At 34.5% G+C, this 63,802-nt stretch overlaps 7 protein-coding genes across 8 annotated transcripts; 3 read left to right on the plus strand and 4 right to left on the minus strand.

The window, feature by feature from the left end:
• The first annotated feature begins 1,404 nt into the window (after positions 1 to 1,404).
• Positions 1,405 to 4,509, plus strand: LOC125223072 (alcohol dehydrogenase-like 4). Its single transcript, XM_048126034.1, has 9 exons — positions 1,405 to 1,547; positions 1,620 to 1,756; positions 1,839 to 1,888; positions 2,031 to 2,362; positions 2,437 to 2,519; positions 3,485 to 3,622; positions 3,747 to 3,842; positions 3,946 to 4,107; positions 4,174 to 4,509. The coding sequence occupies exons 1-9, from the start codon at positions 1,484 to 1,486 to the stop codon at positions 4,282 to 4,284; spliced, it is 1,173 nt and encodes a 390-aa protein (XP_047981991.1). The 5' UTR covers positions 1,405 to 1,483; the 3' UTR covers positions 4,285 to 4,509.
• A 66-nt stretch (positions 4,510 to 4,575) lies between these two features.
• Positions 4,576 to 6,847, minus strand: LOC125223071 (alcohol dehydrogenase-like 4). Of its 2 annotated transcripts, none has more exons than XM_048126032.1 (10): positions 6,736 to 6,847; positions 6,537 to 6,673; positions 6,413 to 6,462; positions 5,991 to 6,319; positions 5,824 to 5,906; positions 5,659 to 5,734; positions 5,353 to 5,414; positions 5,068 to 5,163; positions 4,802 to 4,963; positions 4,576 to 4,717 (listed from the first exon to the last, which is right to left on the minus strand). In XM_048126032.1, exons 1-10 carry the CDS (start codon positions 6,800 to 6,802, stop codon positions 4,607 to 4,609), a joined length of 1,173 nt encoding a protein of 390 aa, XP_047981989.1. In that variant the 5' UTR covers positions 6,803 to 6,847; the 3' UTR covers positions 4,576 to 4,606. The 2 variants fall into 2 exon arrangements, with proteins under 2 accessions (XP_047981989.1, XP_047981988.1); XM_048126031.1 differs by having other exon boundaries at positions 6,537 to 6,685; positions 6,736 to 6,820.
• Positions 6,848 to 12,222: 5,375 nt separating this feature from the next.
• On the plus strand, positions 12,223 to 18,467 carry LOC125220010. The gene is made up of 9 exons (XM_048122118.1): positions 12,223 to 12,341; positions 12,426 to 13,445; positions 13,615 to 13,937; positions 14,846 to 15,976; positions 16,058 to 16,213; positions 16,308 to 16,638; positions 16,739 to 16,809; positions 16,971 to 17,093; positions 17,911 to 18,467. The coding sequence occupies exons 2-9, from the start codon at positions 12,500 to 12,502 to the stop codon at positions 18,262 to 18,264; spliced, it is 3,435 nt and encodes a 1,144-aa protein (XP_047978075.1). The 5' UTR covers positions 12,223 to 12,341; positions 12,426 to 12,499; the 3' UTR covers positions 18,265 to 18,467.
• A 1,726-nt stretch (positions 18,468 to 20,193) lies between these two features.
• LOC125223153 (ubiquitin carboxyl-terminal hydrolase 9-like) lies at positions 20,194 to 28,057 on the plus strand. The gene is made up of 14 exons (XM_048126160.1): positions 20,194 to 20,411; positions 20,508 to 20,698; positions 21,286 to 21,525; positions 21,747 to 21,891; positions 22,282 to 22,341; positions 22,428 to 22,523; positions 22,734 to 23,108; positions 23,183 to 23,323; positions 24,113 to 24,283; positions 25,277 to 25,534; positions 25,635 to 25,783; positions 26,328 to 26,861; positions 26,940 to 27,216; positions 27,441 to 28,057. The coding sequence occupies exons 2-14, from the start codon at positions 20,538 to 20,540 to the stop codon at positions 27,603 to 27,605; spliced, it is 2,772 nt and encodes a 923-aa protein (XP_047982117.1). The 5' UTR covers positions 20,194 to 20,411; positions 20,508 to 20,537; the 3' UTR covers positions 27,606 to 28,057.
• Positions 28,058 to 28,739: 682 nt separating this feature from the next.
• LOC125218705 (glucan endo-1,3-beta-glucosidase 11-like) lies at positions 28,740 to 30,810 on the minus strand. The gene is made up of 3 exons (XM_048120442.1): positions 30,682 to 30,810; positions 29,511 to 30,601; positions 28,740 to 29,175 (listed from the first exon to the last, which is right to left on the minus strand). The coding sequence occupies exons 1-3, from the start codon at positions 30,725 to 30,727 to the stop codon at positions 29,101 to 29,103; spliced, it is 1,212 nt and encodes a 403-aa protein (XP_047976399.1). The 5' UTR covers positions 30,728 to 30,810; the 3' UTR covers positions 28,740 to 29,100.
• Positions 30,811 to 35,017: 4,207 nt separating this feature from the next.
• Positions 35,018 to 37,110, minus strand: LOC125220214. The gene is made up of 4 exons (XM_048122378.1): positions 36,345 to 37,110; positions 36,032 to 36,194; positions 35,841 to 35,948; positions 35,018 to 35,757 (listed from the first exon to the last, which is right to left on the minus strand). The coding sequence occupies exons 1-4, from the start codon at positions 36,653 to 36,655 to the stop codon at positions 35,206 to 35,208; spliced, it is 1,134 nt and encodes a 377-aa protein (XP_047978335.1). The 5' UTR covers positions 36,656 to 37,110; the 3' UTR covers positions 35,018 to 35,205.
• Positions 37,111 to 47,811: 10,701 nt separating this feature from the next.
• LOC125223463 (brassinosteroid-responsive RING protein 1-like) lies at positions 47,812 to 48,471 on the minus strand. The gene has a single exon (XM_048126627.1). The coding sequence runs from the start codon at positions 48,387 to 48,389 to the stop codon at positions 47,898 to 47,900; it is 492 nt and encodes a 163-aa protein (XP_047982584.1). The 5' UTR covers positions 48,390 to 48,471; the 3' UTR covers positions 47,812 to 47,897.
• Between the last annotated feature and the right edge of the window lie 15,331 nt (positions 48,472 to 63,802).

Below are 63,802 nucleotides of genomic sequence, written 5' to 3' on the forward strand. Positions count from 1 at the left end.
TTTAGACATCACATATTTCGGTACAAATAATATTAATTTTATATATTGCTTCAATATTTAAACTGAATTAATTAACATGTTGGAATTTGGACCATTTACATTTTTTAATGTAAGCTCAACATAGGAATTAGTGAGATAGAAAGTCAAAGACTACACCAAGAGAAAAGTCAACTAGAAAAAAACTCATGCTGAGCATTACTCCAAAGAAATCAATACTAGTACAAACTAGCATCATCAAATCAAGCAGCAAACTAATGAGAACTATGGATCAAGCAATACCCACAAATTATGATCCTAGCCATATTAAGAATATACGCATTGTCGACGATTTCCTAAGTCCAGTCCATCCATCCCCCGACTTATCTCCAACAGTCATTCAGCTTGAAATTAGATGAGAAGGAAAAATTTGAGCACCAACCTTTAGTCTAAGTGCTCAATTTTCGTAATAAACATTTTTTCTCGATTTTAAAGTTGGGCTTAAATTGGTGGAAATTGACTTTGGAGTTTGGACTATTGGCATAAATATGTGTCCCTGTCAAGTGTCAATAATGACCTCACTCATATTGCAAATTGCTCAGATTATTGATGGAAGTTGGGTGTTGATAGTAAAGTCATGAACTATTCACAAATCTCAATTAAGATTTTGTTTCCTTTCATTGTCTTCCAATTGCGTAGAGAAAAGTTTTTCAAACATTTCAAACGAGATCAAACTTTTTTTTGCATCTTTTTAAGGGTCAATCACTGGTTCAATCTCCAAATTCTCTCATAACATTGAGAGATAATATTTCCTCAGCTCGTTGAATGACAATCATGCACATGTATATAAAGGCTCAATCAATTTTGTTACATTTAGACTCTCATTTATTTACTATGAATTTTTTTTGTCATAACTCTCATATTCCGGTGTATCCGATTTCAAGCTGAAATATCATCTTTAAGACGACCAGCCCAACCATATAAAATTGATGTGGTCCAATATTTAGACCCATTTGGAGAGGAAACTCTTCATCACAACCCTCATTATTTTACAAATTAAATATTTCAAATAAAAATGGATAAAATCTGTTGACCTAATTAATTCCAAGATATAGGTCGTATTTAATAAATACCGTCAAGTGATATATATATTGACTAAGTTATGGCCAGAGATGGGCCCCGACCTCCTAAAAGGTGGCAAAGTATTTAATAAACATAGCAAGACCCATGCCTTAAAATATTAACCAGGTCTAATAAATGATTTTGTTGAATGTGAACTCCGATTTTTGATGACATATTTGTTAGATTTTTATACCAAGTTGATACATTGAAAAGAGCCGCCACTATGGGACAAATTAAATTGGAAAATTAAAAAATGGGTATGAGTCAAACTCAAAGACACCATTTCTGACACGCAGCATAGTACTCTTTTTTTTTCCCAATATATAACATGGTATAGCTCTTTTGGGTTCGTCACACATTGCAATTTCCACACACAGACCAAACAATGGGCAGCTTGGGAAGCAATATTATTTCGAGTGAGACCGTCGGAAAAGTTATAACATGCAAAGGTACATCATCATAATTAATATATTATGGTTTGAATAGGATTGTAATTTGCAATGATCGGACTTAATTTGCAGCGGCGGTGGCGTACGCGGCGGGGCAGCCGCTGGTGGTGGAAGAGATCCGGGTGGATCCGCCTCAGAAAATGGAGGTCCGAATCCGAGTGCTTTTCACTTCGATATGCCACACCGATCTCAGCGCTTGGAAAGGAGAGGTATAGTAACATATCCTCAATTATCCATTAATTATTATATTCTCACTTTTATTTTCCTAATTAACAAGTTAATTTTTTAAAGAGTGAAGCCCAACAAGCCTTCCCTCGGATATTGGGCCACGAAGCTTCTGGGTAAGAACTCATTATTTTTATTTTTATTTTTATTGTAAAAGGTGGTAGTCTGAACAATAATGTTTGTTATGGTCAAAAAAGTAGTATTATTATAGCTCATGGGATGTCTAATAAGTGGAGGTCAAATTTTGTGGTGACGTAGAGTGGTGGAAAGTGTGGGAGAAGGTGTGAGTGATCTGGAAATAGGAGACCATGTTGTCCCAATTTTCAATGGCGAATGTGAAAAATGTGTCTACTGCAAATCAAACAAGACTACCAATTTATGCGAGAAATTCAGAGTGAATCCCTTTAAAAGCACGATGGCCAACGACGGGAAGTGCCGGTTTTCGACAAAAGAGGGGAAGCCCATCTTCCATTTCCTCAACACTTCTACCTTCACCCAATATACGGTGCTTGATTCAGCTTGTGTGGTTAAGATTGATCGGGAAGCCTCCATGAAGAATATGACTCTCCTTAGTTGTGGAGTTTCTACTGGTAACCATCTTAATCTTAATTGAATTTATTATATAAAATTATACTAATATTAATGAGATTGACTTGTAAACTAGGTCTTGGTGCCGTCTGGAATACGGCTGACCTTGAGGAAGGATCAACTGTGGTGGTCTTTGGACTTGGAGCTGTAGGATTGGCGGTAAGTTTTTTCAACTCATCATCACATTTTCCATTTTTAGAATGCCACATATATCCTAAGTAGTACTAATATCTATATATTCATGTAGTATATTACTCTATCCCTGTCAATCTAGAATAATATCCGGTTCAACTTAAATTCATATATTTAAAGGTAAATGTCTATTTTCCCAATGTTTGATAATTTATCTGAAAATGTCTCATCGGTAACCATTATTTTATTTTTTAGAATAAAATGTTTTGTAATGAATGCTGCATGAATTATGAGCAAAACTCAAAAGCTGCGATTCGTTCCAAGGTAGATGTCTCCGAGGCAGATGTCAGACTTAGATGATAGACGATAACACATGATTTTAGGAGATGTTTTATATTAAATGAAGAGAAAAAATATATTCCTTTATATATTAATGTGAGAGTGAATTGTTCCAAAAATGAAATGTGACATTTTTTAGAGATAAACTAAAAAAGAAAGTGTGACATCTATCTTGAGATGGGAAAATTAATTATCTAAACAATGAGACATTTTTGATAAACACCTCTGACAATGAGACAAAAATCAACTCTTTATGCTATTTTGAATTAATCTAAAAGTTTACTACTATCATTTAAGTTTCTTCATCTTATATTGACTACTAGTACTACAAACATAAGACGACAAATAATACTCTCTTCGTCCACTAAAAATAGACGAGATTGTGAACGGTACGAGTTTTAATACATAATTGGTAAAGTAAGAGAGAGATAGAAAAAAATAAGAGGAAAGAAATGATAGTGGAATGAGTGTTAGCTGATTATGGGGTCCACATTTAAAAAGATGTGTATGGTTAGTATTAGTTGAAAACTTTTCTTTTTGAACTTTGTTTTGTATTTAGACCAAAATGGCAAAACTTGTCTTTTTGGTGGACGAGGGAGTATTGATTAGACGTATTAAAGTCACCTAGATCTGGGGTTTGATTGAATGTGTAGGTGGTAGAGGGGGCAAGGGTACGTGGCGCATCTAGAATTATTGGAGTGGACATCAACTCAGACAAACAAATCAAAGGCCAAGCAATTGGCATCACAGATTTCATAAATCCCAAAGAGTTGGACATGCCAGTTCACCAGGTACTTGAATTAAATAAATTCAAAACCATTCTCATTTTCTAACAAAAGATGTTGTAAGTACTAAACTTGTATTTTGTTTGATTAAGGATGTTAATCACCAATATTAAAATAAACATTGATGCAGAAAATAAGGGAAATGACGGACGGTGGTGTCGATTATAGCTTTGAGTGTGCAGGAAATCTGGATGTTCTCCGGGAGGCCTTTTTGTCCACACATGATGTAATAATCTTCTTTCTTTTTCTAATCTATCATTAAGTAATTTCACCATTTTGAACTCTCTTTTAATATAAGTGTGCTAAAAGTATTTTGATTTTTGGTGTAGGGGTGGGGTTTGACAGTACTATTAGGTGTACACCCATCACCAAGATTGCTGCCCCTCCATCCAATGGAGCTCTTTGATGGGAGAAGAATAGTAGCTTCAGTATTTGGTGACTTCAAAGGAAAATCCCAACTGCCTCATTTCGCCAATCAGTGCACTAAAGGGGTAACTTAAATACACACAAAATAGTTAATTTATAACCCCTTTCTAACTAAATGCTCTATATTTCAGGTGGTGAAGTTGGATGAATTCATCACACATGAAATGCCATTTTCCAAGATCAATGATGCCATGCAATTACTCCTTGAGGGCAAGTCCTTGAGATGCCTTCTACACCTTTGAACTTAATTATAGCTTAATTAATATTATTATGGGCGTGCATGGTGTTACATAATAATGTGGGTATGTATGGTTGCTGTTTTATTTACTAGGTTGGTGTTTCTGTGATTGGGAACTACTTATAAATCACGTTAGATATGTTGAGCCTATGCTCTTTGTATACTTCTATCAACTGAGCTTTTATGAGTTGTAACTCGTGATTTATTTATCGTTTAATTTTGAGATAGATATACTTATAGTCTCCAAAGTAATATAAATGGAATTACATTGAGAAGCAGCAGCCATATAAAAAACAGTAGTATTATTTATCAATCCCATGAGAAGATCAAAGATGTAGAAGGCATCTTAAGGAAGTGCCATCACTGAGTAACTGCATAGCTTCATTAATCCTGGAAAATGGCATCTCATGTGTGATAAATTCATCCAACTTCACCACCTGAAGAATAGCATAATTGTTACAAACAAACACTAGTCATGCATGATGTCTATTTAATTAAATTTGTTCTCTTTTGTTATGTACCCCTTTGATGCACTGGTTTGCAAGATGTGGCAGTTGGGATTTCCCTTTGAAATCACCAAAAACCGAAGCCACTATTCTTCTCCCTTCAAACAGCTCCATTGGGTGGAGGGGCAGCAATCTTGGTGTAGGATGCACTCCTAATATTACTGTCAAACCCCACCCCTACACCAAAAATCAAAACTACATTATCGAAACTCTTTCTCCATGTCGACAAATTAGTGATATAGTAACTGCGTAAAAAAAAGAAAGGAAGAAAGTAAAATTACATCATGAGTAGAGAGAAAGGCCTCACGGAGGACATCCAAGTTTCCTGCACACTCAAAGCTATAATCAACACCTCCTTCCGTCATTTCCCTTATTCTCTGCAATATTCACAATCATAGTAATGTTAAATTCGTATGCAAAAATCAAAACCAATAAACTCCTAATCTTCAGACCTTTTATATACTCATTTACTTCATCAATTAGGTCCCATACATATTTCTTTGATCTCTCTTTTTATTTATCATCTCCCTAGCTATGCATTTTTATAAGCAACATTAATATCTGACCTGGTGTGTTGGCTTGTCGAGTTCCATGGGATTTATGAAGTCTGTAATTCCAATTGCTTGAGCTGTACAAAAATAACAATAACCAACATCATATACTTAGCTTCGCATTGCAACTGATCCGATCCATAAATATGTTGACGTTTTAATTTATTTCACAATTTAGTTGAATATCGGACAAATTTTAGCGAATTAGCTATGATATCAGTTATTCTTCAAATTTATGGCACACAATTTTTTTTGTTATGTTCAAATGAGGTACTACATATAGGAAATTGATTTATGTTAAATACAATTAGTGAGTCCTACCTTTGGAAGATTTGTGTGGGTTTACATCCACTCCTATTATTCTTGAAGCTCCTCTGCTTCGGGCCCCTTCAACCACCTTTCCAGTTCGCATTCAGATTACAGACATCAAATAGGAGTACATTTTTTATGTTAATATTTATATTCATATATAGAATCAATACTTACAGCCAATCCCACAGCTCCAAGACCGAAAACAGCGACAGTAGACCCCTCCTCCACGTCAGCCGTATTCCACACTGCTCCTACACCTATGTATAATTACTACAATTAGTATTTGTATTTTAATTAATTAAATTTATGAATAATAGAATTGAGATGCTAATGATGGTCACCCGTAGAAACTCCACAACTAAGGAGAGACATTTTGTTCAAAGAGGCTTCGCGATCAACCTTAACCACACAAGCTGAATCAACCACCGTATATTCACTGAAGGTGGAAGTGTTGAGGAAATGAAAGATGGGCTTCCCCTCTTTTGTTGAAAATCGGCACTTCCGGTCATTGGCCATCGTGCTTTTCGCTGTGTCAACTCTGAATTTCTCGCATAGATTGGTCTTGCTTGAATTGCAGTAGACACATTTTCCACATTCGCCGTTGAAAATGGGGACCACATGGTCTCCTATTTCCAGATCGCTCACACCTTCTCCCACGCTTTCCACCACACTACATTATATTAATCATCTCACATAACTTAGTACTCCTATTACTCTACGTACTATTGTAATTAAGTACTAATATATATATTCTATTTCTTACCCAGAAGCTTCATGCCCAAAGATCCGAGGGTAAATGCGCTGAGCTTCATCCTTCACCACAGCAAATTAAGATTGAGAATGGTTCATAATTTTATTATTACGATGTTTTAATCATATATTGATACCTGGCCGCGCCAATAAGTGAGATCGGTGTGGCAGACGGAAGTGAAGAGTACCCGAATCCGGAGCTCCATTTTCTGAGGAGGATCCACCCGAATGTCCTCCACCACCAATGCCTGCCCCGGACCATACGCCACCGCGGCTATAACACAACCTTTATTAATTATGCAGTAAGAAACATGATCAATGATGATATTAATATACCTTTGCATGTAATAACTTTTCCGATTGTATCATTTGAAATTGAATCCTTGTTGCCATTACTACCCATTGTTTTATCTAATCTTTGATGTTGTTTCTGTTTTCTACTTTTATACTCATATTTATAGGCAATAAGTGCATGTGTTCCGTGACTTAATAGAAAAAGGGCGAAATAAATAAACCTATTTTTGTATATATGTGAGTTGGGAGAACTGAGAAGTGGTATTTTTCTAAAGTAATGAGAGGTGTAATGTTAAATCATAAGGTATTAGTGTATCAAAAACTTAAATGATTCTTTTTGTGAGCGTAGTGAAGATCAATTGAATAAAATCGGCCAATATGAAAATTTAGTATTCATGATTAATGGGCTATTGCAAATTAATGTTTGAAAATCAAATTACAAAGAAACTTCGGTACTTTTAGTCTGTTCAATCGATTTTGCAACCAGTTGTACATTAACTATTGTCCACCTATACTTATCAAAAAATTCTTTTTAATCCGGTCCATGTACATTTATTTTTAAATATTTTTGGTAATAAACTTTATATTTTACTCACATTTTATTAAAATTATAAAATTAAAGTTACAATTCACTAACTTTTTACTCACATTGTCTTAAAATTTGAATCGAGTCAACTAGTGATAAGTAATTATGAACTAAAGGATCACTACATAACTTCTTTTTAGCTAGTCTATGCACAGCAATTCATATATCTTCAAGCTAGATTGATATTCGTCTTTAAAATACATTTTCATAAATTCTAAGTAGAAATTAATGAAAATTTGTAGGGATAATTTAAATGTAAATACACAACTTTTTATCAATAATTTTTATTTTTAAATTTTATTATAATTTTATAATAAATTAAATGAGGTCGTTTTAACTATAAGATTTTTTATTTGCCATGTTTTTTATTGAGGCGTAAATTATTTAGTGGGAGAAATTTGACGAATCCAAATTTTATAATGATACAAATTTTAAAAGTCAGTTAAAAAAATAAAATAGCAAAAGTTGATTTATTTATATACATATAGCTATTTTTAATTGATAAAAAAAATATAACCGGGCACTAATTAATGGCGAGTATCACATAGAATTTACCAATCCTCAATTAACAATTTAGGCAAAAATAGATCCTTGTACTAATACATTTTATTTCATTAGGTCTTTTTCACAAATTTTTAGTTCATTAGGTTCTTATACTAACGGATTTTATTTCATTAGGTCATTTTACAATTTTCATTTCATAGGTCTTTATACTAATTCATTTTCTTTTAGGAGATTTTTATACTTTTAATTAAATTAATTTTTTCCTCTTATTTTTAATATAAATTCAGTGAGAATATTCAAATATTATTAGAAGATGAAAATTTTATAAGTTGATAACTAGCAATATCAATAAAATTTTCATTTTACCAACGATTCTTGAGTCGATATTGCACCTGAATTAATATCAAAATAAATAAATAAATTCAACTAACACAATAATAGTTATTTAAATTTTAGAGTCCTTTAAATAATAATTTAACAAATTTAAAAATAAACACATGAGTATTAAATAAAAAATACATACTATAAAGACTTAATGAAACAAAAAAATTTAAAGGAGTAATACAATAAAATCCATTAGCATAAAAACCTAATGAACCAAAAATTATTATTTCTCAATTAAATTTGACCGTTATTATTAAAACTTGATTAGAACATGCAATTGTGTCCATCAAAGTTGGCACCAACCATTTGAATATATATAGAAAGGACTTTTGCATGAGATTAGAAGTCTTTTGCGAGCAATGACGACATGAATCCTACACAAAATTGATGAAATTAAAAAGGACTTTTTACGTCCAAAGAGGACATGGAACCTAATATGGACACTAAAAACAAACTTAATTTTATGATTAATTATTTCAGCCGTTAGCTCATTTAATAATACGATTTGTGTAACTTTGTCATATCATTATCAAACACGACACAAGTCATGTGTGCCGGTACAGTGATCTGTCTATAAATGTCGGTTGGATGATAAGACATATAATCACGACAAAAGTCTATAAATCATTCCTTACATGATAATCCAATTATTAGTTATTTACTGGCTTCCAAAAAAAATAAACTAATTTTACTATTTTGGGTCATCACTCAAAATTAGACAAATCTAAATATAAAAAAAATTCAACAAATAATAATATTGCATATCATTTATAATATGGATCCCATAATCAATGGCGGATGCATGATTTCAACTCTCAGGATCCAAATTATAATTAATATTATGATATATTTTGGTATCATCGAAAGTAGTCGTAGCATGATGGCAGAGAGTTGTAAGAGATATAGATGAACATTAAGTATCAAATAATAGGTTGTTGATGGTATGTAACTAGAAATACATATTGTGATTGTCCTTAAAAATAGTGTCGACACTGTTACAAAAGCATGAATTCTCTTTTTTATGACTAAACACAGTAGCACCGATAAACAATAATAGTAATATTTTTTTTTCTTTTTATCCACCACCATTAATTATTATAAAAATTACAATTTTTATCATTTTGAAAAATTGTACTCCCTCCGTCCACGAATAGGAGTCCCAGTTGAGTTGGGTGCGGGTTTTAAGAAAAGTTTGAATGTAATAATTTAAGTGTGTGATAGTGAAATGTGGGACCCATTTATATTATTATTTGCAATCAAAGTGGATTAAAATTAATTGCAGCTTCTAAATTAAGGGAAAAGTGGGGTCATTTTTTATACTTCCAAGATAAAATGTCTAACCGGGACTTCTAATGGCAGACGGATGAAAATGGCCAACCGGGACTCCTATTCGCGGACGGAGGGAACAAAAATAAAATATATAAATAGAAATTTAATATCCATCACTATTAATTATTGAAAATTTTACAATTTTTCATCATTTTGCAAAAGTGTATGTTAAAAAAAATTGAAGATAGAAATTTAAAAGCCAAAAAAAAAAAAGAAAAAACAAATGTAGAAACAAAAATAAAACATGTAAATAGAAATTTAAAAGACACAGAAAAAGAAGGAAAAGCAAATGTAGAAAAAAATAAACTAGTGGCACCGCTGGCAGGAGTTGAACTCTGCTCTCCAGAGTTTTATTTTAGACTAAAGCGCTAGCCATTTGCGCTAGACAACCTCACGTTACATATTTCAACCTAATCCGTCCCAAGTTATTTGAGTCATTTCTCTTTTTGGGTAAAGCTAAAACATCTAATCACACTTACTTTCTTTTAATTTAACCTCTCTTCTTTCTCTCACTTTATCATCTCTTCTACTTCATTTAATTCACTAAACACAACTTTCTTAAATCTCGTGCCGAAAAAAAACTCATCAAGTAACGTGGGACGGATGGAGTAGTATATTCTAAAAACTGAAATTGTTGGGGGTTCCATGGGACCCCCATGCCCTAGTGTAGGTCCGCCCCTGCCCATAATAACACTTATTCCACTACCTTTTTTTTTCTCATTCTCTATTACTTTATCAACTTTAGAGAAGCCACATAGATAGATCATTTACAAGAGAGAGTAATGGAATGAAGTAAGTGTGATATTTTTATTATTTATCAAAAAAGGAAATGACTTGGTCACTTATCTTAATCGGAACATCCTAAAATTGAATACAACTCAACTTAATTTGGACGAAGAGAGTAAGAAATAATGATGTTAGCCTCAATGAATAATAACATTAGTGTTTGACATAGTGATATAGAAAAGCAACTAAAACGTTGTTAGAGATCATTATGATGCGAGCATGGGTGATGCACATCATATTCTGAGTCCATTGAACGACTTGAGTAGGCCACAAATGAGAGTATTGCCATGTTACCTCCATGAATAATAACATTAGTGTTTGACATAGTGATATAGAAAAGCAACTAAAACGTTGTTAGAGATCATTATGATGCGAGCATAGGTGATGCACATCATATTCTGAGTCCATTGAACGACTTGAGTAGGCCACAAATGAGAGTATTGCCATGTTACCTCCATGATGCGATTCTGTTCTCGTAGCAACCTCATTGTAACGTATTGTATTGCGAAACACGTTTGGCCAATTAAACCACTGTCAACTATTCTCACGATTTGACGAAACATATCTTTTTTCGTATCCTCTGTATTGGATACAAATATCAACTCCAACCAAATAAAAATGTATTTATAATGATTTTTGTGAGATAGTTACCTCTGTTATGGTAGGTTTTAAAAGGATCGATCAATCTGAGGATGACATCAATGAGGGGTGACTCATTTACTAAACACTTTTCTTTTCATTTTCTTTTTACTTAAGATTAAAATCTGTGCCATCTTAAAATTTCTTATTTTTGAAGGAGTGAGTATAATTTTTCATATTTCTTCAGTATGTTTCAGTAAAATAGTCATGAATTGTAAATGATTTGGACCTTAGGAAGACTCATTACTTAATAGAAACACGTTAATTTCTACTTTATTTTCACTCATACTTTATTACTATCTCCACTTAATATATAAAATAAAGCTCTTGACCCATTTTTTTTTGGAATGAAACGAGTATGTACTTAAGAATGTGAATTTCTAATGTAGTACATTAATGGTTCATATGGATATACATATGTTGAACAGTACCACTATGAATGCAAAAGGTGTCGCTATGCTTCATTGCTTGAGACCATGAGTGAGTCATATGATATTGTTGGCGTGTCACGACTATAATAATCTTAAATGTAAAAGTAAACTATCTACATTTCATATGCTAAATCATGTAAAAATTGATTCTTAAATAATAATCTTTCCGTAGTTTTATTTTATAATTTTGAAATGTTTATAAAAAATAGTCATATTTAAAAAATAAAACTTTTTTTTTTTATTTATTTTATCCACTTTTTCTTCATTCTCTTAATTCTTACTCATTTTCTCTCCTACTTTGATTACTTTTTTTCATATATATTCTTACTTTATCAATTCTTCATTAAAACTTCTGTCATCTACCAATGAGATTATTTTTTATGAATCGAGAGATATTTAATACTCTCTCTGTTCCTAATAATTTATCACTATTTGACCTCGCACGAGTTTTAAGAAATGTAATAAAAAAGTGAATTGAAAAAGTAGGTGGCATGTGACCTACTTTTATATATTAGTTTTATAATAAAATGTGAGTGTAAAAGAGTTAGTGAAATGTAGGGACCATTACTAAAAATGGTAAAAATGAAAGATGACAAATTTTTAGGGACGGATAAAAAAGAAAATGTGACAAATTTTCATGCATGAATTGAGTAGTTTTTTTTATCTATCAATCCAACACAAAAATTCTTTATAAATAAATGCAAAATTAAATCGTATTAGAACGACGGGCCGAATCGGGTCATAAATCGATGGGCCGAATCGGGTCATAATGGATCAAAGAAACAAAAAAAGAAAAATTAGATCGACGGGCCGAATCGGGTCATAATTGGATGCCACGCTAAAGCTACCCGCAGCAAAACGCGTCGCGGACGCCACTTCATTCCCCAAACCCAATTTCAGAATTCTCTGGGTTCCGTTCTTCTTCTCTCCAGCAATACACTCATTCATCCTCAATCTCTCCAATTCAACAGCTTTTGCTGCTTCACCAGGTACGCCTTCTCATTACGCATATGGTCCCGCCTCTAATTCGTGGTCTTGGTGTAATCTGACGGAATAAATTTACCAATTTGTAGAGATTTAGGTGATATGTGTGAGAATTAGGGTTTCATTGAAAAGTCCGTATTAGGTTTAGAGGTCTCTGGTTGCAATGAGAAGCCGTTCGCATCGGCTTCCGATTGCGGAGCCCCGCCACGACGACTGGGTGGACGGGTCATGGACGGTGGACTGCGTCTGCGGCGTGACTTTCGACGACGGCGAGGAGATGGTTGATTGCGATGAGTGCGGGGTGTGGGTGCACACGCGCTGCTCGCGCTACGTCAAGAGCGAGAAATCGTTTGCCTGTGACAAGTGCAAGAGCAAGAGCAGCGGCGGGGGTGGCAGCAGCGGGGTTAGGAATGAAAGCGAGGAGACAGAGGTAGCGGAGTTTTTAGTTGAGTTACCGACCAAGACGCTGAGTATGGAAAATCCGAATCCACCGGCTGTAGCATCGCGTAGGCCTTTTAGGCTTTGGGCCGATATTCCCATGGAAGAGAGGGTTCACGTGCAAGGGGTGCCCGGTGGTGAACCTGCTTTATTTTCTGGGATTGGTATGTCTTCAGTTTTTGGACCTCAGTTGTGGAAGTCTACAGGTTATGTTCCTAAGAAGTTTAACCTTAGGTATACTGAGTTTCCTCTCTTGGGTCAGGGAAAGGTTGATGAGAAGGAATACGAAGAGATTGATACGGCAAATGGTGAAAAGAATGCCAACAAAGCTGATAATGGTGCTCAGGTTTTATTCTCTTTGTTGAAGAAACACAAGGATACTTCGCCTGCTCCAGTGGTAGATTCTGTTAGCTTAAAAGGGGTTGTTGAAAGGGGCGCATGTCAGGAAACAGAGGCACCTAGACAGAAGAAGAAATTAGATGGTGACAAACTACATTCTGCCCCGGAGTTAAGCGTAAAGAAGAAGAAAAATTCGGTGACCGTTATATTGCACTCTGGAAAGCGCAAAAAAGAGGAACTCAGAACAAAGGATCAAAATGTAAAGAAAAAGGTTAGGGCTACTGATAAAGAGGGTGATTTTAAAAAGCAGAATGTTCATGGCTCGAAAGCAGGTGAGTTTATGTATATTTTCTAAATCTAGTTTCGTTTTCTTTGAACTGTCTATATGTTATTTGTGTTTGGGGCGAGTTTATACTCTAGATTAATGGTCGAATGAAGTTTAGTTAGTGGAAGTTGTTTATGGTGATACATATGATTTATTTTTTCCATCTATACTATTAGCTTCAACATTCTCAAGAGATGGAAAACATCTGGAGTTTTCTCAAGGAAGAAGCTGCAAGGCTGTCAGTGATGATTTTCAATGTGGCAAAGATCTTGGCGATCAACCATTGGATCGTCTTGGTGAATGTGCTACCAACTTAGCCTCAAATGAGCATGGTCTAGAGGCCAACCCTAGAAATGATGTTTCAAGTGGTGAAAAGTTGCGGGTTGGCAATAAAGGGGCTCAAGTTCCTCTGGAATCAGAGAATGTCTCCAAGACCTGTAATGGTGTGGAATCTTTAACTGAAGTGAATGGTCCCCGGAGCTCAAGTGTAAAGGAAGAGGTTTGTATATCCATTGCCTTTAATTCTTTATGTACTATCAACTATTTGTACAATTGTACTTGCAAAGCAGTACTGCTATTGTGCTGATTTATCTGCACAAAATTCTTGTTTAGCATATTTAAAATATGGATTTAGGTATTCTAGGCTTTTTTTAGAGAATGCTGTTTCATTTGTATGTGTAGCTTGGTTGGTTTGCACACCTGTTGTTGCTATGTACCATAAGTCCAGCTTACTTGTTTAGTTGTAGGTTTGAATCATGTTTGATTATTTTCAATTTCATCCATGCTATACAACATTTTAATGTCTCCTATAAGCTGTTATATAAGCTATTTTCTTAGCTTCTACTCATTCTCCTTGGGGCAAATTTATCAAGGTCTCACCTTGTAAATTTTGCTTGTAAATAGGATTTTCTTAATCATGGCAAGGATGTGTCTGAAAACTTAAACCTTGAATTAGATCAAAGTTAGGTATGTTAGGAATGCTAATATATTTTGACAAGTAAAAATAGTAAAGGAAAAACATGCTTGTCGTAGGCATTGATCTTTTAGATGTCAGATAGTGAAAGCAGAGGTAGTAGAAATTGTGCCTCTAATTTGTAGTCATCAAGTTGCATAATTCATTTTCGCTTGATAGCTAAATTATGCAATTGCTTTTCTTATGAGTAGTGTTTCTAGATTGTTTTATTCGGAATGCATGTGTCATTGTCTTCATGTTGCGGATCATGGATAACAAGACTTAAAGCTGTTGAGTAAAATATTTCATAATGCATACATGGAGTGTGTGTTTTGAGCTTTTGAGAGAATAATTACTCATAAGCATGCGGATTTTAATCATACCTACTTTAGTGTGCTTCAACATGTTGAGAGGATAATTACTTAGCAGCATGCGAATTTTTATTTCTTAATTAGGTTACTGGTGATACACATCAGAGATGTCAAGCTGGTACTGGAAGTGTAGGAACTGGCTCATCTGTAAAGGAGCCTGTTGCTGCGCATGTTAGAATTGCTGCTGCAGATGCTAAAGAAAGTGAACACGGTCAAGATTTAGATATTGATGAGGCCAACTCACGGCCTATTAAGAAACTGAAAATTGAGTCAGATGCCGATGATCACAGGGGCCAGTTGGTTGAGTCTCTACATTTGAATAACGTAAAACTAGACGCGGCCACCGAAGCCTCAACTCAGTCTCCTGGATTGTCTGTTAATGTTGTCACCGGGGAAGGAAAAGTGGTTGGGACGTCTACTGTAAACACAGAAGCAACTGAAGCTAAGGTCCTTGATGCTAGCAGGAGCTATGTTGTTGGCCGTTCTAAAACGAATAAACCTGATGGCTCAGCTGAAGGTACCCCTCATCCCAAGAGAGAACATTCAGGATCAGAAGGTTCTGTCGGAGCAAGAAAAAGGTCATCAGGGCTTAAACCGAGCTCGGAAGTGGCTGATGAATTACTCAAATCAAATGGAACATCGAGAAGTCATTCAACAGCTTCATATCAGCGTAAAGCAGGAGTTTCTGTGTTGAGATCCACTTCTTCCGGTATCATGTCCAAATCCTCTGAAAATTACATGGCTGCAACTGCTCAAAATTCCTCTGTACATATTAGACATGAGTTGTCTGATAGCAGTCAGGGAACTATGAAAGACAATGCTTCAGCTGATAAAGTTGAGCATGTAGAAAAATGTGGGAGGCCAAAGAAATTAGTTAAAGACTCTTCAAGATCAGGCCCTGTGGCTAAATTATCAGAGACCAAGAAAATTTCCAACTCATTTGATTCAAAAAAGGCATCAGATTTAAAGGATCACAGCCTTCATTCTTCTTCTAAAGTACCACTGGGCTCAAATGTTGCATCTAGTCATGTTGCTGGTGAGTGTGCTAGTCTGCCATCAGTGGAGGGTGCTTCCAATAAAGCGGTAGCTTCAGCTGTTTCTGGAAAAGGTGAAAAGTCTTATCAGACAGGTTGTAACCCGCCATCTAAAGGACATGTAATTTCAATGACCTCTCCAGCATCATCAAATATTCCCGCTACCTTGAGTGATGAAGAGGTATAAAGCAATTATCCAATTTTATGTTAGTATTTTACATATTCTTTCTCATCTAACCTTTTTATGGTATGTCACATTCAGCTTGCTTTACTTTTACATCAAGAACTGAATAGTTCTCCAAGAGTTCCTCGGGTGCCACGGATGCGTCATGCTGGAAGTTTACCTCAGTTAACAGGTCCAAATGCAACTAGTGTGCTGATGAAGAGAACTTCTAGTGGTGGAAAAGATCAGGGCATGGTATGCCCATCTTAATTTGTCCATTGAGTTGGCTTTTCAGCATTTTTATCTGACTATGAAATCATGGTTATGACTCATCTTTAATGAATTGAAGGCTTCTAGGAGGAGGACCAAGGATTTTTCTGGAGATGGATCGCACGCTCCTCTGGAAGTTGTCAACGAAGTTAAAAAGATGGAGAGAAAACCTACTTCGCAGGATAACAGGAGGCATAATTCCAGTTACAGTGCAGATCAGCTTTCAAGAAAAGAAGTAGATGGTGCTCTAGTGAAAAGTGTGCAATCAATGAAGAAGACAAACACGAACAGCTCCATGTCATCATCAGTGGATGCTAATGGCCACAATGTATCTAATCGCCCATCATCAAGGAGTGCCGCTGATGATGATCGGCAGATGGTTAGTCGTCAGACAAATCGTACTTTGCCTGGTTTGTGCTCTTTCCTGCTTAAAATTCAACTTGTATATTGTATATCTGATACAGATTGCTAGAAGCATGGTTTATCATTATTTGGGATTGCATTTTGTAGGTTTGATTGCTGAGATTATGAGTGAAGGCAAACGCATGACCTACGAAGAACTCTGTAACGCTGTTTTACCGGTATGCCACTTTATTTAATCTATGGTTTATCATTACCTCTCTCTCTCTCTCTTCCTTGTGGATTATACAATTCGATCAGGATGGCATAGTCTTTCAATTGACTGGTGAAATATTATCTTAATTTTTTTTCCACTTAAAAAATATTTTAATGCTTATCCCAGCATTGGCCTCACCTAAGGAAACATAATGGAGAGCGCTATGCATATTCAAGCCACTCACAGGCCGTACTTGATTGTTTGAGGAACCGAAGTGAATGGGCTCGTCTAGTTGACCGTGGGCCAAAGGTATTCTTGTGCAAACGCTTCTATCTATCTGTTGATCTGCTCCTCATGTAGTGCCTTGTTATTAATGGAGTAATAAGTTTTAGACTATTGCACCAGCTTTTTCAGATACATAATTTTGATACTCAACACTTCCTTCTATGTGGATTTGCACAAGTACATAATTTTGAAAGTATGTGGATTTGCACAAATACATAACTTTGATACTTAACAGTTAACCCTTCCTTGTATACCCCTTTCTAGCACAGTTCTGGTGTAGATATTGTGTTTGTATGTGCATAGTCAAGCTTGCTTGTAAGTGGATGGAGTAATGCATACAGTCATCGCTCTTGTTTATGTGGCTATAATGTAGTAACCTTTTACTTTTCTCATAATTATGCAAATTGACGTTTATGTTTTCCAAAAGTTCAAAAGAATTCATTATGGGGGGTGCATGTTATAAATTTATCAAATCTAGAAGTTTTATATACAAATCACAGGTAAGGTCTTTGTTGGGCTTTCAGTTCCAGCTCTCTGCTGGTCTTTGTGGCTTGAGAGTATGGATAATTGGAGAATCTAGCAGAAACTTTAGAGGAGGTGGAGGATAGGGTTAGGTTTAAGGTGTCTTCGTCTATTTCAAATTATTAAGATTCAGAGTATTTGGTGTCTTTCAGATATTCATTAACGTCATCACTATTTTGGAGATGGGTATTCTCTGATTGGAAAAAAAAAGTAGGAATAGAATTCTGGAGATTTTGAAGATTATATTATCTTTCAACATTACTTCTACATTGAAATGTGCATAACCGTGTTATCTATATTTACGTACTTTGTATTTCAGACTAGTGTGAGTAGAAAACGAGGCAAACTTGATACTGATTCCCTGAGCATGGAGTCAGAGGATAATGAAGATCAGATGGTAAAAACTTCAAAAGATGCTGGGAGTAAGAGTTTTGAATCTCACCAAGAAGACGTTCCCAAAGGAAAGCGGAAAGCCAGAAAACGTAAGCGACTTGCTTTACCGGGAAGAGGTGTTGTCAGGAGACGGCGTAGAGCTGGTGTTGTTAGTGATGATGAAAGTGAATCATTTTCTTATTCTAGTGAAGATAGTATGTCCAGTGAAGAAGAAATACAGGGTGGTGGGACATCTGTAGTTGGCAGCGAGGTCTCAGCTAGTTCGGATGAGGGGCGGTAAGACTTAGAATGCATCCATGATGCTTTATGTGCCGTGCTGTAACTCAGTTTTTCAGATACAAGGAGACTTATTTGAATGTGTAAGCTGTAACAATATTGTACATATAGGTTCCATAGCATAAATTTTGTTATAAAGTTTAGGTTAACTCCTAGGGTAGGCTGTAAATTAGATTCTTGAATGTAGAATATCTTCTTCTGCTTGTAGATTTAGAGTGTTTTACTTTTAGCTGATAATTCTCATTATTGAATAACAGCATATGGCAAGCAAAAAGAAAATGAAAAATTAATTCAGACTTAGGGGTCTCTTCTGAATCTTTCTTGGTTTCTTTATTGAAGATGATCCTTGTCACCATTGAATACTAGTACCCAGAATTTCTCATTCTCAACTATCATCAAGGTCCAAACAGTACACTGAAATGGTATTGGACCTGTTGGAGTTTCAACTTTTTAATGTAGTGAAATACTGTACCACACAATAATATTGGTTTGGCTAACTGAAAACTAGAAGTTAAAAATTGTTTGGCCATCTGAAACAAGTTAGATAAAATAAGAGGTCCAAGTGCAAGATTCCTAGTTTAACCGTCACATTTAGTGGGCACCTCTTTATCTTCAACATCAATTTCATTACTTCTCTCTTTTTTTCTTGTCCTTTTCTTTTTGGACACGTCTTTTATATAAATATAAATATTTTCAGCTTTCTAATGCATCTTTAACCTAGTATGAATATGAAGTGATCTAATGTGACGAGAAATTTATGAATCTTACTACTTGTTAGTGAATGAATAGTACTAGGAGTAGTATTTATGGTTTAGATCTTCGATTATTATGCTTCTATGGATATATTAATATTTAATATTTTTGTTAGCCTCTGAAAACCATAGATTAATGGATATTGGATACTCCCTTCATTCTCCTATAGTTGAGACGAAACTATTCAGCACCGAGTTTAAAAAAAGAATGTTGAGTGTATTAAGTAAATAGATAAAAAAGAAAGAGAAAAAGATAGAGATAATAAAGTAAAAAGTGAATTAAGTAGAGAGAATAAAATAAGAGAAAGTAAAGTAAAAAAAGAGAAAAAAAAAGTTGCTAGAAATGACTCATCTACAGGGGAACGAGGGAGTACTAATTATGAATTATCGGCTTAGTGTTTAGAAGCTATGATTCCAGAGCATACAGCATACTTAGTATTTTAGAGAAAACAAACGACAATTCTTGTTCCATTTGAATCAATTGAATTATTCATAATTTGATTCTCTTAACATATTAAGTGCAATGTTATTTACCATGTGATTTCTTCAATTTTTTGTTTTAATTTGTTGCAATTGTCTTGCAATTCTTTGCTGTATAATATTAGTACCACTTCCATCCGCCATTACTTGTCACTAGTTTCATTTTCAATATGTTCATCAATACTTATCATATCTACCTTTTATTATTTTGTTAACGGACTACACATTCTATTACTTATATCTCACTCACATTTTTTTTTATACAATTAACATATAAAACTAAGATTTACGTTTTATAACTATTTTCATCAATTTTTCTTTAGTTTTTAGAAATGGATTGAGTTGTATTTATTTTTCTAACAGAACCTAATATGAACAAATGTTAGATTATCAAATATTTCCTAGTCAATCAAAAAGTGTGCAACCACACATTTTGATTCGTGACCATCTTACTCACGGAATCGCAATCATATTCGTTGGATGTAAGTCGTCTTCATTGATATTCAAGAATTTATGTTCTCATCGGTATTCAATTATTTAATTGTCATTTTTAGTAAATGTTGAGCAAATTTAGTAGGTTGGATCAAAGTTATATTTACAGGCGTGATATTACAAATTAAAGTGTTTTTAAATTAGGATCAAAGTTAATTAAAGTTAGATTTACAGGCGTGATTAAAATTAGTTATATGCAAACCGTATAAAAACAGAGCCAACTGCAACAAACGGCAAATGGTTGAAAACTGGTGGAAATCCTCTTCTCCATTGCTCTAGATTTTCTCCCACAATTTCTTCTTTCCATCAAATTCAATGTATAAACCTTGTTCCCTGTTATCTAGGGTTGGCTTTGGCTTCTCCATTTCCGTTTCTATGTAACTATACATCGCCTCCTTGTTTAATCCCTCACATTCACTGATCTCCGGTGAGCTCAATCTTCTCTTCATTCTCTCTGGAAATTTCACATTTGATTCTTCTGTGTGGTTGCTGAATCTATCTTATTGTTCTTCTCCCTTTTTAGGCTCTCTAGAGTTGAATTGCAGGACACGTCATGATGATTCCTGATTCCCTTGTTCGCGAATCGTCGATGGAGAATGGATCAATGGAAATTCCATGCACGCCGGAGGAAGAGAGGAGGATCGTAGAGGAATTGACCGCCAAAGCTGAGGCTAATTTGCGCGAGGGAAATTCGTATTACGTCATCTCCACCAGGTAATTGGTTGACCTCATCGCTCCTGCTTCTTTTTGATTGAGTTTTAATCCGAACTAGAATCAATAATGCTCCTTCGCTTAGGTTCTGATTGATAATCGATGATCGATAATCTTAACCCTTCTGAATTTCTATTCAAAATTTCAATGCGTTATGCTTAACTTTGAGCCTTTGAAGGCATGTAACTGTGATGTCATTGATTTTGATTCTCGGCTAATTCATCGCTTTCATCTTTATATCGTAAATGGAAGATGAATGCTTTATCAGAAACTCATAAGTATTCTCTCTTTTTTTAAATGTCGATTTTTAATCTCAGCTAATTCATCTACAACTTCTGTATATTTCTTTTTTATGCCTTCTGTGAACGTCATTGGCTGACATATTTTGGACATCAATACTTATGTCACTTTCTTATACGGTTACGAAGTGACTTTGACTTCTGATTTTCTACCAAAAAGCATATAGTGCCTGTTTTTTCGGACATAAGCTTTAGCATAGCTTGTCAATTGCCCAGTAGAAGAACACTTGTTGTTTTAATTAGTGTTGACGATTACGTGTGTATGTTACTCTGTACCCCTTTTTTGAGCAGGTGGTTTATGGCATGGAAAAGGTACATTGGGAAAATAGAGAATGGTTATCCATTTGATAGCAATTCTGTTGGACATCCATCTGTGGCAAAAGATAGGCCTGGACCAATTGATAACAGGGACCTAATTGTAAATGAAGTAGTAAAAGATAAAGATGAAGATCTGCTACTTCATAGAACTCTGCAAGAAGGGCATGATTATGAATTAGTTCCCGAAGAAGTTTGGGAGAGGCTTCTGAAATGGTACTTCTACTAACCTGCCTCATTCTTGAGGCTGTTTCCGTTAATGTGTAGAAAATTTCTTCTTTTTCCTCAACTCCGAGGAGAAAGAATTCAAACAAGCATTTGCCAGGCTACTGCGTGCTGTTCACATAGGAATTATAAATATGTTTACGTGGTGAATCTGGTGATGCTTTAAATGGATTTTCGCAATTTTCCTGAAGCTTTAATGTATTTCTCCCCAGGTATAAAGGAGGGCCGGTATTGCGGCGAAAAATGATATCTGTTGGGGAACAACATAAGCAATTCAGTGTGGAGGTCTTCCCTGTACATCTCAGGTTGATTGACTCTAGAGACCAGAGTGAGGCAGTTATAAGGTTAAGTAAAAAGGTAAGCTCTTTTGTATTAGCGGTGATACTTTCTTTGATGTTATTTTGTATCGTAGTCTCTGAAGTCATAGTATTTCTTTTGACACCATCACATAACCGTTGAGATATCCTCAGCACAAGAAGATGGTAGCACTTCAAACTTGCTACTTACATGTTTAATGCAAAATTGTTTATGTCATTCAGATCTTGTATTAACTTGATTGATTATCCTATCTTTTCCATTTACACTATATTGGAACTGTCATGTATTAGTCAAAGCTATGTGGTACTTGGGTACCATGCTTAGCATAGATACACCCATATGGTTTTTTTAGTATTGAAGCTGATATCTTGGAAGTTCTAATAAATAAGGGATATCCTGGTTCTTGCTGATTCTGTTTTCTGTTTTCAGGCTTCTCTATGTACCCTTTATGAAAGGGTCTGTCAACTAAAAGCTTTAGATCCAGAAAAGGTTAGTTTATATAATCAACTGCTTCATTATATCTGGATATATAGTTGGTAATATCATGATTTGTTCTCTTTCTGAAATTTATACAGGTTTGTATATGGGACTACTTCAATAGGAAGCAGAAAACTTTATTAAATTCTTCTAGCCAAACTCTGGAGGAGTCTAATATACAGATGGATCAAGAAGTAAGCTCACAATGTTTTCATTTATTTAGAGATCTGGTTATTTTTTTGTTCCTTGGGACGGAAATCTGAAATTATTGAGTGCTGACATCTACTAAGCATTGGCGTTGCTGCTTGACTAGATTTGTCTCTTGCAGTTATTTTTATTATACTCTTGCACTAACATGATTGTGAGTTTGCTGATTTCTGAAGGCCCTCTATCTCTTCCTACAGATTCTTCTTGAGGTACCAGTTGATGGATCTACCAGGGTCTCAACTGGAAATAGCTTAGCAATGATTCCAGTAGAGTCCACAGGATCAACGTCTTCCATTGCTGGTGGGCCATCTATATCTAATGGGAATTCAGCTAGTTATAACTCCAGCAGACACGAGCAAACTACTTCAACATATGGGGATATGGAGGGTGGACATGATGGTTTAAAGCCTGGATCTGGAGGAGATAGAGGTCTAGCAGGATTGCAAAATTTGGGGAATACTTGCTTCATGAATAGTGCGCTTCAGTGTTTAGTTCATACACCGTACCTTGTTGATTACTTCTTTCAAGATTACAGTAATGAGCTCAACAAACAAAATCCTTTGGGAATGCATGTAATTGTTCTGTTCCATTTTCTGTGATTTTTGTACTCTATTCAGAAAGTGTTCTGACCATTTTCATCTTGCAGGGAGAGCTTGCGCTCGCATTTGGTGAATTGCTGAGGAAACTCTGGTCTTCTGGTCGAACTCCAGTCGCACCTCGTGTATTTAAGGGAAAACTTGCCCGTTTTGCTCCCCAGTTCAGTGGTTATAATCAGCATGATTCGCAGGTTATCTTTCATCTAAATTTGAGATTAAGATACATTGTCTCTTTTTTATAAGGTACTACCTTGAAAATTTATGTTTTGATGCTGTCATTCGGTTAAATATAATAAGATATCTGTAAACAATCATATTTTGTGTTAGTTTGATAGAGAAGATTGCGAGAGAAGAGGATGAAGAAAACACACTGAAACACACGAGCAGGAGATGAGCTGGACAGAAAAATATACTCCATAGAATAGAAACTAAAAATACAAGAGATAATCCTCTAACAAGGCCCTATGGTAACCACCGTCCTACATTAATTTCTAAGACACTTTGTTCTTCTATTGAGGAGTTATTTATAATAAAAACTGACATACTCCTACATTGAATAAAACTCCTAATGCAATACTAACTCTAAAAGATAATATGTACCTCAAACTACTGGACTCCATAAAGAACTAGACTCCTTCATAAAACAAATATGCTGATAAATAAAAATTAATAACTAAGGACTGCACAGAACGGTCTCTATCATAGTGTGTCAGGAACATTGAATTCTATCAATCAATTATACTATTATACTAGAATTTGATTTGAGGTAAGAGCAGTCCCTTAAAGTATGTGATGACTTTATTAATATTCTTGTATGTTTCACAAATTCACAAACTGTGGATATTAAGATCAGTCCCTTTATATGATGTCCTGTTTTATCAATGAGTGTTGGCATGGAAATTGTAACTTAATGGATATAATCAACTTCCATTTTTTGTTGACATCAGTGTAAAAAGATGATATGAAATTGTTTTCATTAGGAGCTCCTTGCTTTTTTTCTGGATGGGCTGCATGAAGACCTAAATCGTGTTAAGCAGAAACCCTATATTGAGGCCAAGGATTATGATGGTCAGCCAGATGAGGTAGTTGCTGACGTGTTTTGGAAATATCACAAGGCCCGGAATGATTCAGTAATTGTAGATATTTGTCAGGTGAATAACTTGGTCTTCTATGTGTTTCAATCAATACTAGTTTGATACTTAGATATATATCCAGATACTCTTCTTTTTCATTCACTGGATGATTTTGATCTACAAGAGCTGCATTTACCGTATAACATTTATTATATGGACTGAGAACATCACTGAACATGTATGGAATATAATCATGTTTTGAGAATACTTACCTGAAAATGCTCTGATCTTAAGGCATTTGTGATAGCATGCATATATGGAAAAATTGCCGTGTTACAAAGATATTTTTATTAGGAAGATGGTTAAATTCTGTTAAGTTTTAAAAAAAAGTTATGTAGGAGATTCAACCAATAAGCACATTGAATGGAAAAAGTTGGTTTTTTCCAAAACTGATCAGGTTCCTGGGAAAAATGGAAGGAGTTAAAAAAGTGTCATGACATATTCATTTACTGTCATTGACAAATTACCTGTAATTATATCTTATAGGTCTTATAAACATAAAGTGATTGGAAACTATCTTGTTGCTGGTATAGAATGGTGTCTGTAAGGAAACAGAAAGAGGAGAACGATAGAAGGGTACAACAGAAAAACATAGTGTCATAGTGTGATATGGACTTTGATTTCTGTTTTCAATATGTTACCTTCATTGTACGTGGGGAACCGTTATCACCACGGACACAGGGGTAAATGGGGAACCGTTATCGCCTTTTAGAAAACTAGCTTAAACTACATGGAATGTGAACATTGTTCAAATTGTAAGTGAAATACAATATTTTCCTGTCACCGAACCCCTATTTTTACAATTTGCTCTTTTAATATTCATTACCGCATATCACCATGTATCATTCGTTATCAGTATGCAATATTCAGAAATTAATTTATATGATGCAATCTGTTTCAGGAATAGATATTTGATAGATGTTTACAGTTGTAAATTTTTCTACTAGATGGAATTCATTTCTCTAACATGATTTTCTTCTGTATAATTACCTAATGATTAACATTTGATAGGGCCAATACAAATCAACGCTGGTTTGTCCAGTGTGTGGCAAGATATCTATAACATTTGATCCCTTCATGTACCTATCATTGCCTCTTCCGTCAATAGCTACTAGATCTATGACAGTAACAGTGTTATATGGTAATGGAAGTAGCCTTCCTATGCCATTCACTGTTAATGTTCTGAAGCAAGGAAACTGCAAAGATCTTATCCAGGCATTAGGTATTGCTTGCAGCTTACAAAGTGATGAATACTTGCTCCTCGCCGAGGTAATAATATGTCCACTTCCCATCTCTAGTGTTAGGATTTTTTCATTACTCTTGTCAAACCAGCTTATTTGAAGGCAGGATTCGACTTTTTTCCCTGTAGGTCTATGAAAATCGGATATATCGATACGTGCAAAGTCCATCAGAACTATTGGCTACAATTAAAGACGATGAACATATAGTTGCCTACAGACTTCCAAAGAGGGATACTGATTTAACAAGAGTAGAGATATATCACCGACATCAGGCCAAGTGAGTTCCCTTTATGTACCAGGACAAGCCACTTATGTAAGCATCTTACAGGCTTGTGTGGTGAAATTAACAAGGAACTTCAGTTTGTGTTGGGAAATATTTCTTTCTTGCTGTGCCACACTTACAGGATTGCATCCTTTGCTTCTCCTTTTTTACTATCTAGATGTCTTTGAATATAACTAGTGCAGACTTATTTGATGATAAGCATGTAAAACCATTCATCTCAAGTTCAAATTACTTTTTTTGTGTTAAACTTGCTATTAAAGTGGTGCAGTAATTCTAGGTCTAGTTGTGTCAACTGTTACACAGTTGGGAGTCAAGAGCGTCACATTTGAACACTGTGGTGGTGGTTGTTGCTATAAACTCAGTAGTATTATGAAAGTAATAGAATAAATTGCAGTGTCATGGTGAAAAGCACCCAACCCTATCCAATGAAAATCCTCATGAGTGAAACATTTTCTTTGTGAATGTATCTGATGGCCACTTGATCTATATAATTTGTTGGTCTCACCTTCAATTATCTCATAATGGTTATTTTCTCCAGTGAGGGTAAGCTGTTCTTGACGCCATTAGTGACGGACTTAGAAGATCCACAATCTGGAGCTGATATTTATCTCGCTGTTGAAAAAATGCTCTCTCCTTTGAGAAGGAAAGAATTAGATACTTCAACAAGTATGGACTATAGCAGAGAGAATGACTCCTCTTCCAGTACCCCAGAAGAGAAAATGAACACCTGCAGCAGTCAATTACTACCAGCAATCCAATCAACAGTTGAAATAGAGGGAGATGAAATACCCAGCAAGGACTTCACATTTCAGCTTTGCATCACTGAAGATAATGGTTACAAATGGAGGCCTATAATGAAAGATACCCCCATAAGACCTGGTCGTTTGACAAAATTCCTAGTTGAATGGACTGAAAAAGAACACGAGATTTATGATGGTAGCCATCTACAGGTTCTTCCTGAGGTTCACAAGTCTCGAATCTTTGCAAACAAAAGCAAGCAAGAAGCTGTGTCTCTATTTAGTTGCTTGGATGCTTTTCTGAAAGAGGAGCCTCTAGGCCCTGATGATATGTGGTATGCAATAACCATGAAGTTACCGTTTATCATTTTTGGGCTTGTTTGTTTTTCTTACACACCTAAACTTGGATGTAGGTATTGCCCTCAGTGCAAGGAACACAGACAAGCTGGCAAAAAATTAGATTTGTGGAGATTGCCAGATGTACTTGTGATTCACTTGAAACGATTCTCGTATAGTAAATGGCTGAAAAACAAGCTTGACACAACTGTTGATTTTCCCATCCACAATCTTGACGTAAGCAAATATGTGAAGAGTAAAAATGCTTCTGCTGGGAGTCATATGTATAATCTGTATGCCATTAGTAACCACTATGGGGGCCTTGGTGGTGGACATTATACTGCTTACTGCAAGGTAACTACTTAATCCGGATTCAATAAATTTACATGATTGTAATCATCATTTGTCATTCTAGTTTGAAAATAGCACGCGTTCTTCCATGCAAATCCAAGAATTGGAACCGTTCGGTTTTTCTGGGGATAGCTACATCTTGAACATTGTCATTACTGTATTTACATCCCATTATTAACCTCCTCTTAATTTATGACTAAACTCAGATGTGTTATACATTCTTGCAGTTAATTGATGACGGAAGGTGGTATCATTTTGATGATTCTCATGTGTCACCTGTGAGTGAGTCCGAGATCAAAACATCGGCAGCTTATGTATTGTTCTACGAACGAGTTAAAAATAATTTAAACGGAACATTGGGGGAGCCATCAGAGCATCATATTCCTTCTTGATGTGTGGCTGATGCTCTTTTTGCTCTAAAAGACTATCATGCTACCTGTTTGATAAAGCAAACCCGCACTGGAGTTGACGGTGGGCCATCACTCTTTTAACCCTGCTAACAGAAAATGCGTCGAAATAGAGCGTCAATGCTGAAAGTGCAAGAGCTGGGGACAGTGATGGCAATGCAATCTACTATATGATATTATTTGAAGGGATTCAAATTTTGTAGGCAAGCTAGTTTATAACTTAATCTAGTCTGTTGTCATTCATTGGAAGGAAGCATTGAGGATTTAGTGCTTATTTTAGAGTTACCAAATTAAATATGAAGTTTTGGCTTGCTTTCTGGCGTGAGATGTCTGCTAGAAAAGATGTGCACCATCACTTTTTTCTTCTTTGGAATAGAACGCTAACCAAATTGTATGAAAAACGGTTAAAAGTTGATTGATAAAGTGATATTCATCTCTCTCTCTCTCTTTCTCATTAAAGTTGATTGTGTGCGATGCCTACATACAGGATCGTGTTTTGGGTGTGCACATGGAACCCAGTATATTGACTGGAAAACTGTAAGTATGAGTTTTGATTCTGAACAAGGAGCATTTTTTTCTAGTAAGATAACTTTATGAAAAAGATTGAAAATGCAGTTTTATTATATCTAGCTTTATTAGCCCCACGAAACTACTCGTCTTGTTCCAGGCAAAGATTTTAATTATTTACACCTTTTATAAAGAATTACGTACTATTGTCAATTTAACACACTCGAGTTCTTATCCATTTTGCAAATTTCTAACAACCTTTAAAATATTGCAATGATTTCAGCACCTTTCCATACTTTATGATACAAGTCTGAGTTGCTTGTAATTCAGTTAAATGATTCCATCCCATATTGGTGTGTCGAAAGATGAATCAGCAGAATATAAATGCAAAAGGAACAGTGTTTCTCTCTTTCCATGAATAATTTGATTCGTAGCCCACTTGCTTTCTTTTGCATCACTTTTTCATCTCTGGTTATATTCCATCTATTTATTGCACAAAACTAGCATAGCACAGTTTGTGAATTATACTTAACCAGCATCGAAAGAAAGCAATTAAAGTTCTCCATTAAATAATAAAACTCACATTTTGATATGGTAACATGAATTCAATAATTAGAAAGTAGAATATGGATTTGAGGATGAATGAATAGTTATTATAATATGATCCCAAATTGTAGAGAAACGAATAATAATAGTGGTGGTCCATGTCCATGTCCACAGCATCAAATCAAATCTAGGGTATAAGCTCATACCTTAGACAAAAAAATAGAGAGGAAAAAGCACATACTCAATGCCAGCCTAAAAAGTAACATAAGAGCAATGCATCTTTATCGTATCCCATCACTCAAATAATTCAGCCGACCTTCCTAAATCTCCATACTGCTAACTGGATGTGGCCTCACCCCCGGGGCTGCCTCTAGGCTTTTTTTCGCGTTGAGTGTTCTTTTTCGAGTGATTCCCTTGGATATTATGATCAGAGATGAAATGCTACAACGGCCAAAACCGCCATGCACAAAATTGATAGTGCCCCTTGGAGAGGAAGGCTCCTCTGCAAATTTAAGCAGCATGTCATCAGCAAAACATGTCTTTCTATAAACAAACTAACTATGACTTCTACGTTAACATGCTGAGACTATGATGGAACACAAAAGATAAGAAAAGATTCACCTTCAAAAGAAATACAACATGATGGAACACAAAAGAAATATATCAGTTCATGTACTCCTCAAATTTTTGTAAGGAAAAGAAATTTTTTTAAAAAAGAAAAAAAATCCTCTAAAATGAAAAGTTAGCTTACCCGATTTCATAATTTGAAAGAGTAATGAATTTAATCCCAAAAAATATTCTGAAATCTCAAAAACTGATAGAGGGAGAGAGACTGACCGCATGGTCGGAAGTAATTGCCAAGTAGCCGTCGGAGGGCGAGGACGTGCCGCCATCCGACACGGAAGAGTTACCACTCACCGATCCCGATCCCGATCCCAATCCCGTCGTATTAAACCCCAAATTATAAACCGGGGTTCCATCGGGCTTGAACAGCCCGAAATTCCTCTCAGAGGTGGGGCCGGGCTTCTGATTCTCATTAAACAAGGCAAACACGTGCACATTCAAGTCCGCATTCGGCCTCATCGGCGTCCCCTTCTTCAGCTTCATCAAATTCCCGTTGTACAGCCGCGCGTTCTCCGCCGTCGCCCCCGCCTCGTCGGCCTCCCCCTTGGACGGCCACCCCGTCTCCGAGATCTGCAAACACACACTCTTATACCCTAGCTTCTCCATCGCCGCGTGCGCCGCGTCCACCTGCGCGTGGAACATGTTGTCGTAGCGCAGGCCCGATCCTGGGTCGATTATCCCCGATCCCGGCCCGAACAGCACGAAATCCAGCTGCACCTGCTTCGGATTGGCCTTGTAGGCGAAGAAGGGGTAGGCGTTGACGAGGAAGGGCGATCCGACCTTGCTGTGGAATTCGAGGATGCAGGCGAGCTTCGGCGCCAGATCGCGGCGGAATTGGCCGGCGGAGGGCGGGTACGAGACGTCTAGGATGGCGAGGTTGTGCGCGGTGGTGACGGCGACCTGTTTGTCGAGGTTGAGCGAGACGAGGGCGGCGTGGACGGATTCCATCGCCGGGAGGAGGTTGCTGGAGAGGGCGGAGTCGTTGAGGGTGAGGACCTCGTTGCCGATGGCGATGAAGGTGATTTTGGTGGCCGGGAGGTAGCACTGGACGTTGGCTTTCACCCACGCGGCGGCCTGCTTCGGGTCGCGCATGCGGCCGAGCTCCTCGTTGCCCAGGCTGACCATGAATTCCACGCCGGAGTTGGCGAAGGCTTTCAGGACGCGGGGATCGGCGTCGTAGAGCTTCACGCTGCGGACGCCCATGGATTTGACGAGCGGGACCACTGATTCCGGGTGGGGGAGGTTGTTTCCGAGCTGGCCGTAGTTGATTCCCAATGAAAATGCCAAATGCAACACCAATGCCGCTGCATATCATTATCATGATCATGATCATATACATGTGCAATGTTAATTTCTATGAAATGAAATGAAGCAATTTTTTTACCTGAGAAGAGGAAGAGCGGGAGGCGGAGGGGACTCATTAACTCCATTGATGCGATGGACTCTGTTTTTGACTCTTGAACCCTGTCTCTTTAAACCTCTGTTTTTCTCTCTCGCATAAATTAAAGGAAAATTCATTTCTTTGGGATTACTTCTTTTCAACTTTTGTCAGGGTTTAAAAAAAATTAACCTATGTAAAAAAACCATAAATTTAATAGAAAGAAGTTAGTTAGTGTACTTAAATTGAGGAAGAAAGTTTGGGAAATATCTTAATCAGTATTTTTGAATTCTAATACTATCATGAAATATCTTTATCAGATTGTCGTTATTGGCAAATGAATATTTTTGAACATCGATCTCTTCTTCTCTTCTGTAAATTAAAAATTAGTGAACCCTATAAAAACAATAAGACTACATTGTCATTGTCTGCAGCTTTGATACTAGCTACTACTCCACTATACATTTGTTAAGCTCCGATTTTATAATTATATATGCAACCTCTTCTCGTGCTATTTTCTTCTCTTACTTCACCGTTATTTCCCTTATTTTATTGTTAATTCCACCACAATTTTGTGAATATATAACCTGCTAGGTTACAAACTCATCCCACATCGGATGAGTGGAGAAAGATGGAAGATGTATATAATTCATGTTCAATCCCAATTGGTTTGAGGCCTTTTGGGAATGACCCAAAAACAAATCCGTGCAGGCTAGACCCAAAGCGGACAATATTAGCCTAATGTTGCAGTCGACGATCCTAACAAGTGGTATCAAAGCCCTGATTTAGGACTGGGCCTGACCCCGCGAACAATATCAGACTAATGTTGCAGTGGACGATCCTAACGTAACCAAAATTCAATAAACTTCTACCGGTACTCGCTATTTGGTCACACATTAATCATCTCATGAATTCATTTTTAAATGCTCATATAGAAATATGTGCAATTTGACGAGTACATACGTATATCTGTATGAGTGTATGGTCCCATTGCTAAAAAAAAGGATCTCATTCCATTGTTCAACTTTTCTTTGTGTCTTCTTTTTGATATATGGAGTAGTAAATATTGATGACAGGATTATAGGAAAAGAGAAACAAGATTAGAAAGAGAGTTGGCATTACTTGACATTTTTATGATACTTTTCTTGTATTTTGGTTGCTTCAACCACAAATATCCTCTTTGTTTCTTGCTTTCCTCTCATAGGCTGTAATTTTTTCACGATCCTCTTTACTGCCGTTGAGAGGGAACAGAAGTACTAATACTTTTCTTTTTCTTTTTGGACTGCGATTAAGGTAGCTCTAATCTGGTGCAAAGTGCAACAAATGGAACCCTTTTCATGTAAACAGAATTTGCATAATTGCATAGAGTATGTGGTGGCTCTTCATAGCAAGTTCCTCAGTCGCGGCGGTAGGGAATTAGGGCGGCGGTGGTGGTGGGTAGGAGATAAAGTTTCGGCGGTGGGGAGGAAAGTGGTGGGTGAGAAATTAAACAAAGACATATTCTGATTTTGGTGATTATTAAATTTTGTTCTTTTAGATTTTAATAATTAATGAATAATAGTGTGCATTCGGGTTTCGGTTCGGTTTTTCGCCCAAACCGAACCGAACCCGAAAAACCGAATTTAGGCTAAAATTGAAACCGAACCGAACCGAAAAATCGAAAATCGAAAAACCAAAAATCGAACTTAAAAAACCGAACCAAACCGAAAAAACCAAAAAACTGAAACAAAACCGAAAAACCGAAAAAAATAGTATATATTAATATACATAATTTATTTTATTTTATATACTAAAATAGAATATAAATATATATAATATAAAATTAATAGAATATATATAATATTTATTCTATAAAAATATATTAAAAGAATATATATTATATATGTGATATAATATACTAAATTAATAGAATAAAAATATATAATAATATATTTAAAATATAATTCGGTTTTTCGGTTTTTTTTTTCGCCCAAACCGAAACGAACCGAAAAACCGAAATTTTTGTATTTTAAAACCGAACCGAACCGAAAAACCGAAAAAAACCGAACCAAATTTCAAAATTTCGGTTTGGTTTGGTTCGGTTTGAATATTCGGTTTTCGGTTTTTTTTCTCACCCCTAATTGTATTATTTGAGGCCTATTAAGAATTAAAATGTCTTTTTATTGTGACACTAATTATTTCCCGTGCTAATTTATACTCCATCCATTTTTCTCATATGACATTTTATTTGGGCATGGAATTTAAATAATAAATATTTAGTGTGTTAAATGGATAAATAATAACATAAATAAAGTACTCCTTCCGTCCCAACTAAGTTGAGTCGTATTCCTCTTTGGGATACCCAACTAAGTTGAGTCATTTTTTTTGAAAAAAAAACAAAACATCCAATTACTCTTACTTTATTTCACCATCTACTTTACTCTTGCTTTATTTTTCCTATTTTATTCCCCTCTCCTACTTTTCAACACAATTTCTTAATCTTCGTGTCCAAAAGATTTGTCTCAACTTAGTTGGGACAGAGGGAGTAAGAGGGAAAAAATAAAAAATAAAATAGAAAAACGAATAAAGTAGAAAGAATAAAGTAAGACACATAATAAAGTAGAAAAAAAAGTGAGTTGGAACTTTTTAAAATGAAAAAATAACTTAGCAAATGGAGAAATTATCCAAGATAAGTGAATCATATTCCTTTTTGGGATATCCCACTATAAATGAGTCATTTCTATTTTTAGCCAAAAAATATTAAGACGGAGTGAGTACTAGACACCTTGTAAAGTAAGATAGCTGTGCATAGTATTTTTATATAATAATAACTATTTAAATTATGAAATTTGATCAAATTTGATATAGACTATAACTTTTAATTGAAGTTTATGATTTAAGTGACTGCTATTTTTTTTATTTTTACGGAACAAAAAAATGTTTCAAAATTTGTTGGGCAAAATAAGAAGTTGGGCCGGGAAAGAAGGCTTCATTAAGTTGAAGCATTACTTTATACGCCAAGTATTTTAACTGCCCTATGCATTGCACACTTGTCATTTATAACTGCACCGCGTGTTTTCAAAGGGGCATGAATTGCGCTCAAACGTGCAATAAAGTTCATTCTAAGTAGCAGATCTGTGGTCAAAGAAATCCGACCAACCGCCGCTCGCCGGATTTCGTCTTAAATTTTCGCCCTTCCCTTCCTTTGGCTGCTTTTATAACCCATATTTCGATTATTAATGCGAAAATTGATACCTACCTTTCAAATTTTCCATTTTACTCCTCCAAATTAAGTAAACTAATTTTCTTATAATCATAGATTATACGCAAAATATACTAACCAGTAAAGAGTTGTTATCAATAATTAAAAATCAAATCGATTAAAATTATCGATTCATTATAGGGAGTACTAATATTTAACACTAGTATTATCTTATTGCTGCATGCGATAATAATGTGATACTTTAGAGCTACATTGGACCGACCTATATGATTTTAAACCAAATCTTTTCTATAATCAGTGTCCTTTCTTGTTCCACGGTCGATGGATTTTTCGGTTCCATTAATTTAGTCACAAATGAAGTCATGTGTTATGATTGATGAATCCTATCTTAATCTAACGTGTCAACCTTTAGTTCGATATACGCCGATTGTTCCTACTTCTCTCTGGTTGGTGATTCGATTGCACAACAAATATTGCTTTTGGACTCTTTTTTTATGAGAATTGGGAAAATCCATGTGATTATTTCATTGAACTATTTCCAAGTTCATTAGTACTACTAATCTTTTCCTTATGTTTTTATTACGTTAAAACGACGCATTTGGAAAATACACTAGAAAAGCTTTAGCAATTTATTAGTGGACTAGCGAGTTAAGACGAAGGGAAATGGCTATTGGTTTTTATCTTTGGGACGAACGGAGGAGGAGGATATGACAATTTTACGTCTGGATAAGAGGAAATTAGTCGCACGGAGTAAGCAGTCTCCCCTCCCCGTGATCCGCCAGTGCACGTGAATACCCACAAAACTTAATACATCAATTTTGAAATATACGAAGTAATACGCCAAGTAACATTAAATATCGTATAATATAATTTCCTATCAACCTGGCCCAGCTTACATAAAATTTATGATAGTGAGTTAATAAAATCCGTGTTGATACTAACTAGCTACCAACATCTTTCAAATTCCAAAGCAAATAAATGATTCCTATCATACAATAATTAATACGAGTAGTATTCAAATTTATCTTTGTACATTGCATCTCATTTTGGATTTTATATTTTATAGTATTTTATAAAAGTGACATCTTATCCCAATTATTTTCAACTGATCGTTTCTCAAACTATTTTTAAGGCTGCATCTGTAAAAAAAATGATCATATATTGGAAAATAAATGAATTATAGGATAATATCATCACTACATGGAGATATAGTAAACAAAAAAAGAATGAAAACTGCCTCTTTATTTCGCAGCAACAAATTTGCAACGAATGCTAATTCTGTGTGAGCCTTTGCTTATTGCACAGAGTAATGTAATTAGCTGTATTCGTCATAACCTCTGCCCTGTTCTTGCAAACTTTCTCGCAACGCCAAAAATAACCGCTTTCGTCAGAAGCCCTCTGTCGATGGAGCAAGCTAGGGCGAGGGCCCCACCAACAACGAGAGCCTTTGAGATGCCTCTACGCGATGGCTTCTCATCTGAAACAAGAGCTGTGGCCTCTGGTGCAGAAGTACTCGTGCTCTCCTGGGCTTCCAAGGCGTCCACGTCAACTTTAGCGTTTATTTGAGCCATAGTTGCAGAGCGCGAGAGTGGTGCTCCAGATGCTCTGTGCTTCTGGTAGGCACGCAAGCCAGGGTCGATCTTCTTGACAGCGCCCCACATCCCTTGCCGGACACCAAGTTTTGCGATCTCCCATGGTATGCCCATGTCTTCGTAGTGGAACAGAAGAATCTCACTAGCAGTAGACCGCCCATCTCTCTTTGATTCAGCTGAATTCAACAAGGGCGTGTCATCAGATTTTTCGAATTCACCCAAGCAAATATCTAATCCAAAGTATTCTTGCCAAAAAGATCTCCAAGTAACAGAAGCTGTTTCCATTTTTATTTAGTGATAGTGAAATGCCAATTTGAGAAAATATTCTACAAAAGTTCAGAGCTGTCTTCCTCACATATTCATTATTTAGCAAGTTCACCCCATTTCGCTCTGAATTCGTCGTCCCAGAAGAAATCTTTCAACATTTCAGGGGTGGCATCTTCATAAATAGTTCTACTACGATATTGTGGAGGTCCAGTCTATGAGCAGAAAATGCAACAATTATAATCCAAAAACACCATATGCAGCATCAATTCATGATCAAAATGAGATACATATATACCTCAAGATCTCTTCTCCAAGCTTGGTAGCTCATATTGGGAGTTGACCTATCCATCATCTGGATCCAAACAGGCCCACCATCTTTCTCCTCAACAAGCTTGTGAAAATGCTTGAGATCATCCTCATTCACAGCACTCGTTTTCTCAGTCTCCAGCCTTGATGAACTAACCACATACACAAAAATCAACTTATTAAGGAATATACTAAATAAAACCAACAAGGGCAAAAACCCTAGAGCATTTCTATTGCCCCAAACAACTCAATCAATCAAAATCAAATGCTGAGTTATCAAACAAAAAGTCAACATTTTGAACCTGTATTCAAAGCACGGAATTGAAGACTCGGATGAGTTTGAAGCCTCAAGCGAGAAATGCCGCTTCAATGAGCACAAGCTGGGGACTGAAGCAACGAATTGCGACAGCGCCGCCGCTGATTTCTTCACCTCTCCGCCGTTCTCAAGAAATCCTACAGTCAAATTAGCCCAGTTGGGCTTCCACGCCCAGCCCAGCAAAACGCCGACGACGATGGCCGCCCATATGGGCGTCGTGAACGCCATTAGCTCAAGCACCACATCCCCAATTGTGGGCTTTTGCAGAATCTCAAGAAATGCAGAAATTAACGCCATAACGGCAAGCGCGAAAAAGAAGTGGATAAGAAGCTGCCTTTAAGCTGAAGAGGGTTGAATAAGAGGATTGGATTAGGCAGCAATCCACCCCGATTGGGGCGGGAGGGCAAAATTAGAAAGGAAAGATCGAAAGAGAAAAGATTTTGGATAAGGAGGAGTTATATATATAGTAGAAAAGAAAGGAAAATTAATTAATGATGTCCAATTAAAATCCAAAGAAGAGAGAGGAGAGGTGCGAAAGGGATAAGATGCGAGTTTTAAGTGAGAGAGGAGCGCTGCTGAGATTGCTGTAGGCCCCCGTGTATTGAACGTCACAGGATTCAACTGGGTTTCCAATTGGCAATTGAGATCTTCTGCAAATATCTTCCCAATCAGAAAATAGACTTTGGGGATGAAGGAGAACTGTTTTGGTAGTTGTTATTCAAGTTTAGAGAGAGGGATTCTTATATTAATAATGTTAGAATTGTGTTTGTTGAAATGCGTGTATTATGACTCTATATAGTGATAGTGGTGGTGGTGGTGTGTACGCGTTCTCATTTTTCACGTTTGATTTAGATGTGAGACTATATTGTGCTGTAATGTGCACTACTTGTAATTGTTTCACTATTCTCCGTCCATTCTAACATGTGAGGGTTACATATAAATAAAGGACTAATTCGTATTTTATGATGTTGGATCACATGAAAATTATCATTGACTAATTAAAGAATAACAGTACTATCCGTTCAAAAAATTTGACAAATTTTACTATTTTGAACACTTCATTGAACTTAAATTAATTCTAAAAATAAAAAGTTTTTAAACACTACTAACACCACTAGCGGTTTTAGGGGGCGGGAGTGGGTGACCGCTCCCTCCCAATCGTTCGAAGAGTCTAAATTTTCCTTTGAATTGAGCCGAAAATAGCATATCTGCCACATCCGTGGAGTATAAAAATATACTCAAGACCATACTACAATATAAAATTTGGTATAGTAAAATGGTTTAGCCATTAGATTTTTAACTTAGAGGTCTAGATTTAATCCTCAATAAGAACATGTTTTCTCCATTGCTCAGTTTTTTTAAATTTATCAATTCAAATTTCTTCTTATTATCAAAATAATATCTTTAAATATTTTATGAATTCTAAACTTTTACTAATTTACATATATTAATTTGTTATAAGGAGTATTTATTTTTTAGTTAAAATAATTTTTAATATTATTATTTCCTAAAATACTTATAATTTGTATCACAATTAAATCTTATTCTCTATGTAACAAAATAAATATTTTAAATATTTATGAAATCTAAATAATAACAATGATTGTGTCTCACTTTTGTATAATATTTATCATGATTTTATATTTTTAGATGAATAATACATATAGGTAAGCTAATGCATCTTTTTGTTTTATTAACGAAGCTAGTGCTACTTATTAGTAATACTATAATATTATTTATTTTATTTATCACACTACATTATTAAATTATATTCATATTTAAAATATTAAATTCCGTCCCCACTATTTTCGGGTTTGAATCCGCCACTCACTAACACTAATAATAATATAGATCTTACAATATACTAACACTACTTTCACCACCTTCTTTTCCATGCACTTTCTTACTATACTAATAAACTTGACCAGATACTGCACAAATACAATTGTCCAGAGATGTTTTATGGAGTATAATTTACTATGTTCATCCTAAATATACAATTGTCCAGAGATGTTTTATGGAGTATAATTTACTATGTTCATCCTAAATAATTACTATATTTGCATAATTTTGCTACAGCATTTACCATTGTGATTTGAGTCAACTTGTACTAATTTTAATTCTTTTAGAATGTTAATTTAGTTGTCTTATGCTAAATCTTATAGTACTATATACTAAAAAAGCATTCATTATTAAGGTATGATAATTTCCAGTTTTCCACCTTTGATATTCGCTAGGATTTGAATGTTTATTAGGTCGTGTGTGTGCAGTGTGCACAGAAGGTCTTGTTTATTTCGATTCACATTTAAAGATCAATAATATATTACGACCAGTACCTCTAACTAAGTTCGTAGTCAAAGTTGGATTCCAATCAAAATTATGGTCCACGAATGACTTATTTATATTTCTCATTAACTTTTTGTATCTCCTATTTAAAAAATACAAAATTGCCAGCACAAATATAATACTACTAGTACAGTAATATATTTTGACATTAAAATGTGCTGTGATATTATATTGCTAGGGAGTCGGTTCACACCTAAGTCGTTTTGCCTCGTTTAAGCCACTAGAAATGTGTTGTTCTATTTTATTACTAGTATTAACCCACGTGCGATGCACGACGGAATATTTTTGTCATGCGATTTTACATTGTTAATCGATTAATTAAAATAAAAAACAATATAATTATATAAGATTTAAAATAAAAAATATACTACTGTATAATAAAATTCAATAAATATATTCTCCTCAATTCATTTTACACCTAAAGACATTAAATTAAACATATTTAAAATAGAACTAAGACAAACACAATTATTTGGACAATGATAAAGAGACTATATTAAGTGTTGACATTTTTGAAAAATATGTTTAAAACAATCCTTCATATTTCTCTACTAAAAATAATATACGTGTAAAGTTGAAGATAAATACTATGTATGTTTGAGTTAAGGATGTTACAATTCTCCCTCTCTAAGAACTGTAAGAAATATTGGGATAAAATTCTGGAACCATATACACGCGGTACTCTAACTCTTGTAATCAAAGAAAAAAACAACAATAAATAAAATGGAAATTACAATGAAAATTAGTCAAGAAAAACCCTCTTTCCGCAAGACAAATTACATCACGGTTAGTGCTCTCGGATTGACGTATTTTCCCAAAAGATGAAACGACTTCCTCCTGACGTACATAACATCTCAAACCTGCTAGACACCTATAAACTTGATGGGGCTCCAAAATCGAGCAAAACAACGTTCCTAAAATGAAGAATATTTTGTTAGTGTGTATTTCATCCACAACTCTATGTCTTTTATAGATACAATATTAGTACATGAGAGATCATGGAATTAAAACATCATAAATTATAAAATCAAATCAATATAGGTTACAAAATTTGTTAAATGATCATTATTCTATTTAAATATTTGTAACCACCAATGAGTAATGCTTTAAAAATTAGTCAAATGCTCATTAAAATATCTAAATAAATATTCATGGGAGTTACTTAAAATATTCAAATTGGTCCATAACATATAAATATTTCAGAATAAGGACAAAATATATAAATAATAGTGTAACACCCGTGCTATGTACGGATATTTAATTTTTTTTTTAATATTCATTTAAAATTTTGAAAAATTAAGCAATATCTACATTTAATTTCTCATATTTGATTTCTCTAATACCCATTTATTGAAGAAATACATTTTCAAATTTTAAAATATTATGCAACATCTAAATTTATTTCTCTAAAACTATATTACATACATATTCAAGTTAATGAAATATAAAATAATATGAACAGTTTGATATATTAAACAATACTACTACATATAAAAATCATGTAATCATAATTATTAGTTGTAATAAAAATATTTGCTCATAAATAAATTTTTACATAATATTAAAATACGCTACAAAGAAATCTCTTATAATTTCAATTGTTTATTGCTATAATGAGTTTATGAAAATAGTAAAATTCCAATATTTACAAATCTTTATCACCGTAATTATCATGTAATGTCATTATGCATTTATTTAAATATTACAAATTTAAGTTTTCATACATAACTAACATGAAAATTGTCAAAAAATTATTCTTTTTCTATTAATTTTTATTTGAACTTAAAGAACATTATTTAGAATAGAAATAGAAAATAAAAGAAAGAGTTAAATTCATGAGATAAGAAATCCTTTCAACTTTCTAAATTTATTAGTGGAGTATCATTTTTGTTATTTTCTTCGAAACACTTTTTTATATATATGTCTAATAACACTGTTGATTAAATAACTAAAAGAAGAAACGACACCAATAAGTTAAGAATATATAATAGAGATTAAAAAAAATCATTTAGAGTAGAGATTAAAAAAATCATATTGGTTTTTAACTCAACCATGTTAAACGATAAAAGATAAATAGTAGTACTATACAACCCAATAAATATTATACTCATACAACCCAAATTTACTTCCCTTAATTTTCACCGCCACATTTTTATCTTCTCCTTTCAGGCAGCTTCGCAGTCTCATTCTCTAATTCCCTACGGTACTCAACCCCTTTTCTTCTTCACTATCGGTCATCCACCCATCACTCGTCATCTTCTTCTTCTTGGCAGCGTGGAGTCACCCAGTTAGACCGCTGTTTCGCTCGGTCTGACTCTCACGTCTCTCGCTTGTCGGTGAGAAATCTCAATTCCTGGATAAAGTTCTTTTATGTGTAGAGCTTTGCTTTTCCATCATCTTCACAAAGCAATGCGATATATATAGAAGATTGTAAGTTGAAACTGTACAGATGACAATTTAATGCATTCCACAAACTTTGATATAAAATTATTTCAATATATATACGTTACTCCTACTAACTCATGTAAAACGCCTAAATAGTTGCAGTTACGAAATTTGATGACCAAATAATTAGATTTATTGCAAATTTAGGCTAAAATTTATAAATATTCAAATTCATGCTCATAACTCATAAATATTCAAAATAAGGCCAAAACTCGCCTTTTATACATGTATAGATATGGCAACTTAGGAACTCTAAAAGAGCTTATATAAAGAGGGTATTTGAAAAAAACACTCCTATTATTGATCACGTCTAAGGATGTCAATCGGGCCAGGCTGTCGGGTTTCGGGCCAACCCTACCCGGGTTGCGGGTCAATCGGGTGCGGTCTAATCGGGTTGTGATTTCTTTCGGGTTATAAAAGTTCAACCCTAACCCTAAAAGCTCGGGCTTCGGGCTAGCCCAACAGGTTAATCGGGTTGCTACCGATAATATTAACATGCGATCAATCCAATAATTAATGATTAAAATTACTAATATTCATACAATGTACTCCCTCCGTCCCATTGAAGATGACCCACTTTCCTTTTTAGTTTGTCCCAATCAAGATGACCCATTGCTTAAAATGGAAACTCATTTATCTCTACTTTATTCCCTCTCTCTTACTTTACTCTCTCCACTTAACACACAAAATAAAGTTGCATAAAATCTCGTGCCGTCCAAGAAAGGGGTCATCTTCCTTGGGACGGAGGGAGTAGAACATTTAATTATGATATATTTGAGATATATACTTAAACTCAATCATAAACATGATCAAATACTAATATTTGAGATATTTCGTGGATATTTCATGGAATTTTAATGCATGTTTTAGAAATTTAAATATTTTTGTAGTTAATTTGAAGCTTTTAATTTATTTATCAATTATTATTTAATAAAAATTCAATATATAATTTGTGTATTTAATTATAAAATTCAAAGTTTTTTTTTAGTTAAAATTAATTAATGAAGTGTCGAATTAGGAGTAAAAAAATAGAATAATAGTAATTTTATCGGATTTTCGGGCCAGCCCATCGGGTTTTCGAGTCTAACCCTAACGGGTTGCGAGTTAATCGGGTGCAGGCTAATCGGGTTTTAATTTTATCGGGCTAGAAATTTCCGGCCCTAACCCTATAAATTTGGCGAGCTATTCGGGCCAGCCTACGGATTACGGGCTACATTGATATCCATAATCACGTCAAATATAGTACTAATATAAGAAATCCTACAAGGCATTCTCAATCAAAATAATGGAATTCAATTCAAAGGTTATGACTTCTCATCGGCATATCGATAGACGATAGGCGTGGAAACCCCAATTAATGACTTCTCATTTCTACTAGTTTTCACTATATAGAATATAAGTCTATAAATAATATATAGTATTAAGTCAGTATAAAAATAAATGGTGATGCGTTAGAAAATACTCTTATTTTGTACTCCCTCTGTCCCATTAAATAGTTAAAGTGTAGAAAAAATAAAGTGAAAAAAAAGAATAATGTAAAGGGGACTCTCCTCTACATTATTCTCTCTCTTACTTAATTTTTTAAACATTTTAATTATTTATCATAATTTTTCCAAAACAACTTCATAAAAGTAAAATGTTGCATATTTAATGGGACGGATGAAATATATTTTTTATTTACTTCAATATGAATTAGTAGTATTTTGTAAGTTTAGATATAAAATAATTGAGCGCACATAGGCTGAGGTGGATATGTAGAAGTTTTACTGATCGCATGATTTCTTATATATAGTCAAACAGATATACTCATATACACATTAATAAAATTACACACAAGTCTACGAATAAAAGTCATTGCATTTACAGATTTAGAAAACATAAATAGCTGTTCTCCTTAATTCATGTGCGAATTATAACGTGTTTGAATTTCTTGTGGCAGCCGCAGGGACTTTCTTATCATAATTAAATTTGGAAGACCTATAAGTTTCGATATATGTGGAAATTCAAGAAACAACTGTGAAATATTGCATTATTTTGTCATCTAAAAACTTGGGCATACCGAATTTGATTTGGATGATTGATGTTGATTATTTGATATGTTACTATGTTTGGATATATAGGGCAGTGATAAAATAAAAATTTATATATTGTATAAACTCAAAACTCTTTAACACTGTTTCAACACTGTTTCAATACAATATCAATACAGTGTAAAATTTCAAGATTTTAATGTCAATACAGTATCAACATAATATCAACACAACATCAATTATTGACTACCGTTGAAATTCTGTTGACATTTTCTTGTTGATATTTTTTTGTGATCTGTTGACATTTTTCAATGGTCCAGATTATAGTTTTGAGTTTATATAATATTTAGAGTTTCCATTTGATCACATTTCTAGATATATATATTGAGTAAACAACAAATTAACATGTATAAGCAAATGGACGGTAGAAACAGTGTTGCAACTCAAAATGAAAATTATGTGCTGAAAAGTGAAAATGGTGAATACGAAGGATCATCTCAGTAAATGGACGGTAGAAACAATGTTGCAACTCAAAATGAAAATTACTATGTGCTAAAAAATGGAAAAATGATGAATAACTAAGACCTGATGAATATGATATAGGTATCTCCAATTATTTATATTAAATTTAAATTTATTTTTGAATATATCACATTAAAAAGTAATTTTTCCAACCATTTATGCCAAACTCAAATCTACATTATTTTTTAGCATATGCCTTACAATTTTTATTCAACAACGCCATATTTGATGTTGTTCCGTAGAAAAATGCAAAAAACGAGTTTGAGTTTGCAGTATAATTGTATAAGTTTTCTACACCAAAAATGAAATTTGGTTTATGAATGGAGATGGTCTAAAACCCAAAATAAAGTAGACAATTAGCTTTAATGGTACTCCAAAACCTATCTCATTTTCAATTTTTGAGTAAAATATCGTCCTCATTTTTAGATTTACACTAAAATATTGGGCGAAAGGATGGTGCCCGGATTTTCCCTTTGCACCGGGGTTGTTAGAGGATGACTTGAAGGCTGTCAGAGGCTGGGCAGGAACAAGAGCTCCACGAAGAGGTAGGTTGTGCTAACTTTTTTAAATTCCGGGCTCTTGTTGTTTTTTCCTTCTTTTGTAGCTTTGTTATGGGTTTTGGCTCGGTGAGGGGATGGGTGGTTTGCTGCGTGTTGGGGCTGCTTTGTTTGGTAGTTTTTGCTTGTTTTGGATCCCTTTTTTTGGAGGTAGAGAGTTTCGCTTTTGTTGGTGGTCTCGCCTTTGGGATTGCCTCTTTGTAGCTCACCGTCTTGTGGCTTGAGCATTTGCTAGCTATTTATCAAAAAAAAAATTACACTAAAACAAACCTAAATTATTTTTAAAAATTTTGAGAGTAAAAAAATAGTTAATAGAGATATATTCTTTTATGTTTAAATTTCGTATAAATGATTGGAGTAAAGATTACTATTTGATGTGATATTTATACTAAAATAAATTTGAGTTTAATGTAAATAGTTGGAGATGTTGTATCTTACTTATATTTGGTGGATGTACCATTTACACTCCTTATTAATTACAATTGATAATTCCACTTCCTACCATACTAGTTAACTAAATTATAAAAAATATATTCTTTTACCGTAGTTGATTTTTGAAATAACCTAGTTTTTCATGCATGCGTCGCTTGAAGGAATATGTGTGGACCAAAATTTTTAGTACTCCAATTTTTGGCACCACTTGGTCGAATATGTGTGTATTACTTATTAGTTACCCATCAAATTTTCTTTCTAAATACTCGATAATTATCATGGGGAGAAAAAAATTCAAATTCCTATATGATATAGTAAAGGTAAATTGATAATCATTTTAAATAACTAATTTGCTTAACAAAAAGTTAATGGTGGGCACAAACACAAAAATATATTACTCCATTGTGATCACTTAGTGTAAATAGATTATTTTTTAACGTCATATTAATAATGGATCAAGATAAAAAAAAAATATAACGATTAAATAAAAAAATAAAATTTAAACTTAGCGTAATCAACCCCCCCTCCTAATGCCCTTCCAATTCTTCCTTTCTCTCATCAGTCTCTCCGATCCTCCTTTCTGCTAAAACCTTGCCACAATAGTTTGCGACGGCAGGGAGGAGATGGCAGTCGGCGACGAGTTCCTCTCCGTTTGCGGCGGTTTTGGCCAGGATCATGCTTACATAAGCTAAGTGGTTATATTATATTTTGCTTCAAAAATAAATTGTACAATGCCACAAATTAATCTTTAATAATGTTTTAGTCACGACCTCACTCGACTTTACCCGGACTTGACAAACCTAAGACGACTAATTAATCATACGTTTTGGTAGAGTAGATGGGCTGCCGTCCAATGTGAAAGGTACCAATCATTAGTTGATGTATATATTAAAACAATAATAGCAAGGGCACTATATAAAATTTGAGCAATACTATTATTTGAGTGGACCTTGCCAAATAATTAAATATTATTTTCACATCATTTTCAGCTAACACTTAGTATGATTTTTCTCTACAATAAATCACTACTACTCTTCTACCGACCATTCGAGTTCATGATTCGTTTATACCAATTCCTTTTTATCTAATCGCCATACAAGGTTTTGTTTAACAAATGGAGTCATATTATATATATAGTGATCACTAAGTTCCAACAATGTATTGAATATTGATGACGGTATGGCACCAAATCATAATAATAATTGCATAAACTATTCAATATAATTTCTAGAGTTAACAATTACTTCCTCAAGTCCTCATTGATTGTCTCATTTTTTTTTCATTTTCTGTCATATCTCCATTAAATTGTCTAAGTTATTCAAAATCGCTGCGATATTGGTCATGGAGTGTTTCCTATCATAGTGTATCATTTTATAGTTCGTTTATTTAATTTAGCATTTCCTCCGTCCTACAAAAAGTGTCACACTTGTGGAACGATACGATATTTTAGGAGGTTTTATTTTGTATTTTAGGCAGAAAAAGAAAATATAATATTATGAAAGAGAACTTTTTTTAAAAATAAAAATATGACATTTTTAGTGGAGATAAATGAAAAAGTAGAGTGAGACATAATGTTATACTTTACGATGCGAAAAGTGAAGCTCAAAAATTGTGTAACCAAATTCACATCTCAAACCTACAAATTCTAAATGGGCTGAACTAACAATAATTTAACCGAGGCCAGGCCAGACCAATTTTCTTTGAAAATATAATTTGATATCCACCCTAAAATTGGACTCAGGCTAGGCCCATAGGGCCAACCGCCCTAGTCCTCTGACGACTGACCCAATTCAAAGCCAGCAGCTTAATCTCTAATTAATTAAAAAATTAGCACACTTAAATGAGTTAATTAAATCGGTTTTACTAGATTTACCCCTATAAAGTTGTTTCTACTTTCAGTCTGTGGATAATAATGGATAGTACTATTATGAATTCAGGGAATTTTTTTAATAAATTTTAAAATTAATTGTTAAAGTTAAAGCTGTGATGGAACTTTTCTCTGTCCAGTTTACTCTTTAATGGACTCTCTCACTTGACTCCAATTTCCATTGCCAGATTATTATGGACTCTCCCTAGTCTCTAGTTTAACAAAAAGTTTCATAAATTTTAAATTCATACGTGCCTTCTTGTTTATTATACTTCTTTATCAACTATAGCTAAGTCTTATTCCTTTTTCACTATCCCACTTTTGTTGAGTTTTGGCAAACACATCTCTTCTCTATTAGTTTATTATCTATTCATCTCTCCACTTTATTCTTTTTCTTAATTTAATCCCTCTCAACATAGCATACTTTAACACAATTTCTTAATTTTTGCACCAAAAGAAATGCCTCTAATGCACAGGTATAAATGTACTATTAACATGCACCAAAAAAAATGCCTCTATTGCACATGTATAAATTTTAACCCTAAACTTTTTGTATAACAATGTACTATTAACATGAAACACTAATAAAATTTTTGTTTAAACTTAAATCTTTTTATATCAATTTGAAACATTGATGAAACATTTTATATGTACGGTGTAATTATTCCACCCCTTCGACACTAAAGCAATATGCCTATCCATGTTCTTCCCACCACCATCCGAAGCCAGCCTCGCCACAAAGTTCCGATGAGCGGGGAACAATACCCCGTGGTCAAGCCGTTGAGCCCCAAACCTCATCTCTCAACGATCATCAAGTATCACTCAAGAAGACTGCGTCTTGCAATTTGAACCCCTTGAGAAATGCCCAAGTTACTAGAGTAGTACAATTCTACAGCGATTTGCTGTTGACATTTCAACCCCATAAATCCTGCCTCTAATATGTAGATTTCTTAATTTAAAATCAAATAAATATTTCAATGTACCTTTCCTAGTCACACACTTGATAACAACCAAATAACCGTCTTAGTCTCTCACCTAATGAAGATAATTTAACATAGAATTAGCTAAACCACCTCTGAGCTACATCCATCCCTTTCAGACTTAACTGATGAATCACAAATGTCAAAAACTACCAACACAGATTAACACATCTCTTTGCCATTACATTCTGATTTCTGCCGTCTCAACTCATTTTTCATCCACACTCTTTAACTCAATTAGCAGCACATTCATTCAATGTAATCTCTCACCAAATAAACACAAGTCAATCTCTATACCAAAAATTGCAAGAGACATACATAATATAACAACAATATTCCTAAAAAAAAAAAAAAAACTAACTAAGAATCTTGATTTTGATTCACTCTTGGAGGCAACAACATGGACCTACACAAAGGACACGTGACGCGTCCCTCATCAATCCACGTGTCCAAACACTCCCTATGAAACAAATGCCTACAATTGCACAGCTCTCTGACTTCATCCCTCTCTTCTATACACTCCAAGCATATACTACACCCCTTCTCTCCCCCGCCGCCTCCGCCGCGGCGGGCGAGTTCCTCGTACTCGATTACGGGGACCCGGGTCTTGATCGCGGCCGTCACGACGTGGACCGGGATGGGGACGAGAGAGGGGGAGGAGGTGTCGAGTATCAGGATGTAATTGCTGGCGGCGGCGCCGGAATCCGGCGATTCCTGGGGCGGAGAGTGCTTGTAGAGGCGGAGATGGGTGAGGGCGGCGATGAAGAGGTAGTGGGCGTGGGAGATTAGGTTGAGGAAGAAGGATAGGGTTATGAATCTGGGCAATTTGATGGCGTAGAAGAGGAATCCCATTTTGAGGAGTGCTGCTGCGGAGATCTGTGTGGTGCTTTAAATAGTGGAGGGTTTTGTCAGTTGAAGTTGGGGGATTATTGTATTCTTTGTCTTTTTTGTTTACTTTATTGTGTAATGCTACTGTCATCATTATTTTTATGAATATATGGTGCTGATTCACTCACTCTAATTCACGTCATTTCTATTTTTAATATGCATTTGATAACAATTAGGTGTTTTTCACTTGATTGCTCCACGCAATATGTACTATTTTCATGATTATACAATACTAGTATATAATACTCCCTCCGTCCACGAAAATTCGTCCCGGTTTGACCGAGCACGGGTTTTAAGAAATGTAATGGAAAGTGAGTTGAAAAAGTTAGTGGATTGTGGGTCCTACTTTTATATATTAGTTTTATAATAAAATGTGAGTAGGAATGAGTTAGTGGAATATGGGGTCCACTACCAAAAATGGTAAAAATGAAATGGGACAAATTTTAGGGGACGGACGGAAATGAGAAAATGGGACAAATTTTGATGGACGAAGGGAGTAAAGTTCATTTTGGCCAATACTATAATTAAGAACCTGTTTTCACTTTTACAAAAAGCAGTACTCCCTTTGTACTATAGTAGATGTCACGTTTTCTTTTTAACTTTATTTTTATACTTTTCTTTTTAATTTATCTTAGATGTCACATTTCATTTTTTTATCAGGCCCTCCGCAAGACCATAGAAATTATGGTGGGTCCCGCCCAGGGGATGAGACCCCCAACCGTCGGGTGGGCGTTGCCACCTCAAGCGAAGGAGCCCAGGAAATCATTCCACATGCCCCGCATCCCAGACCAATGAAATTCGAGTGGAGATGATCAAATGGATGAAACAAGAGAAATGAACATTGGAATGAAGTAGGACTCTGTAGGAGTGATTTTTAGAGAGAATCAAACCCAAAGGGTGTAACGTGAGAAAAAATTAGTGAAGAAAGTTGTGGTTGTGGCATTCTTCTCTAGACTTTGACTCAGAATAATAGTAGTGGTAATTTTTTTGGGGCTGGGCCTTGCCTTTTTCTTGGATCTTACGATAGAGTAAACAGACAAATTAAGCATTCATGAATGGTACGTTCCATAGTAATAGAGTCATTTTTCTTCTTAGTAAAAATCAACACATTTTTTTACACCTACTTTACTCTTTCTTACTTTATTCTCTCTTCAGCTCTCTATCTTTTTCATTTTCCACTTTACTATTCCTTTACTTAACTCACCTAACACATTTTTTTTTAATCTTCGTGCCGAAAAGAAACGCCTCATTACTATGGAACGGAGGGAGTACATTTTTTAGTTGATACTCCCTCCGTCCGTGAAAAGGAGTCTCATTCCATTCCGGCACGGGTTTTAATAAATGTTAAGAAAAGTGGATGGAAGAAAGTTAGTGAAATAGGGATCCCACTTATATATATTAGTACTAGTTTTAAATGATATGTGAGTGGAATGAGTTGGTGGAATGTGGGTCTATTTACCATTTATGGTAATTATGAATCGAGACTCCTATTCGCGGACGGATCAAAATGGATAAACGGGACTCCTGTTCTCGAACGGAGGGAGTACGTTAATATGGCTAATTGGTGAGAGAAAGAGTGTTGAATATTTAATTAAAAAGAAAAATTATCAAAAACAGAAATATGTTATTTTAATTGAGATAAATTAAATAGGAAAATATGTGATTGCAGTTGAGACAGAGAGAGCAGGAAACTTATCCTTCTCTAGACTTTTCTGTATGTTTTCAACAAATCAAATGAGGAAGGTGTAATGAGATGCTTTTATTTTTAGCATGTCACTATTTGTTTACTTTTTTATGGAAAAGTCTTAAAAATAAATAATACAAATTTAATGTAAAATTAGAAATAAAAAAATTATTAAAATATACGTAGTTAACTAAAATAAAAATCATCTTATCGTAAAATAGTGGTACGTGGAAGAACTAACATGAAAAATAAAATTAGTTTGTGGACCAACTAGAATATGACAATAAGAACTAATATGATATGACTAACATGCGCTTTACTTTTAATTACAAAGGTCCTAATTGAATACGTTGTACGTTGATCATGTACAAACATGGTCCATGGACAATGGCGAGAAGATATGGGATCATTTCCTTCTAGAATCATAGACTTTAGGATTATTATTTCAAACATAATTAAGTCATTACATATGGTGGGGTCCAGAGGTTCTATTATCACAGACCTTGGTCTGCCTAGGTAGCGGTAGCTCCCCTACCTTCTAGAAGAAGGGGATATGATTTAATTCCATGTTTCAGATCTGTAAAAGCTCAGATATCAAAATGATTCTCTATAATCATAATTTTTTATTGCAAAGTAGTGGGGGAATATTTTATTTCAAATTATTACATTAACCTAATTCATTCTGCACCAGATATACTTATCCACTTTTTCACATGCACTAGAATATTCTCTAAGCACGTTAAATTTTGTAAAATAGATTAGGATTGAATCGGTTCTCATAAGAGCATCCCAAACGGAGCCGATCGGACGAGCGGAGCCATGCCGACGGCACGGCAAAAGCTCACCACTGTACTCGTGCCGATGGCATGGCACTGTTCTTTGCTAAGAGCTCTATTTGTTCTGATGGACAGATGCGCCTCGGTGATGTGACGTGCCCACATTGGGCGGTGAAATGTATTTTTTTTAAAAAAAAGTTAGAAAATTCAAAAATAAAAGATTTTAATTGTAATAATAATAGATTCTCACTTCCCAATAAAATATATCCCTTTTATTCCCACTTTTAATTTATTTTTTATTTTTTACTCCAAAATTCACCTTTTTCATCTATAAATATCCCCCTTTCATAAAAAAAATAACACCAAACAACTCTCTCTCAATCTCATTTTCTCTCTCAAATTCTCAAACACTCGCTCTTGCAAACATGTTCGGCGGTTGGAACCGCAATTGGTTCGAGAGTTCGTCATCCGACTCGCTGGATATGGGTTTTTTGGCCCCTCCTACTTGCTGGGGTTTGATGCCCCGTGCACAGTTGAAGTCATGCATAAACAAATAAATCAGATCTACAGATCTATTTGGCCGATTATGAGATCAATTAATCACATGTTAAACACAAAATTGCATACAATAACACAAATAATTCATGTAAAAGGAATTAAAACCTAAAACATGAATTTCCTACAATTTAAAATTACTGATCTGATTCTCCAAAGAATCGTCGATTGCTTGCGCCGTTTCAACGTGATGTACTTCGTACTCAACCACAAACCTTCTAATCTGTATCCTGAGCTCGGATAATGACCTTTGAGTGTACAAAGCTTGTCAGAATCGAAAAAGAATTGATTAGAAAGAAGACAGATTTTCAGTTCTGGAGAGACTCTGAATAATAATCATCTCATTTGTTTCCGACAATGACAGTAGTGGAGTCAAATCATCGAATACGCACTGTAGGCGTCTTCCGGTTGTGAACACGATGTCAACTGGCGGACGCAGAAAAAATATTTGTGTAAGAATTTATATAATAATTGAATAAATTTTGAAAACTCTATGAAAAATTAATTTAAAAAAGACACCTCGTTTGTTTCTGCCAATGACTGTAAGTTTTATGTCTCACATATGTGACATGTGATAGAATCCTAAATAGAATTGGATTTTTAATATAATACATTAACTTGGTATAAGACACAATTTTCCCTAATTAATTAGCTATCAATTGAATATATTGATTTAAATGGGATGTTTCCTAGTTAGTCATTAATTGTTGACTAATATTATATGTTTCCTAGTAGTATATTGCTATTAAGGAAATTGGGATATTTATATGTCTTGATTAGCATTAATTTAGTCAAGAATATATATGGTTTTGATTGTCATGAATTTGACGTTAATTATGTTATTGACTAACAAAATCAAATCAAATTATCATGATCAATTATTTAATTTGATTTTGGTATTACTTGGTCAAAAAGAAACGTCCTAATAAAATAGCCACTTTGATGGAAAGGGCTTTAATATTTTATAATTAGGGTTTGTCCTCTCTCTGCCTATAAATACAAGTGTGGGATCCCATCAAATCACACACATTAAAAGAACACATAAACGAGGGAAAGAGAGAGAAACAAATCCTTGGAGTTGGAGTTGCGCTACTACACCAAAGAAAGTCCGAGGAAGTTCTCCGTCTTCCCCAATCGCTTCCGCTATGGATCATAAAGGTAAGTTTTCGATCCATTATGTTTATGGTTTTACGTGAAATACATGATGTTCGAAGATCTTGCTTTATTTATATTCAATTATGTATTCTTGAATATATGATGATAAAATTATGTCCAACATGTGGTATCAGAGCATGGTTGAGAACTCATGTATTTTCGTATTATTGAAAAACCATAATTTTTGTTTTTTCAATTTGAATAAACTATTGATGAATTGAGAATTATGTATTCTTGTATATTTGGTTTCGGTAATTAAATCTCTTTCGACATTTAATGGATTATGATTTCAAATAAAGTTGATTCCTTTCATGTATTACGTATTTAATGAATTCGCATGACTAATCTAATAACTATATTTTGATTGGCTGTCTCAATGAAATAATTGTTTCCACATGAACCGAGAGAAAACATATGATGGAATCGGTAATTTAGTTTATTTAATTTTGTTCGCATATGTATGTGAATTGTACTGTTTAATTAGTGTATCAATTAAAGATTGCTTATTTTGTATGATTATATGTGAAAAATATATATGGTGAATTCACGTGTGTTTGTATATATAACACATTATGCATATCGTTTATTTTAACTTGATGAATTGAGATTTTAATTAAATGTTTTATGATTATGAATCTACCGAGACGGTGGAATGAATGATTACATAATTCAATTCTCGTTTTAACATGTATTTTGATTATATTATGTTTATTTTGCAATCACCAAAGTGGGGCAAAATAAGAAGAGTCTATAATCAAACTCATATTAAAATTTGTTTAAGCAATTAATCTCTATACATTCTTGATTATATTATGTTTATTTTACAATCACCAAAGTGAGGTAAAATAATAGTTTATAATCAAATTAAGTGAAAATCTGCTTAAGCAATTAATCGCTATACATTCTTGATTATATTATGTTTATTTTGCAATCACCAAAGTGAGGTAAAATGAGAAGAGTTTATAATCAAGTTAATATGAAAATCTATGTATGCAATTAATCATCATGCTTGTTGTGGCTATTCATTATCTAAATAGTTTGTTTGTTATAAGGTCTAGATTCCCAAAGGAAATAGTCTTTGTGACATAATAAACACTAATGGAGTTAATAATTTAAATTGGTGTCGATTACCCAAAGGTAACGCCAATTTATTATTACTCAATTATTGAACTAAGATGTGGATATTAAAAGCATGATTTTTGTTATTGTATGAAGACTACCCAAAGGAGTTTTCATAATTGCCTCATGATATGGGTTTTCAAATAAATGTTCGTGTTACTATTCAAAGCTTTTATATGTGAGCATTCAGATCTTAATTGCTCCTATAATGTAAAAACATATATTTTTTGCTACTAGTATGTTTACCTCAAACATTCCCCAATTTATTGGAACTAACTTCTTTGAATGGAAAGAGAAACTTAAGTTCACTCTTGAAGTAATGGACTTGGACCTAACACTGTTGAATGATAAACCAATTATTTTATGATCAAAGTAGTTGGCTGATTACCCATAATGCTAGGGAAAAATCTAACAGGACTAAGTTTACAGTTGACATTGCAAAAGAATATTTGCAGAATGTTGAGGATCGCTTCACAACTGCATATAAAGTCTATTGCAGGAAAACTTATGAAGGATCTCATGAGCATGCAATATAATGGTTCTCGGACTATGTACGAGCATGTGATGGACATAAATAATATCTCTTCTGAGCTGAAGTTAGGATTATAGGTGAATGAGAATTTCCTTGTCCAATTGACCCTAATTTCCTTACCTCCTCAATCTGGACCATTCCAAATTGATTCACTATAAAAGATTAGTGGACTCTTAAAGAATTGGGAAACGTATTGGTCTAGGAGGAGCATAAGATGAAGAAGTATGGAATGAGTGCATCTCATGCTCACACTGCTACTGAAGGAGCATCTAAAGGATAATATTCATTCGAATTTATCATTCTTATGGCATAAAGGAACTGGATCATATTTCTAGTGAAAGAATTGAGAGGCTTATAAAGGATAATATTCATTCGAATCTATACTTTACAAGCATTACAGTTTGTGTGGATTGTATTAAATGAACAAACCAAACACAATACTAAAAATGCCACAAGAAACAATGAGCTCCTTAAATTATATATACAAATATTTGCGGACCTTTGATGTCTCGACTTTTGGTGGATAAAAATATTTTATCACCTTTATTGACGATTTTTTTCGCGTTATGGATTTATTTATTGCAAGAAAAATCTCAGGCACAATTGAACATTTTATGACTGAGGTTGAAAAGTAATTAAATAGAAAGGTGAAAATTATTCGATCCGATAGAGGTGGTGAATTTTATGGTCGTACCACTAAAATAAGTCAATTACATGGACCTTTTGCCAAATACTTAGAAAAGCATGGCATTTATGCTTAATATACTATGCCAAGTACGTCTCAGCAGAATGATGTTGCTGAGAGACGAAACCGAACTCTCATGGAAATGGTTAGAAGCATGATAATTCTACCTTACCCATAATGTTGTGAATCTATGCTCTTAGAACCACTATTTATGTATTAAACCGGGTTTCTAGTAAGGTTGTACCAAAGACTCTATTATGAACTTTGGGCAGGTAGAAAACCCAGTTTGCAGCACCTTCATGTTTAGGGTTGTTCAGTGGAAACTAGAGTATACTCTTCGCAGAAAGAAAAAAAATGGATTTTAGACAATTATTGGTTATTTTATGGGTTACCAGAAAAATCCAAAGGGTATAGGTTTTATTGTCCTAATGATAGCATGGGAATTGTGGAAACTGGAAATATATGATTCTTTGAGAATGGTGAGATCAGTGGGAGTTTTAACACTCATAATATGGTCATTAATGAAATAAGGGTATAACCTTCTTCCCTCATTTCCTCAAGAATTAAGTGTGGCAAATATTGTTGAACAGCCTAACAATATTTGAATGACCAACCACTTAATGATGATGCCAAAGTCATTGAACATGGGTGTGGAAGAAGCATCTACAGAAGTGCCATTTCTGATGACTATGTGGCATATCTCCAAGAATCCGAATGTGATATAGGAATACGTAATGATCCAGTTTCATGTTCACTAGCCATTAAGTGTAATAATTCTACTAAATGGATTGATGCATGATAGATGAGTTAAAATCTATGGATTAAAGTCTGGGACCTTGTCGAATTACCCGATAAACAAAAGTGTATTGGGTGTAATTGGGTCTTCATGACCAAATTCGACATAAATGGTTTCATCTAACGATTTAAAGTCAAACTTGTTGCCAAAGGTTATACTCAGAAAAGATAGCATTGATTGTAAATAGACTTTCTCTTAAGTATCAAAGAAGGGCTCACTTAGAATCATTTTGGCACTTGTAGCCCATTTTGACTTGGAACTACATTAAATGGATGTGAAAATTACTTTTCTAAATGATGATTTGGAAGAAGAAGTCTACATGGAACAACCTGAAGGCTTCATTAAGAAAGGGAATGAACATTTAGTCTGCAAACTTAAGATCAATTTATGGACTGAAACAGGCTTCTCGACAATGGTATTTTAAATTCCATGACACTATTACTGCTTTTGGTTTTAAAGAGAACACTGTTGATCGGTGCATATACCTCAAGGTTAGTGGGAGCAAGTTCATATTTTTGGTTTTGTATGTTGATGATATATTGCTTGCTAGTAGTGACATTGGATTACTACATGACACTAAAATTATCTCTCTAAAAATTTCAACATAAAAGATATGTATGAGACATCCTATGTCATAGGATAGAAATATCTTGTGATCAATCACGTGGACTCTTGGATTGTCTCATAAAAGCCACATAGATCAAATCTTTTAGAGAGATACGGCATGAGTGCATGTTCTCCAAGTGTTGTTCCAATTCATAAAGGTGACAAATTCAGTTTGAATCAATGTCCAAAAACTGAATAAGAACAGAACGAGATGAAAAATATTTTTTATGCATCTATCGTGGGAAGTTTGATGCATGCTCAAGTATGTAAGCTTTGCGCTTCAAATTGTTAGGTCGTTACCAAAGTAACCCTGACATTAAACATTGGAGAGCTGCAAAGATAATAATGAGATACTTAAAGGGAACAAAAGATTTTATGCTCACATTAAGGAAATCTGATCAACTAGAAATGATTGGATTTCCATTAAAGCTAAATTTATGGCTTGCTTTGAAGCATTAATGATTGCAAAATTTTATTTCAGGTCTTGGTATTGTCTCCTTAATATCCAAGCCCTTGAAATGTATTGTGATAATAATGCAATCGAATCTTTCTTTAAGAATGACAAGTATTCAAAGGAGCTAAACACATGGAATTAAATTTTCTTGTCATGAAAGATGAAGTTCAGGAACAAATAATATCTATAGAATGTATAAGCACACAGCTTATAGTGTTGACCCGTTGACTAAGGCGTTACCGCCTAAGACATTTATGGAATAAGTTAACATAATGGGTCTTGGGTATGGAAACGTCTAACCTTTATGTTTCCATGTTGGTTCAGACACTTAAGTTATAGATATTTTGAATTCAATAAAGTTGTTTCTACTTTTCCTGCATATACTTATTATTTGATATGCATATGTACGTTTTTAGTATTAATGCAGGGGTCTTGAAATAAGACAATTACGGACGCGGTGTCACTTATAGATTATATTAGAGTGGATATTGGTGATGTGGTACATGGAAGGAACTATGTCGATTGAATGATATATGCCCGCCATGACTCTCATTAGTAGTTCCTCTAATATAATACTTATGTTTGCCAATAATGAAAATATTTATAAAGTCCAATATTATGCGCGCCTTATGTTTATTATATCTATTTTACTGTGGCTCTATCACGTGTGACAAGTGGGAGAATCGAAAACTTTGTGTCCCACATGTTCGCCAAGTGGGAGAATGTAAGTTTTATGTCTCACATATGTGACATGTGATAGAATCCTAAATAGAATTGGATTTTTAATATAATACATTAACTTGGTATAAGACACAATTTTCCCTAATTAATTAGCTATCAATTGAATATATTGATTTAAATGGGATGTTTCCTAGTTAGTCATTAATTGTTGACTAATATTATATGTTTCCTAGTAGTATATTGCTATTAAGGAAATTGGGATATTTATATGTCTTGATTAGCATTAATTTAGTCAAGAATATATATGGTTTTGATTGTCATGAATTTGACGTTAATTATGTTATTGACTAACAAAATCAAATCAAATTATCATGATCAATTATTTAATTTGATTTTGGTATTACTTGGTCAAAAAGAAACGTCCTAATAAAATAGCCACTTTGATGGAAAGGGCTTTAATATTTTATAATTAGGGTTTGTCCTCTCTCTGCCTATAAATACAAGTGTGGGATCCCATCAAATCACACACATTAAGAGAACACATAAACGAGGGAAAGAGAGAGAAACAAATCCTTGGAGTTGGAGTTGCGCTACTACACCAAAGAAAGTCCGAGGAAGTTCTCCGTCTTCCCCAATCGCTTCCGCTATGGATCATAAAGGTAAGTTTTCGATCCATTATGTTTATGGTTTTACGTGAAATACATGATGTTCGAAGATCTTGCTTTATTTATATTCAATTATGTATTCTTGAATATATGATGATAAAATTATGTCCAACAATGACTGCAGCGGAATCGGATCGACTAAGCCGCCATAGTCATTCTTAGTCTGGCGGACGCAGAAAAATTACTCCATTTTTATAAGTATTTATATAAAATTTGAGAACTTGAACATTAATAAAAATATAAAAACCTCGTTTGTTTTTGCCAACTGATGCGAAGCACGTGTCCCGCCGGATTTCTTCTTTTTCACCGTTTTGGTGATCTTGCACACGACGAGATCGGCGATGTTTGGTCGGCCGCTTGACCTAATTAAGTCATCTCCGAGAGAATATTCGTGCATCGTCCAGTGCCCGAAATCTGCCTCTGAGCCAGGGTGCTCGAAGGCCAGCATCTTGGATCGGTCCATGATTTGGCCAGTTTTGGAGTCTTGGATCATCTTGGGGCCCGTATGGCCGCCCCAAGTCCTGGTCCCCGCCCTTCGGGAACCCTCATCGAGTTTGAAACCCTCGAAAGAAATGTGAAGGCGTGGATGGTGTACTTGATGGCGCCCTTCTCCTCCAACCTCAAGTGCCAACACGACTTCACATCCTAGGAAACCTCCCACGGCTCAAGCGCGCCGTAGATTTCCCTCAAGGGATTGCCATTGCATGGTAGCTTCTCTTGCCGGACCCACGGATAAAGGTAGGCATTGATCAAATCTTCGCCACTCGGATTGAACTCAAATCTCTTGGCTAACATGTTTTCTAACTCTCTTATTTCTCTCAACTATCGTATGTGTTATGGATAAAAAGTAGTTCTATGATCTTGTATTATGTCTATTATATTTTCAAAGTTCGCGGACCTAAAATGATACTTTGGCAAAGTTTGTAGACTAAAAAAGATGTTCCTTCTTTAATTTATGGGGTAAAAAATCCAACAATACTAAGAAGACTATTGTGCGATGTCAAAGAGTTAGTTTGTTTAAGAGTCCCTTTTGTATCTTTGTATTAAAAGTATTTTCTATTGAATGAGTTAGGGAAAAATGATCCTAGTTTTTCTAATCTTCATTTCTCACACGGTCAAAGAACAAAAAATAATTCAAGTACCAAAAATCTAAAAAAAGAAAAATAAATTTGAAAAATGGCATAGAAATATATAACATGATAGCTAATTAAGTGATAGAGCAACTCATCTTCTTATTACTTGTGCACTTGTGTTCATCGTTGGACGTTGTATCCCTTTTAAATTACTAAATTCAAATTGTTGCAAGGAGTTTCTTTATAAGTTTATGATTTGCGTTTTTGGTTTCTTACGAATCATGGTTTATTTCACTAGGGTATTGAGTTATTTCTATTATCGAATCATAGTTTGAAAAATGACATAGAAATAAATCTTCATGTCGCCATTAGGTCATCACTTTGACATACTAGAATGTTTGTGCATATTGCATAGTATATTATCTGGTTAAAGTTGCTCCTAATCCATATCCTTTTTACTAACTGTTGATTAAAAGGCTGTTGCAAATGTGGAAATGGCGATAATTAAAGCAATGGAATACGAGGACAAAGAAGGGAGCGTTGCGCATAGCAATAAGTATTAAAGTTTAACAGTGCATTGAATTCCTATTTATGCGGATTCTGTAGGATATTATTTATCATCATATATTCAAGATTACATAATTGAATATAAATAAAGTAAGATCTTCAAACATCATGTATTTCACGTATTAACCATAAACATAATGGATCGAAAACTTACCTTTATGATCCATAGCGGAAGCGATTGGGGAAGACGGAGAGAACTTCCTCGGACTTTCTTTGGCGTAGTAGCGCAGCTCCAACTCCAAGGATTTGTTTCTCTCTCTTTCCCTCGTTTATGTGTTCTCTTAATGTGTGTGATTTGATGGGATCACCACACTTGTATATATAGGCAGAGAGAGGACAAACCCTAATTATAAAACCCTAAAAGCCCTTTCCATCAAAGTGGCTATTTTAAAATGATTAATGGGAGCAATATCTTTTTACCAATATAACCAACTAATTATCACATCTAATGGAATTAATTCTTTGAAATCCCAACCATATGATTCTGTACTTGAATCGCTAATTAATTGGTAAATATGCATTATATATATGTATAAATATTCCTATTTCCTTAATAATAATAGTCAATACTTAATGACTAATTATGACGTTAATTTAGGGAATATGTATTCATATATATTATTGCTAGTCCCTTTCTATTTCCATTCCAATTAATACAATAATTAATTGATAGCTAATTAATTAGGGAAAATGTGTCTTATACCAAATATATGTATTATACTAAATTCCAATTCTATTTAGGATTCTATCACATGTCACATACGTGAGACACAAAACTTACAGATTCAGACCAATCAATAATCAATTGAATTTGTAGTGGACTCATTTTGGCCCAACTTATTTAATTTAAATAAATTGGGCTAAATTTATTGTTGAGTTTAATTTAACTAAAAAAGCTAAATACTTACCCCTCTGTCCGAGATTAGGAGTCTCGTTTTTCCATTTTAGGTCGTTCGCGAATAGGAGTCCCGGTTCACTTTCATTATAAATGGTAATAGAGTCTCATAATCCACCAACTCATTTCACTCACATTTCATTTAAAATTTATATACAAGTGGGACCAAATTCCAGTAACTTTTTTCCACCCACTTTTCTTAACATTTTTTAAAACCGGTGACACCAAGAAATGAGACTCCTAATAGCGAACGAAGGAAGTATGTACTATGTAATATAGGTAGATGTACATCTGAATTTCAATTTATAATTCATGCGATACAGAATCCATTTATCTTTTTGTAACTCTCTTTATTTCCTAAATTTATTAAATAGGAGTAGTTAGTCTTTTAAGAGTCTCTTTTGAATTTTATCTTTGTAACTATATTTTACTCCATTTAATTTGTTAAAGAATTCTGAGTTATGGAATAACTCAATTTCAATTCTCTACACAGTTTGTTTTAACACGGGAAATTGGTAAAAGAATCATAATGTTTCACAAAAATTTGGTACTTTTCACCCCCTTTAAAAATAATCTTAAAAATTACCAACTTTTCAAATTGTGCGGACTAAAATTTCCGGCATAAATTTTGCCTACATGGATGCCAAAAACCCTACGTACAATGGTCGGAGCTACATTCCATCTTCTGGGAATACTCCCTCCATCCGCAAAATATTGTCCAAGTTTGACTCGGCACGTGTTTTAAGAAATGTGTAGAAAAGTGAGTTGAAAAAGTTAGTGGAATGAGGGTCCCACATTTATATACAGAGTATTAGTTTTATAATAGAATGTGAGTGTAAAGAGTTGGTGGAAAGTGGGGACCATTTACCAAAAAATAGAAAAAAAACAAAGTGGACAACTTTTCACGTACGGATCAAATTGGTAAAACTGGATAACATTTCACGGACGGAGGGAGTATGAAATAGATGATGATCTGGATGCTCTAGAACTAGTGTCGGCATTCCACGTATGCAAAATTTATGCCGAAAACTTTATAGTGGGAAATTCGCACAATTTGAATAGTTAGTGATTTTTAAGACTACTTTTAAAGGTGGTGGGATATAATAATTTTTGTAAAAGTTTATATTTTTTTTTACCAATTTCCCTTTTAACATTTGAGTTTAGGGAAAACTGAAAAGTGATCCAAAATTTTCTAATCTTCATTTCTCACACGGTTAAAAACAAAAATAAATTTTAAGTACCGAAAATTTAAAAAAGAATAATAAAACTGGAAAATGAAAGAGAGATAAATAGGTTCAATTATGTACATGCGATATAATTATATTGCAATTGTTATAAATGCTAGGTTAATAATAATTAATACTAATTTGAAACAAAATAATATACCATAGCAAATCATCAAAGTCGTTCAAACTCCACGTGTTACAAATAACTAGATCTATTTATAATCCATAAGCAAATTCATAATCCATAAGAATATAAATATATAATCCATAAGCAAAATAAACAGAATGCCTACACCATGTCGGCTCTGGTAGCGGGATCGGCTCAGGCAGCAGAAGTAGAGGGACTTGCGGAGGCAGCGTGAGTGGAGGGTCTGGCTCCGGCATCAGGAGTGGAGGGACCTGCTCCGCCAGCCTGATCGGAGGGACCGGTCGGCACTTGCGGTGGAAATGACAGTGGCCCCGGGGCTGGATCGGTCGGCGGTAGGGCTGAGTATTCGGTTTATCAGTTAACCGAGAACCGAACCGAAAATGTCAATTTTCAGTTAACCGAGAACCGAAAATGTCGGTCACAGTTTGGGTCGGGTTAGGAGACCCACTTTGACATCGGTTATCGGTTACCGAACCAAAAACTGACTAATTAAGCCCAAAGGCGACAACCACATATATTCAAACTCATATTTATATGGGCCACGAACCACATATATTTTTTCAGCCCAAAGGCCATGATTAATTTCACTAAGGAAGAGGCTTATCTTTTATAACAATGTTTTGCATTCTTGTTATGTTGTAAAAGTCGATGTGAGAATTGGGATAATCATAAGATACATAAGTGATTTTGTGGGTTTGTGCAATTTTCTTAAATTATGTTTTTAATGAAGGTGAACTCGAAAGTGAGGCATAATTTAAATTTCAATTTAAATAATACAAATAGATTAATACAATTGTTTTATATAGTTTATAAACTAATTTTTATTTTATTTTATGAGATGTTGGCAAATAGTTTCAGCCTTGCTTGTTAATTTCTTTTCTCATTTTTAAATTTCCTTTTCTATTTTCTTAGAATAATATTTCCATGAAATCCTAGATTCTATAAATATTAGTACAGTAGATATAAAACCGAGAATAAATAAATCTTAATAGAGTTCTTTGTCAACTATACAAATTTAGCTGAGATTAATATATATTACAACTATTTAATATTTTTAGAAGTTCCTATATAGATTAACTATTAAATAACTATATATAAAAAATATTTTAACCAAGATTTTTGCAACTATGAGAAAAGTTTACATACACCCAATAATAATGAACACAGAATAAATAAATTTTGTATTTTATTTTGTTGTGATAGTCTTTTAATTTAGTGCACTGCCACAAATATTGCTGCTAAAAGGTAAACAAATAATTGTTGTTTTTTTTTAATTCTTTAGTACTCATAAAAGTATAATGCCACTTTTCTATTTGTTCGTATAAAAACTTTATTAGTTTATTTGTAGTAGTAGTATATAAATGTAAGCATAAAGTTACCATTGTCTCACATTGTCAGTATAACAAAGAAAGGAGAGATTAGGCCATTATAAAAGGAAGAAAAATGAGTTCATTGGTTAGTGAAAATTTTTAAGGAATTTTGGTTCCATTCGGTTCCGTTCGGTTCCATTGGTTATCGGTTAACCGTTCGGTTCTAACCGAAATAATTGATTCTTTGTCGGTGCCGGTTTCGGTTTTTGATTTGGAACCGAAATGTGGTCAGTTAACCGACTTGTCGGTTCGGTTCCTAACCGAACCGATCGAATACCAGCTCTAGTCGGCGGGATGACTGGCAGGATGTCCTCATCAAGGATCTTATATACCAGAGTTGCCGCCTTCTGAATCCATGTCGTCGTTGTTAGAGTCTTTGTCGAACGAACC

Source organism: Salvia hispanica, chromosome 4 (assembly GCF_023119035.1).
Source record: "Salvia hispanica cultivar TCC Black 2014 chromosome 4, UniMelb_Shisp_WGS_1.0, whole genome shotgun sequence".
NCBI lineage: Eukaryota > Viridiplantae > Streptophyta > Magnoliopsida > Lamiales > Lamiaceae > Salvia > Salvia hispanica.

What these genes read in the sequence shown, in the direction of transcription:
- LOC125223071 (XM_048126031.1), bottom strand. Translation starts at nt 6,802, where the DNA reads ATGGGTAGTAATGGCAACAAGGATTCAATTTCAAATGATACAATCGGA. An exon ending in CCTTTCTCTCTACTCATGAT is followed by an intron (nt 4,964 to 5,067) that starts GTAATTTTACTT and finishes TTTTTGGTGTAG; the next exon opens with GGGTGGGGTTTGACAGTAAT. An exon ending in CAAACCAGTGCATCAAAGGG is followed by an intron (nt 4,718 to 4,801) that starts GTACATAACAAA and finishes GCTATTCTTCAG; the next exon opens with GTGGTGAAGTTGGATGAATT.
- LOC125223463 (XM_048126627.1), bottom strand. Translation starts at nt 48,389, where the DNA reads ATGGGATTCCTCTTCTACGCCATCAAATTGCCCAGATTCATAACCCTA.
- LOC125220214 (XM_048122378.1), bottom strand. Translation starts at nt 36,655, where the DNA reads ATGGCGTTAATTTCTGCATTTCTTGAGATTCTGCAAAAGCCCACAATT. An exon ending in ATTCCGTGCTTTGAATACAG is followed by an intron (nt 36,195 to 36,344) that starts GTTCAAAATGTT and finishes GTATGTGGTTAG; the next exon opens with TTCATCAAGGCTGGAGACTG. An exon ending in CTTGGAGAAGAGATCTTGAG is followed by an intron (nt 35,949 to 36,031) that starts GTATATATGTAT and finishes TTCTGCTCATAG; the next exon opens with ACTGGACCTCCACAATATCG.
- LOC125223072 (XM_048126034.1), top strand. Translation starts at nt 1,484, where the DNA reads ATGGGCAGCTTGGGAAGCAATATTATTTCGAGTGAGACCGTCGGAAAA. An exon ending in TGGACATGCCAGTTCACCAG is followed by an intron (nt 3,623 to 3,746) that starts GTACTTGAATTA and finishes ACATTGATGCAG; the next exon opens with AAAATAAGGGAAATGACGGA. An exon ending in CCAATCAGTGCACTAAAGGG is followed by an intron (nt 4,108 to 4,173) that starts GTAACTTAAATA and finishes TCTATATTTCAG; the next exon opens with GTGGTGAAGTTGGATGAATT.
- LOC125220010 (XM_048122118.1), top strand. Translation starts at nt 12,500, where the DNA reads ATGAGAAGCCGTTCGCATCGGCTTCCGATTGCGGAGCCCCGCCACGAC. An exon ending in TCTGTAACGCTGTTTTACCG is followed by an intron (nt 16,810 to 16,970) that starts GTATGCCACTTT and finishes TGCTTATCCCAG; the next exon opens with CATTGGCCTCACCTAAGGAA. An exon ending in TAGTTGACCGTGGGCCAAAG is followed by an intron (nt 17,094 to 17,910) that starts GTATTCTTGTGC and finishes TTTGTATTTCAG; the next exon opens with ACTAGTGTGAGTAGAAAACG.
- LOC125223153 (XM_048126160.1), top strand. Translation starts at nt 20,538, where the DNA reads ATGATGATTCCTGATTCCCTTGTTCGCGAATCGTCGATGGAGAATGGA. An exon ending in AAAATCCTTTGGGAATGCAT is followed by an intron (nt 23,109 to 23,182) that starts GTAATTGTTCTG and finishes TTCATCTTGCAG; the next exon opens with GGAGAGCTTGCGCTCGCATT. An exon ending in ATTATACTGCTTACTGCAAG is followed by an intron (nt 27,217 to 27,440) that starts GTAACTACTTAA and finishes ACATTCTTGCAG; the next exon opens with TTAATTGATGACGGAAGGTG.
- LOC125218705 (XM_048120442.1), bottom strand. Translation starts at nt 30,727, where the DNA reads ATGGAGTTAATGAGTCCCCTCCGCCTCCCGCTCTTCCTCTTCTCAG. An exon ending in CCCGCTCTTCCTCTTCTCAG is followed by an intron (nt 30,602 to 30,681) that starts GTAAAAAAATTG and finishes AATGATATGCAG; the next exon opens with CGGCATTGGTGTTGCATTTG. An exon ending in CAATTACTTCCGACCATGCG is followed by an intron (nt 29,176 to 29,510) that starts GTCAGTCTCTCT and finishes TTAAATTTGCAG; the next exon opens with AGGAGCCTTCCTCTCCAAGG.